The sequence below is a fragment of the Pseudorasbora parva genome, chromosome 15 (genome assembly GCF_024679245.1).
Source record: "Pseudorasbora parva isolate DD20220531a chromosome 15, ASM2467924v1, whole genome shotgun sequence".
NCBI lineage: Eukaryota > Metazoa > Chordata > Actinopteri > Cypriniformes > Gobionidae > Pseudorasbora > Pseudorasbora parva.
In genome coordinates, this window is record NC_090186.1 from 7,918,185 (window position 1) to 7,982,148 (window position 63,964).

A 63,964-nucleotide genomic window follows, 5' to 3' on the forward strand; every position below is an offset into this window, starting at 1 on the left:
TGTTGTGCAGGCAATCTACATGCCAGCCAGTTGTGACTGCAGGGTCAAATCAAAATCATTATCTTTGAGACACTTCGATAAATATGTTGTTGCGTCTGATTTCATTTTGATTTGCTCTGAAATTATTGATTTTAGTGCATTAGGATTTATTGTTACCGCAAATCTGTCTGGTTAGTAACGGACTGGAGTTCAGTTTTTGGGTGGAGCTTTGAGGCACGCCGACTGAGATTTCAGAGTTCCGCCTAACGCTTGGTATTAGTTCGTATGCATTTTCAAATTTGTAATTGTACTAAACATGTGCGCATTGAACACACGATAGTTGTTTGTGTTAATAAAAACACCTAGGCTATTTAAGTTTATTCTTTAAAACACAAGATTGCTTTACTGTAAGTGTATGAAACACTTAGGATAAAGGTTGTAGATGTTATGCATTCTAGACCATGTATCTTGTGAAAAACTGAATAAATGTGTTTCTATGTAAAATTTATTTGTCTCCCAGGTGGAGCATAGGATTGCCATGTGACTACAGTGTTATTCAGTTGCATTAACCATGAAAATACTATAACGTATGTTGTAACTCAGTGGATCATGTACATCCATGACACCACAAGACTACGCTCAGGTTAGTACACGGACTAGAACACAGTTTTTCGGTGGAGCATTAAAGCACACCAGGCTGATGTTTTAGAGCTCCGACTAACACATTGGCGTTCAGATACGTAGACTTGGACTGCGGGTTGAAAGACTAAAGACGTCTTCCGTTTAGAACAATAACAAATTGTTAGACCAATCTAAATAGGGCAACCCTAATTCCTGATTGTTGTAATATTGCTCTAAATTACGTAGACGTGGAAAACCACGGCATGATTATAGAAAGTCATCATTAGAGATAGTAAGTTGGTCACTTGAATCTGTGGTGATGGTCATGGGCCTCTGATTGAAAGCAGTTTGCACTAATTACGAGAATTCAAACCCAAGGGGACTGAACAAAAATATCTTGGAATGATCAACGTGTAGCACGGGCGTCCAAGATATCAGTCGTATAGCCTCTACTGACGACCAAGACTGACGAGTTTGTGAATACTCATGTTATCGGAATCTTGGTTTACTGACTATAACGCAATATAAAAGATTTAACCTCTGTCTACTTGACCAAGACTGATAAGTTTGTGATTATGGGCCCGCATACTGGAAAGTGCGAAGACCCTGTGACTAAGAACCTAATGAATGATTTCAATAAAGTAAAGAGTTAAGCAGAACAATCAGACGTTTATTCATATTTGTAATGTATTAGAAATAATTAAAACATTTGCATTAGTGAGTCAGATGAAATATTGAGGTAATGCATAAAGAAATGTATTGGATTTTAATCTTGTTGTGTTGCATTGGTTCAATTCCCAGTACCAAAAGGGAGGGGTTGTGCTGTTATCTTTTGCCTTTACAAGAACACAGCTATATGTGTGGCACTGATAATAGCAAACCAATTCACCCTTCACCACAGAAGTACCTCAATTTTTTTTTTACAGGTCACAGAGACCTCAAATAATCCAATTCACCCTTCATCACAGAAGTACCTCAATTTTTTTTTTTACAGGTCACAGAGACCTCAAATAATCAAACGAAATTCAAAGCAGACAACACCAAAACAGGTGAACTAATTTCTACCCACAGATCTGACTGTAATGAGAGCAACTGGAAATAAAACCATGGGAACCAACCCATCGGAATTCATGACAGTATGAGCGATAAAAGCTCTGATTAATCCAGAAAAATTCTCCAGCAGAACTGGGGTCTCTAATGCTCACAGCAGACTGTGAAGGCTCGACTGTAAGAACAGTTTTAAGGTGTCACACACTGTACTAAAACAACAGCAGCAATTCAGACCTGGCCGATGAAACTCTGTTTCATGTGACAGCCAAGGATGAAAATTGCAACAGGCAATTGAAATGAGGGAGATGGGTGCGAAAACACTTGATGGGGTCCTTCACACTTCACAAAATGTATACATGACCTCCCAGTGTAGCACTGGAACTAAATTTTGCAACACAGATTCCACCCATCTCCACACAGAACACACACCTCCTTCACTAGACCCTCACCTGAAACCCTCGGCCTTACAATACGTCTTAAGCTGGGTCTTGAAGGTAGAAGGTGATGGTAAATTACGCAATGATAGGGGAAGCGAACTCCATAATTTTGGTGCATTGATACTAAATGCCCTACGACCTACAGTGGACAACCTAAAACGAGGAGTGGACAAAAGACCAAGCTCAGATGATCTGAGGGTCTGGGCAGGAGAGTAGTGGTCTAGTAAGTCAGACAGATATGGAGGTGCGAGATCGTTTAATGCCTTAAATATTAGAAGAATGAAGTCTATGCCTGTGTTTGATGTTGCCAAGTGGATATATATAAATGATAAACAGTGGTGGACCAAGAACGGAACCCTGAGGAACACCCTGTGAAAGTGGAGCAGTGGCAGATTTATAGCCTTGTATGGTTATGTAATATTTTCTGTCGCTGATGAAGGAGATGAGCCAGGAAAGAGCAGAACCAGTGATGCCGATATCAGAAAGATGAGAAATTAGTATTTCATGGCAGACTGTGTTGAATGTAGAGCTTAGATCCAGAAGAATCAAGATGTTTATAAACCCTGAGTCCATAGATAGAAGAATATCATTAGCCACACGAAGAAGAGCCGTTTCAGTGCTATGTGACGAGCGAAAACCTGAATGAAAAGGTTCAAAAAGGCTGTTAGTATTTAAAAATTATCTTAATTGTGAAGCCACAACTTTTTAAGGGTTTTATTCAAGAACGGTAAATTTGCGATTGGCCTATAGTTATTCATATGTAGATGGTCCAGGCCTGTTTTTTTTTTTTTTAAGAATGGGGGTCACGGCAGGCAGTTTTAATTCTGCTGGAACAATAGCAGTTATTAAACTTGAGTTTATCATATGTGTGATTAAAGGTTCAACCTCACGAACACGCATCTTGAGTAAAACACTCAGAGTAGGGTCAAACTGACAGGATGTAGAGTTAGACTTCACAATAAGATCACCGATGGCAGCAGAAGTAGTGAGAGTAAAAGCAGAAAGAGAGCTTGTGGAGTTAGCCGAATCAGCTGACATCAAGTGAACATTTGAGTCAGTTGTATGAGGGGTGTTACTGGAAATGGATGCAGTGATTGACTTCAGTTTGTCAGAAAAGTTATTAGAAAAATTATTCACCACCACCTCAGAGCCAGAAATAACATGTTGTGGAGGATTAATGAGATTGTTGACCATAAGAAAAAGGGATTTTGGCCTACACATGGAATTATTAATAGTAGAAGAGAAATATGAGGATCTGGCAGCATTGAGGGCTGTATGGTAGTTGAGCAAGTGTTCCTTCATAGCTAAAGAGTGCACAATAAATCCAGTTTTCCTGTACAGTCTTTCCAGGCGACGACCCATAGCTTTCATCGCTCTGAACCAGGGTTTAACACATGCTGATAGAACAGAATCTGATGGAGAAGATTAGAAGAGAGCTATTCACAAACATTAATGACAGACAAATGCGTAAAACAATGCTATATCATCACATCCACTATTCTCTGGCAAAATAAAAGTAGGAAGAGAGGACTGCAGATGAGACTCATCTTGCTGGTTCCAAAACTAATAAATACCGCAATATATTAGTCCGATTTACAACCTCTCTAAATTAGTCACCTATCACCTCATGCTGTAAATAATATTGCTTGCCTGAGATAAGATAACGTGTCATTTTGTTTTGTAAAACAATTAAGCAATCCTCTCTCTTTTTCAGCTGGAAAAATGCAACTGCTGGATTTTTCCTACTTTAATAACGTTCCGTGCAGGTCTGTAAGAATCCAAATGTTTGCTTCTGGTAAATCAGTTAGATCAGGGGTTTTCAATCCTTTAGATGGCACGGACCCCCAAATATGATCATCCCTGTGTGAGGGACCTCCATTCTAAAATGTATAAGGCATCTGTCTTTTTAAAAAAAAAACACTCAATTTATACACAAAAAATAAATAGATTATAATGAATCTAAAATTAGTTTGTTTCATTATTACAAATTTTGTTCTCCAATGTAATGTGTTGTTATATATTATTTATGACTTGCTTATTTATTTATTTATTTATTTATTTATTTATTTAATTTTAATGCATTTTTGTATTAATATTTTTTTATTTTAATCTAATTTACTCAATTGATTAACTAATACATTTTAGATATAATTTATTTTGCTTTACTATTTTATTTTAATCAAATTATTATTATTATTATTATTATTATTATTATTATTATTATTAACAGTTATTGTTTTTTTCTAGACTTTTCCAGGACAGTCCCTCTCTTGCAGCCCCCTGGACCCCAGTTTCAAAACCCCTGGATTAGATAACCCCTTTCCATAGCTATCATAGTTTGTTATGGACAGTTCAGAGTTTCTTCTGACAAGCCACGTGTCACCCTGTGGCACTCGTAAACACTTTAGTGCGTCTCAGGTGTGAATGGCGTATTACAGTTGATGTTACTTACCTCCCTGTCCTGTCCCCGCCCATGTTCGCTCGTCGTTCCGCATGACCCGCGCGCAGAGTAGCCTACATGGTAGAAAACAACGCTGGCCCTTTAAGACGGGAGTGAGCGCTCAGCTGGCGACCGTTCTGCCGTATTATCGAGCTCCGAGACTATCAACACACATGAGATAGATGGACCTATAACAATGGAATATCACTGCGTTCTGTTTACTGTTTTGTTGCAGTTAATCGTCCAACCAGGTAGGGGAACTTTCATCATTTATTGCTTCTTTATGATCTCACAGTTTTCCAAGTTATAGGAAAGATTTCAGAAAGTTGTTCATTGGAGAGTAGGCTTTATTGCACTTGCTGTATACACCTTCAGATGCGAGTCAGTGAAGCAGCCTTGTTGAATTATTCTTTATGCGTTACACAAAACAAAACAGATCAGGCAACCTTCAGAGAATAATGCATGGACCTGTTGCTTTTTACTTTTAACTAATTTTATACAATCACAATTTTGGCTGTTATCACTCTTATTTTCCCTCATAATGAATATCACTCTCTCCATAGGGAGCTTCTGTCAGTGCAGAACTCCCCAAATTCTCCAGTTTAAAATTAAACAGAATTTCCATTGATAATCCCAGCGAATCATACCCTCTCCACTTACCGTGTGGAGGCTATACCAGCAATTTTAGCGGTTACAGGATCATTGAAACGAGATATGATCCGGAGAGCTGCAGGTGAGAATGTAAAGCCGATCCTCGCGCGCTGCTCAATTATTTATCACTCAGGCTCGCGCGTGCCTGTCGCAGCGTCAAGTGTAGGAACACGACGCTTGTTTCAGGTATAATTAGTGAGCGACGTGAAGAAAGGAGTGTTACGCTGGAAAAAAAAAACACTTTATAATTGGTAGCCTATATAACAACGTGGTGGTTGACTTCTCTGCGCAAGGCTCAAACCCCCCACGAAAGGTTTCGAAAAAAAGATTATTACAGAATAGTAAACATATTAAGCAACTTTTCAGTAACCAAAAATCGGCGAACAGAAATCGCGTTCATCTTGTGAGAGGTAGCCATAGCAACAGGCAACTCGAGCACTTTAGGATCAGTCGCATTAAATAATGTTTTTGAAAACACTTCATTAGAGATTCAAGACTTTAGTCTTTATAATGTTGCACATACCGAGCCTATATTGCCTATACATTTCTTAGATATATTGAAATTGTTCTGTGATTAAACTTTGATGTTAGATTTGAAATGCTGCCTTTATATGTATCATTTGTAGTTTAATTTTACTGTTATCTCATACGCGTGGACAGCTGTTAGTTAGCCATATTAAATGATGAGCAATTCCATGTAGCTAATTTTCCTAAAAACCAGAGAAGTTGGTTTGCATGCTGCAACTTGACTTTTTTTGTTTGTTGTTGCCTGCGCTTGGCTATCAGATGGTCTTTTGTAGTGCTCAGATAAGCCCTTGGATGTTCTGAAAGATGAAGGGCGAGTCATTAGCTGGACTGCATCTGTTAACTGACCACTGCGCATCATGTGTTCAGACTTTTATCCTCGTATAACTCGTGCTTCGAAACAAAGACACCGCTTGTTGTCCTGCATTTATAGCCTAATAAATATGTTTTATTTGACCAATAGGTCCACGTTTCTAAAAAAGGAACATAGGCAATTGTTTTCTTTTTTTTGGGGGGGGGGGGGAAACTGTACAGGAAAACTGGGCTTATATTTCAATGGATTCAAATGACCAGGTTCAAAGTGCGCGGTTTTGCTATGGTTTCGGGATGAATCTGAAGAGCAATTTTGTAACGCCAGAGGGCTTCAGCGCACAGGTGAGTATTTTGCATCGGGGTTCCTCAAACACTATCGCTACGGGCTTTCACATAACAACCATGAGAAAATCGTTTACATGAAAATATCCATAGGCTAGTTCACAGTAGAGTGTTTTGACATAGCTACATTGTTTGAAATATAGTTATAATTACCCTCAGAAGTCAGCTTTCTGTGGGTGTATGAAGAGAAGCGCTGCTGCTGCGTCAGGGACTCAGGGTGGGTGCCCCTTGTGGTCGATAGTGGTATTGCAAGTTACAATATATATATATATATATATATATATATATATATATATATATATATATATATATATATATATATATATATATATATATATATATATATATATATAATAAAAGTGTGAGCATGCACAAAGCTTTACAGTGATCATGATTTCACCAAGTACAGCATGTTCCTCTTTGTTGATCCTCCAACAGCATTCAAATCAACCAAGGAGATTTGAGTTTACAGTTTGTGAAGTTAGGCTTACAAACACAGTTGGTTGCTTCTACGTCAGTGTTGTTTATCTATCATTCCAATCTGATTTTAGCAATAATTAAGTGTGTCTGTGTATGTGCTTATTAAAATATATACACAAATACACAATAATATAAAAGTATACAAGAGTAAGCAGTGAGCAAAGGGCATAAGTGCAAGTAAACATCTGTTTGGCAGGTAAAGGATTGCATGGATATAGTCGAAGATTACGTACTAGTAATAATGTGTACTCTTGGTTCCTGGTACTGTAAATACTGTGTTTTAAGCTGTCATTGCTTTCTGTAGTTTTAATTAATCTACACACAGAGAAAAGGGGTGTCAAAAGTTTACCTTTAGAGGTACAACAGTTTGTCGCTTGGGCAGTACCTTTAAAAGGACACCACAAAAAGGTTAGTATACCTTAAGGTACGTAATGTGTATGTGTACTAATATGCACTTTTTAGGAGTAAAAAAAAAGTTACAAAGATGTCCTTTTTAAGTGTACTGCCTGAGAGACAAGCTGTTGTACCCCTAAAGGTATATTTTGATACCCCTTATGTGTGTAGGCAATCACAATGAGAGGTGATGGGGAAAGTTAAACGTGAAGAAATGTGTCCAATAAAGCAAATACGACATCTACTTATTTATTTCTTGTTTATAAGAACCTTTACTATGTAGCTTCTGAGAATGTGGGACAGGAAGTTGGGGGCATGCAGTGGCTTCTATATAGTTGCTTCAGGCTAAAATGATATAACATGATAAAAAAAAGCTGTGGTTTAGCCTGAAGAGTAGCTTTCCTCAATTCAAACCGTCACTCTATGCCAAGAAAACGGCATCTGCAAAGTCAGGTGTTCTTCCAGAGAAAACACTAACAGAACAACTGTTCATGTTGACTTGTTTGGTCCAGTGAGCTGAACGCTGTCAACATCAAAATGAGTCACTTCAAGAAAGAAAAGCCCTAAGAAATGAAAAACACCTCACCGTTTCTCTGGTAAATATTTAAACCATGCAGAGAGAGCTCTTATCTTAATTACACCATTACGATAACATTACGAGTTGATGTAAAGGAACCATGTATTCACGCGAGCAAATGATGCTTGATGAAGATGATAAGATGCAAGATCATTAATGTCTGGGCATGGATGCAAATTCAAAATAGATCCCCATTCTATTTTCCACTGCAGCCTTTACCCTCCAAATTTTTATTTTTCTCCACTTTCCAATTTTCAAATGCTTGCTATTTCTGACTCTCTGAAATAGTCAGATATCTGACATAGAATTTTTCAGTTTAATTAATTTCCTCTTTTTAATTCTCTTCTCCCAGTCATATGGGGAGGGGGAGGATTACAACTCTTTTGTTGGTTTAAAACACTAATCTGTGTCTTTTAAGCCTTGTAGTTGTATAAGGCAACGCAGCACTTTGAATGGAGAACGATGCTGGACTAATTAGAATTAATACTAACAAGAATTAGTACAGCAAAAAAAATTAAGAGCTTCTGTAGAATGGTCTAATGTCAAATTGCCATTTCTAGAAAATTTATTATAAGAGGAAATCCGAAGAAATACGTTTTTTTGAATTTGTTATATTGTGAAAATGTCTATTTCACACTCTTAACTGTCATTTATGTAACTTGAGAGGGATTTGATTTGTATGTGTGTATAAATATGTGCTTGGTTGGTGGTTTACTTAGCTAAATCAGTACTATGTACCATAGTACAAAGCTAAATCACCCTACCATATATACTGGCGAGTCAAATGCATTTGAACAAATACTGCAGAGGCACCACCTATGTACACTGACTCTTTACTTCATCTTTACTTTATAAACAGGGGTGCACATAAATCCAGCGTATAGTGTTAGTTCAGGCAGGGCACGTTAGTCAAGCTCGCATCGGCTGATTGTCAGCGGATTACATCTACCTATAGGAATACGATGCCCATCACAGCCTGTGTATGTGTATATATATATGCTCTTTCAGTATTATCAGCTACTATAACATTTCTCCGGAGCTAATTACCCTCCTCCATCCCCAGCTCCTCCTTTAATCAGTCAGGATTTGGCATTCTGATTCCCCCTGAATCAGACTAAATTCCTGAATTAGGTTGTACATTTAATATTGAGATTAATGCTATCTGCACCCGTTGTTGCTTCTGTTCTGTTTACCCTAAGGAGGGTTTATCACTGCTCTCCCTGCTCTTAGCAGAACCATACCACCAATATCAACTATATGCTAATTGTCTATCACTTTGACATAAGTGGTCCTGACAGAACTGGTGCGCATGTGTGCTTTGGTAGTAAAAATAAACAATGCTCACCAAAAAACGTAGAGGAAAACACTTTAGAGTACCAACATTTTTGGAGAAAGGGATGTGTTTAATTACCGATGTATGTTTTTTCTTCATCTCTGTTAAGATAGAAATCATGATGTGTTCATTAATTATTAGGGGTGCAACGGATCACAGATGATCCGTGATCCATACGGACCAGGCCCCATGTTTGAAATTTGAATTGATACAATGAAGGGAATTGGTTTAATGAAAAGAAACTCAAAATATTATTGTATCTGAACCACATAAAAAAATTGATAAATAATTAAAATAGCACAATTTGCATGTTTCACTGCGTCATCACAAATAAAACACACAATTACTCAATTTGCTTACAAAAATCTTTTAATAATATTTGAATAAAGATTGTCGATTATCAAAAATGTTATTTGTATTAACTAAAATTTTTCCTTTCAATGAAATCAAAATTAAGGCAACCAGGTAACTTATGTTTTAAATAATTTTTTACAGTATATATTTAATTTGTAAATGAAACAAATAGTGTTATTTTACATTTAGGCAGCTTGTAAGATAATTGTGCCGTGTCAAGTGTGATCACCAAGCAGCATCTCCAGGTGCTCTCGAGAACCAGACTAAAAAAAGTTATGTGCACCCGTTTATAAATAATCCATCCTCTTGTGAGTTTACTAAAATGTTAAACTTCTTTATCTTCCACTTGTGTACCATGTTCACTTTTCTGTTTCCTCTCAGGCAGGTCCAAGCCCACTATCACCCCAGACGGACCCCAACTCACAGTACCGCTGAACGGCGACTTCAGCTTGCGCTGCCAGAGCAACAGTTCAGTGCGCTGGCTGCGAGAAGACCGTCCCACACGAACCCTGAAGGAGGAACAAAGGCAGGGTCAACTAACAATCCTTAAAGTGAGCAAAGCAGGCCTACATCACATGGGCAAATATTCATGCCGTGAGGAGTCTGGTGGAAAGACCTCCATCTATGTGTATGTGAAAGGTAAGTCAGCCTTTTGCATTTGGTAGTATCTTAATTGGGGGTAATAAATTGTCTGGCTGAGTGACATGTCTGTAGGGCAGTATTTAAAGAATTCTTGAAACCTCCTTTATGTGTCTATGTCTTGTTATATCTAAATGTGAGTGCAGCTACTGTATATTTTATGTGTGGCAACAGCATGTGTGTGATTGTACAGTATAATAATAGATATACTCTATAGGCAATGTTACATGTGTTTGCATGATCTTGTAGTACTTTTCTAACTATATCCCTCTCCCTCTCTTTATGAACACACATTCCAGCATCTCATCTTCCTGCGTGGTTCCATATTGTGCCAAAAACACACTTTAGGTTGTCTGGCTACCACCAGACCAAGCTCAATCTTTTAAGATTGAACATTAGTCTGGGGAGCCTGCTCAGTATTTCCTACTGCACGAGGTGTGATCAATGAGCATAGTTCAAATGGGTCTCCATTAACCAATCAGACCAACGATCTCGGTGACATACTTTGCAGAGTACTTTTCGCTTCACTATCGTAATCATGTTAAAACCACCAATAGCACACCAGGTGGATAAGCCGGTTTGGGATTGGCCCCTGCAGATTTGTAACGGAAGTAGGATAGAAAAATGTACAGGTTTCCAGACTGAGCTGAAGGGCGAAATCAAATCGCCGGTAAACCGGCTGGGTTTACCCAGTCTACACTTTAGTTGCTCAAAATACACTATCAACTCTCTGTTTTCACCTGTTTACCCGCATGGCCTTTAATATATATATATATATATATATATATATATATATATATATATATATATATATCATGTGCTATTTCATGCATGTTCTCATAATTCCATATAGTAAAATCTTCAAATTGTTCCCTGGCAGTTTTGGCAGTGAACCGATTTACATGATTTTACAAATGTTAACACTGCAGATGTGGGTTATTTGTATTTGTTTATTAGGTATGTTGGAGGGTAGTTTTCACTTTCACTCTTTTGTGACACTCTTTCTCTTTCTCTGAGCTGTAATGTCATGATCTAAGCCCCCTTGGTTGTGTTTCATTGGTTTTTGATTTAGCATTCCTCTCAGCAGATCCTGAAAATCCCTTCAGGAGGAGCATCGTGTTTGACATTGTTGCGGGAGAAGGAGACACAGTCACGATCCCATGCTTGGCCACAGACCCAAATATGACAAAGTTGCACCTGCAGAAATGTGACGGAGAGCCCCTCCCCAGCAGCCTGCGATATTCGTCCAGTATTGAGACGGGCGTGATGTTGGATGAAATTAGGAAGGACTTTGAGGGATGTTACGTCTGTGCCGGGACTCTAGAAGGCGCCATGGTTAAATCCGGACAATATCAACTCAATGTCCGCCTCGGTGAGAAAAAAATTAAGAGATGCATTTATAAGTATTAGGGCTGTCAATTTAGCGTAATAAAAAATGCTAATTAATTTAAGCTTTTAAGTGCCATCTTCACAAACATGGGCAGCAGAGAACAAGTATGGAGCCATTCATGCAGGATATGTTCTTGCGTTTAAAGCAGATAGGATACACACATTACCCATATGTACTATTATTTTACACAGATTAATTATCAGAAATAACAGTAAAGACATTTATAATGTCTATTCTGTTCTTTGAAAAAAAATATTAAGCAGATAATAATGTGTCTTGCTAAACAAATCAGCTAATTAGAATGATTTCTGAAGGATCGTGTGACACTGAAATAATTATTAATATTAATGTTTTTTGATCAAATAAATGCAGACCCCTTTCAAAACATAAAAATAATCATACCCCAAACTTTTGTATAGTAATTTTATATTATACATGCCTCTAAAGTCACTTTTTGTATTGGTTTTATTTTGAGGCTTTTAAAATATCTATTGCTTAATTAATCAAAATACCATAATTAGTTTGATTAAAAATGTAATTGATTCCCAGCCCAAATAAATGTAACAAGTGAACACAGACAGACACCAGACATGTGCATGTCCATGTTTTCCCACTGTAGCTTGTTCTTCCTTTCCCACATGTTCCTCCTGCTTTGATATATTTCATCATACTTCTTTGGTTTTAGCTCCAGACGTGCCTCCTCTGATCACAATGGGTCAGCCTCAAAAAGTGCTGCTCACCCAGGGGGAAAAACTCTCCCTATCCTGCTCCACCTCAAATGTCAACAGTGACATCACAATCAACTGGAAGGCTCCACGTGGAGTGGTAAGACACAAACTAGCCAGCTCTCACCATGACCAAAACACACACATATATACTGTAGATACCACAGGCTTTATACTGTAAGCACAGCAACCATTTCAATCAAGGTAAACCAGTGTTTACAAAAGCATCCTTATAGAAAAGCATACAGTAGGTATGGGTGGGTGCACATCCCAGTTGACGTACTTAATGTGCTAATGTGTAGATATGATCAATTTAGCATTTGTAGACCTCAAATTAGAATTTAAATGTTGTTTGTACTTGATGATATGCCCAGAGGCAAACTGGATCATATGTGGCTCAAGGTGCACCTCTATATTCTAAATGATCTTGTTTACACAGCAGCAGAATATGGTCGTCAGCAGGGCTGTGTGTCATTCAGAATGGAATTCAAAATGAAAGTTAAATTCCTCTTGAATTTTTATTTGGATTTGAATTGAGGTAGAAAACAGGATGCATTTTTTTTCTTTGTACTGATGACGTTATTGAAAACTTATTACGAAAATTACAAAAAATGAATGAATTGCGCTTTTCTATACGTTAGTTCAAAGTGACCACGTCTGTCACGATGCCAGATAAAAAAAAAACACCTTGTTGTTGATTTAAAGATGTTTAAAATGGGTCTGAATCGTTTTGTCCTTCACATATGATCCGCTCTGTGCTATCATGACTCTGCCAAAGACAAATGTCCAATCGGGTCCTTCCCCGAAATCGGGTCCCCCCAAACTATCAGTTAATGATTATCCTAAGTATATATGAATGATATTAATTTAAAATCCACCTACCTTACTTTAATGCATGTGAAAACACATTAGTGCATAAAAAAAACATTATACAATTTCTTGCAATTGATTACCTGTTAATTAATTAATAATAATAATAATAATAATAATAATAATAATAATAATAATAATAATAATAATAATAATAATAACAATAGCCTATTAATTGTATAATTGAACATAATGATTTAATTTGTAAGTATGCGGTGTCTGCGGATCAAAACTGGGCGTTTCTAAATGTGTGGGTGTTAATAAACCATGCAATGAAAATGATCCCCTTCACCTCACCCCACCCCTACTCCTAAACCCTGCCCACACTGTGACGTGAGCAAATTAGGTAACGCAGTGAAAAACGCCCCTCTGTTTATGGCCTCGTCCACTGATCTAGTAACTCCTATTACTATCCTGCAGAGACCTTTACTTCCGCCTGCACACATATCCGTTCTTTCACAGAGCAGACTCGCGTCAATCCGCACAAACACGCCTAAACTCATAATATAGATGTTTTTGGTGTTTACACAGGGATGATGACGGTCTCATTTTTAAAATGTACACTTTGAAACCCTTTGTGTTTTCAGGCCCCTAAAACACCATTGTTGTGTACATGAATGGAAAAAAACTTTAGATTAAAGGGTTAGTTCACCCAAAAATGAAAATTCTGTCATTAATTCCTCACCCTCATGTCGTTTGACAACCGTAAAACCTCCGTTCATCTTCAGAACACAAATGAAGATATTTTTGTTGAAATCCGATGGCTCAGAAAGGCCTTCATTGACACCAATGTCATTTCCTCTCTCCAGACCCATAAAGGCACTAAAGATGTCGTTACAAAGCCCATCTCACTACAGCGGCTCTACAATCATTTTATGAAGCGACGAGAATAGTTTTTGTGCGCCAAATTTTTTTAAAATAACGACATATGATGAGGGGCCGATTTAAAAACAAAGCTTCGAACGGTTATGAATCAGTGTATCGATTGAAGTTTCAGATTACGTGTCAAACCGCCAAACTGCTGAAATCACGTGACTTTGGCGATCCGAAACATGAATCGCTACGCTGATTCATAACCTTTCCAAGCTTAGTTTTGAAATCAGCGTATCACTATATAAGTCGTTATTTAGTTGTTGGTTTTTTTGTGCAAAAAACCATTCTCGTCGTTACATACAATGATTGTAGAGCCACTGTAGTGAGATGGGCTTTGTAACGGTATCTTTAGTGCCTTTATGGGTCTTGAGAGAGGAAATGACATTGGTGTCAATGAAGGCCGATTTTCTAAGCCATCGGATTACAACAAAAATATCTTCATTTGTGTTCTGAACATGAACAGCAGGTCTTATGGGTGTCAAATAACATTAGGGTAAGTAATTAATGACAGATTTTTCATTTTTGGGTGAACTAACCCTTTAAATCATATCCTTTTGAAAATAGTGTAATGTAAACTGCCCCTAATTTAAATTCAACAGACATTTTTTTTTATATACGAAAAACTTTGAATGTCGTTTAAAGCCTTATTTGAAAACTGTATTGACAGACAGACAGACAGACAGACTAAGGGTCTATGCCACATCTTTCCAGAGTTGCCACATCTGTCTGTTTTCTTTCTGCATGTGCTAAGCAACCGTCAGTGCAGCTGACTTCACGTCTCCTGACTGAGCCTATCACTCACGTGAGGACCGCCATCCTCAGCCTAGGGTCTGTGACGATGCGAGATGCGGGGAGTTACAACTGTGAGGCCAGGAACGAAAGAGGGACCAGTGCAAAGCCGGTCTGGGTCAACATCTATGGTAGGTTTCTGTTGTTTCAAACACCATTTTCAGTTTAAAAAACTATAGGTTACACTTTTTTAAGGTGTTCTTGTTACAGCATTATTGTTACCGAGTACACAACTGAACAACATTAGGATTAGCATTTGGATTAGGTTAGTTTCATATAGTTATGCATAATTTACTGTTATTACTGTAGTAAGTATATGTAACATTTGTAACAAGGGCACTGTAACAAACTGTTCACAAAACCAAATAATCATGAGACTTTTTCAATAGTCTCAATAGCTATGCTGTTTCAAATGATCAAATTGTTTTATGTGTTTGTGTGCAGATAAAGGCTTTATTAACATAACAAGTGTGAATAACAGCACTAAGAGAGTGCGCGCAGGAGAAAGTCTGTCCCTGCTTGTGGTAATGGATGCGTACCCGAAACCTCATACGTTTTCCTGGAGCTACAAGGGGGTAAAACTCACAAATACTACCGATCATGTCATTACCAGCCGGCCACATGGGAATAGGTATGATTTTTTTTTTATGTTTTATTTTCAAATGTAGCAATTGTTAGAGATGTATCATATTGGTATCATATCAGTTATCTGGACATAGCCTGATCTCATGAAAGTGGGTATCTATAGCACAAATTGTATTTATTGTGCATATGATACAGTTTTCATGTGCATATGATACACACTTTATGGTGTGTAATACGCACGTAACCCACACCACTAATCCTACCCTAGGGGTTTACAGTGCATATCATATTCAAACTAATTTTTGCATATAAATTGCACGATAAATACAATTTGTGCTATAGGTATGCACTTTCATGAGATTGTGTTGCTGGACAAAATTTATTTTTAAAAACACTAATAATTTAAAAACGTGTATTATTTTTAGCACATTTTTTATAATGTACCTTATAATGCTGTGAAGCCTAAGTTCACTTGGAGTTTAAAGTGATTTTTTAAATATAGGTTTATAGGTTATCAGTCATAACATGAAACCATCGACCAGAATTTTAATATCAGTGCATCCCACATTTTTCAACATTTTCTTCCATTATTTCAATTAACTACAATATGAATGTAAATATGAATGTATGAAGTATGAAGTGTAAATTCATGTTTTTTTTCCTTCCCTTTAATCACCAGTTACACCAGTGAGCTGAAACTAGTGCGTCTCAAGGTGTCAGAAAGTGGCGTTTACACCTTTTCATGCTCAAACCGAGACACAACTGTTCACCAAACGTTCGAAGTCCATGTCATAAGTGAGTTAATGCAAATGGCAAATATTTGCATTTTCCAATTGCCAGGAAAGAGTATTGAACATATGTGATTATGGCTCCTAGTGTGTATTCGTGTTATGTGGTAATCAGTCATATTTATTGAGCATTGTGCTGGATAAAAGAACTTAATTGTCTATGTAAGACCCTGGCTTAAAGTCCACTAACAATAGTAGAGGCCGTGTAAAATCAGATATGAAAGAACTGGCCTTCAAGAAAGATATTTATCATGATCATCCATCATTATTGATCACACATTTTCCTCAAACAGGTCTTCCATTCTATATTTTAGAAGAATGTGCAAAGTAGTCGCAAATCGGAGAGCTGTACAAACATCCATCCCACTAAACTGACCCTGAATCAATCTTTGACTTTTAGGTAAACCACAGATCGTGTCCCACGAGGGGCCGATTGACGGACAGGTGCGTTGTGTGGCAGAGGGTTACCCTACTCCTCAGATTAAGTGGTATTACTGTGACCAACCCCATTCAAGGTATGTGTCTTTCTGCAGTCCTTTTAGTTTCGAATACACCCACAAACCTGGAAATATACATACAATGGGCTCCAAAAGTCGCTTTCAAAAACGAGCGGTACCTCCCTTGAGCAGTGTTAACATATTAGCCTCTCTGAGAGCACATTGTGACGCAGTGCGGATTAGCCACTTACCGTTAACTTGATGTTTGATGATTGGACACCAAAGCTTTAGCCTATTATTAATGGGGATAAGCAATTCGACTTTGTCATGATTGTGACATCACAAAAGCGATTGGTAGCTATCAATCATGTGACGACGCCCGACAACATGGGAACAAGCCACTCCCGTGGGGCTATTTATTCTTGGATAGTAACGGTGTTGACAGAACACCCTAGCACACTTAGTCACAAGCTTATCATATAAATTCCTCATGGCGATCAAATCCAATCAGGATAACATTACCTGCTTTAATTTGAGCACATAAACATGCAGAGCAATTTGTCTTTTGATCTTGTTTGTGCGATGCTCGCTTTGTCTGTCGACTGGTTTTCTCAGCAAACAGGTATGTTGAAAACCGTGCTAAACAAAGTAATCATCGTGTCACTCAACAATAGAGACATGCCTTTACATTAAAAGCTACCTTTGAACACAACTCAGTAGCACACTTAATTTTGAGAGGAAAGAGAGAAAAGATTAAACTAAAATTAAGCGAATAAATCAAAGCACTTGATGGCAGTGCATTCCACTCTGATGTTTTAAAAAAAAGAGCCCTCAAGGACTATCACTTCACAGCGTGATATTTTACTTAAGACCCAGAATGCAGTGAGAGATGCTTATCATTATCCTTAGAGCTTAAAAAGTTGCGTGTCTTTATGTGTGACGGTGCTTAACGTTTGATCTTAAGGTCTACATCAAATGAAAATTGTCTTTCTTAAAATTTTATTCTAAGGAAAAAATGTTAAGCTTTCTTAAAATGTAAAATGGTTTGCAATTCATTTGATTTTAAAGCAGGGTTGTTCTCATTCACATTAAACATTTTTGTTAATTTAAATTGTTTAATTCAATAAAAAAAACTAAAGAATTTCAAATTCTGCAACTATCTGAAATAAGTCATTAAAATAACTAACTGGACATAAACAAAAACTAAACTGAAAATGAATACTTAAATGTATAAATAAAAATTCATGTTAAAGGGATAGTTCACCCAAAAATGAAAATTATTCCACAGTTTGCTCACCCTCAAGCCATCCTATGTGTATATGACCTTCTTCTCTAGGATGGCTTGAGGGTGAGCAAATGAGCAAATCATGGGGTCATTTTCATTTTTTGTGAACTATCCCTTTAAACCTATAGTTGTATATAAATCATACTAAAATAACATTGCTTTAAAGACTATGAAAAAAAATCATCTTTATCTTGAATATTAGGCTTTCTTGTAATTCAAAAATTGTTTTACGTGTTTAGGATTTTAGGAGTTTTAGGAGTATTTTTCAATAGTTCCATTCATGCAGCGTCCTCCACAGTAATTACATGTTCTTGAGAAGTGTTGTCTGCCTCCTCAGGTGCTCTAATTTGCTGAATGCCACTCAGGAGGAGGAGGATGTTGTCACCGTAACCATGACAAATCCTCCCTTTGGGAAAGGCGCTGTGGATAGCCGTCTAAACATAACCAAGAACAATTACGCCACCCTTGAATGTGTGGCTTCTGCCAACGGGGAAATCGTGTACACTCTTTTCTCTATCAGCGGTGAGCAAATAACTTCCCAAAACACACACACCCACACACCCCTTCAGACAACGACTAAAGACTCTAGTTAGTAATTGCTAAGTCTCTGCCTCAGACGACTCCGCCTCTGTCTGTTTGCTGACCCTCTGATCCATACTTCTCACAAAACTGGAAAGCACTTTCATGATTTGCAGGATCTAATCTGGTTGGCTGACTTTATGCAAACTCTGAGAGTTATAGGGCACAAAGAAGGTGTTTTACTTTTAACTGAATATATCTGAGATTTGATTTTATGAATTCAGACACTGCTTCTTTGTTGAACCCTTGCATATCACATACACAGATACTGGCCCAGTGTGGCCTGGATAGGTTGTGCTCATTTGTCACAGTTCTGGGTGTGTGTCTTTGCTTTGGTGTGCTAGTAGTAAAATATTCTGTTAATTTTGTTGACTTGTTTGTTTTTGAGTTCTCTTCATAGTTGACTCTGGGTGTGTCTCAGTAGTTTGCACTGGCTAGGCAGTCAGTCATTTCTAGGGCTGTCCCGTGCCGTGGTCAAAGTTTAACTGGTATATTTCTAATGTGCGTGACAGGAAAACAATCCTGCAAACTTTAAAGGGTTAGTTTACCCAAAAATGAAAATGAAACCATGATTTACTCGCCTTCAAGCCATCCTAGATGTATATGACATCCTTCTTTCAGACAAATGCAATCGGAGTTATGTTTACAAAAATGCCCTGGCTCTTCCAAAGCTTTATAATGGCAGTTTGGATGAAGTATTTTGAAGTCCAAAAAATTGCATCCATCCTTTATAAAAGAATTCCACATGGCTCTGGGGGTTAATAAAGGCCTTCTGAAGCAAAGCGATGGGTTTGTGTTATAAAGTAAAATACATCTCTAGCTTCTAAAAGAGATGACTGTATACATCATTTAACAGCAAAAAAGTATGACACCTGACTCAAGACATATTGACGAACACGGAAGCGGAGAGGATAAAGCAAAATAAAACACTGGATGGATAATTTTTGCACAAAAACCCATCGATTCGCTTCAGAAGGCCTTTATTAACCCCATGGAGTCGTATGGGTTACTTTTATGATGGATGGATGCACTTTTTTTGTACTTCAGGACCACCCATACCATTATAAAGCTGGAAAGAGCTAGGATATTTTTTAAATATATCTGCTATTATGTTTGTCTGAAAGTCATTTACAGCTAGGATGACTTGAGGGTGAGTAAATCATGGGCTAATTTAAATTTTTCCAAGAACTGTCCCTATACGTTGTTTTTTTGTGTGTGTGATTTGTTAATGTTATGCAGCGAGGTGTGATGTATAAGCTTTTTGTGCCTTTATTTTATTTGTTTAAATGTCGCCAATTATTTTCAATATTTCATATTCAGCATCATTACTCCAGTCTTCATTGTCACATGATCCTTCAGAAATCACTCTAATACTGGTATGCAGATTTGGAGATTTTTTTAGGAATGTTATTAACTTAATGCTTAATATTTTTTATTTATTTCCAAACATTATTTTACACAACTTTTGAACATTATATGTGCATGATCTGTTCTGCTCATTAAATTCAGAATATAGTGCATATGTAATAATGGCACTGAACCTTGACCTTCAGTCACCAGTGTCCCAATGTTTAGTGCTCATCTCAGAATTATTAACATCTTAGAAAACCAGGAAATGAAATAAAACTCAGAGACCTCGACCCAGGTGCTTCTAGTTTCCCAGGTATGGTTAAACAACCGAGCGAGAGGAAACGCACATCTCCTCACATTCGCTCCAGCTGTGCTTCGTCTGCTGGCTGCATTTTTTTAAGGAAATTTAAACCATCTGCCAACTCGCGGGTCACCACTCCTGCCCCAGCTCAACCTGTGTAGGCAGACTTTTTGGATAAGAGATATGTAGACTATTATATAAACAGAGGTGCTGAGTTTGATCCCTAATCTTGTTTCTTTTGTAAACCTAGCATTACCAACTGTTGGGGATTATCTCAAGGGTTTTGGGGGGGTTACGATTTGTTTTGTTGCAAAACACCAAGTTGTTCCACCCCAGTTAGTGCTGGTATTATTGTTAAAGACAGACTGGTTAACAAAAGGTCACCCACATCCAGGTTAGTTTGTATCTGCATGATGCATTAATTTATTTTTATCCTTTTTTGGTTGAAAGTAATTGACTACATTGCCTGTTTCTGCATTCCCTCAACTAAATTAGCCGGAAGTAAAAAAGACTCTAGTTGAACGTTGACCTTTATGTAGAGTCCATCAGGAGTTGGACTAGAGGTTTTGAGGTTTGAGAGCATGAATTGAGTCTAGCTGCCGCAGGAAGGCCTGTTAGGTGACTGTTTTAGACTCTCAAGGTTTATGCTGCAGCAGATCTCGGAAAACCAGTGGGACAATGAGCCTTAGGCTAGACTGTTAAAGCTGCTCAACCTCAGCTGAGCGAGATGCAAAAGAAAAAAAAAAGCATGTTATGGTGTGTGTTGGTTTTTGTGGGAGGCCTTGATGGTATGCTTGGATGCCGTGGGATGAAAGATGGATGGACGGGGAAGGATGGAGGGTGAGACAGATACAGAGAGAGGGAGCAGAAGAGGAGGGTGAGAGCCAGTGGCAGGTTTACAAGGGATTACTTCCTGCAGAGTCTGCATTCTTTGACTTGAAATGGAGAGAAAGCTTCTTATAGCTTAAGAGCTTACTACACCGCTCAGAACAACACAGAAAAACAAACACACACACAGCACACATGAACACACATACACACATTACCACAAAAAAAAAAAACAGCCACCAAAGTGAGTCACAAATATCCCCAGTAAAGAGTTTTTCCTCAATTCATTTGGGTGTTTTATCGCACCTCATTAAACGCAAGCACTTGGGAGGTAATTCCTCTGTGAGGTACTTAGTTTGATGGTTCTTTAATGTTATTAATGTTAATGTATTATTTTATAGGTATTCCAACATGGTAAACACTGTGGTTTTGTTTCAACGCCTGTACTTGTTGCAGTGATACTTTTAGCTTTTGTGCTAACACACTGTAAAAAATTATTTAGAAAAAAAGTTACCTGGTTGCCTTAAAATTTTGAGTTCATTGAAATTAAAATTTTGAGTTAATACAATGAACATTTTTTGAGATTCGACAGCCTTTATTAAAATATTATTAAAAGATTTTGTAAGCATATTGGGTAATTATGTGTGTGTTATTTCTGATGACGCAGTGAAACATGCCAAATTGTGCTATTTTCATGATTAATCACATTTTTTATGTGGTTCAGATACAAAAATATTTGGAGTTTCTATTTATTAAACTAATTTCCTTCATTGTATCAACTCACATTTTTAATTTCAATAAACTCAAAATTTTAAGGCAACCAGGTTACTTACTTTTTTAAGTTAAACCAACAAAAACCACCACAAATTTTTTACAGTGCAGAATTGATCCTCAGGGATGATTAATGTGTATTGATTATCCGTCGATGCCTGTAACAGATTCCCTTTTTTACAATATATTGGTGACATAGTGGGTATCAGTATTGCACAATATTTAATTGTTTCTAGTATCTTTTTTTTTAACAAGGCATTATTGATTTATATTGTTTAGCATTTATTGTTTATTGGAATAACATGAAAAAATATTATGTGCATATTCACATCAGCCAGAATCTTAAATATTAGTGCATCCCACATTTCTGGTTTGCTGTCGATGGAGTGCATGTGTTTCTGATGGCCGCTGTTGTTTTAATCTTTACAGATAACACTGTTCCTCATGAACTCTTCACACCACTGCTCATCGGTTTTGTTGCCACGGCTGTTATCCTTGTTCTCATCCTGATCGTGCTGTCCTACAAATACATGCAGGTAAAGTGTCATTCATTACATAGCTTGTCTTCCAAAACATGAAGTAGACTCACTGAGGTGTTTAATTAATGAGACCAAATGTAGCTGTTCTCATCCTATTATAGTAATTCAACGATCAGGCATAACAATATGACGTGAAAGTGAATAACACTGATTATCTCTTCATCACAGCACCTGTTAGCAAGTGAACATTTTGTCCTCAAAGTTGATGTGTTAGAAGCAGGAAAAATGGGCAAGCGTAAGGATTTGAGTGAGCTTGACAATGGACAAATTGTGGTGGCTAGATGGCTGGGTCTGAGCATTTCCAAAACTGCAGCTCTTGTGGGGTGTTCACGGTCTGCAGTGGTCAGGATCTATCAAAAGTGGTCCAAGGAAGGAACAGTGATGAACCGGTGACAGGGTCAAGGGCGGCCAAGGCTCATTGATGCACGTGGGGAACGAAGGTCGGCCTGTGTGGTCTGTTCAAATAGACGAGTTACTGTAGCTCAAATTGCACAAAAAGTTAATGTCCTGATTGAAAGTTATCAGAATCGACAGTGCAGACTTTCATGGAATAGGTATTCCCTGGTGGCTGTGGTCTCTTTCAGCAGGGTAATGCGCCCTGGCACAAAGCTAAAATGGTTCAGGAATGGTTTGAGGAGCACAACAACGAGTGTGAGGTGTTGACTTGGCCTCCAAATTCCCCAGATCTCAATCCAATCGAGCATCTGTGGGATGTGCTGAACAGACAAGTCCTATCCATTGAGGCCACACCTCGCAACCTACAGGACTTAAAGGATCTGCTGCTAACATCTTTGTGTCAGATACAGCACACCTTCAGGGGGTCTAGTGGAGTCCATATCTCAACGGGTCAGGGCTGTTGGCAGCAAAAGGGGGACCAACACAATATTAGGAAGGTGGTCATAATGTTATGCCCGATCTGAGTATATAGTGTAACCTTTTGTTATTCTAGGGTAAATTGTTTTTGGTTATCTGATATTAAGCGTGATCCTCAAATTCAACGCAATTTAACTGTCACACCTGGCAGCCCTCCCACACTTCAGGGAAACTCTGAAAGAATACACACTCAGGAAAATTATTTACTTAGCATGTCATAAGACCTGATGTTTCACCGTGCAGTTTCGCACTGTTGCACAGGGGAGCAATCGGCTATGCACACACACACACACACACACACACACACACACACACACACACACAAAATTACTGTTCACATTTGTTTTTAAATAATTTATGTGCATTTACACTAAACTTTTATTAGTGGACTCTATTTACGTTTGTCTGTCAGAGCACCTCATTACACGTGCAGTAACTGGATCTATTGTAAGAGGATGTTTATGCTTGTCCGGTAACGTCGCTCATTGCTCATCCCCCCATCCCTCTCTCTCTCTCTCTCTCCCCTTCTCTAATTTCTGTCTCCTACAGAAACCTAAATACCAAATACAGTGGAAAGTCATAGAGGGTATTCATGGTAATAGCTACGTGTACATTGACCCCACCCAGCTTCCATACGACCACCAGTGGGAGTTTCCCAGAGATAAGCTGCGTTTTGGTGAGTGAAGTTCCTGAATTCAACTTGTTGGGCCTCGTAAATCACATTGGAATATTTATTTAGTTTGAACGAAATGTTTGGTTTAATGCATCACAAAGCTTTAATGCATCAAAATGCCTGCTTCTTATAAAGCTTGCTTTTTTTCCTGGCAGTTCCATGGTTTATTGACACTGATAGCTATCGCCTTGTAAACTAGTACTATATCTTCTCCGTGAAGGAATAGCCATATCCGTCAACAAACAGGATCCAACAGGATCTAGCATATCACGCTTCCCCACAAGCCACACCTCTTTGAAACAAAAACAAGTGGGATGTTCCAGCTGAAAACTGGTTTTGGACCAGTTTCCAGGCTGATCCATTGATTGTAAACAACTTTATTAGGGGAAAAGTGAAATTTATCCATTCACGCTGTATCATTTCCTGAACCGGTTTCGCTTCCCTGCATCCCCAGGAAAAACTCTAGGATCTGGAGCATTTGGAAAGGTGGTGGAGGCCACTGCTTATGGGATGTCTAAAGCAGACACCGTGATGACTGTAGCTGTGAAGATGCTCAAACGTGAGTGAAAAGCAATGTTTATAATCTTGAAATACGAGGAGCTCAGTAACACCAAAGGCATGTTTAATCAGCATGTTTATTTAAGCAAATATGGCAGTGTGTAATGACACAAGAAAGTGCACAAACATGCATGATTAGAAGAAAGGAGGTTAAACAATTCCAGTAACCCACAGTTTTTGCTTCCCGGAATAATGCTGGCTTATGGTTGTAAACAATAAAGCCTAAAAATGTTCCTAAAACATTAGAAATTGGTTCCCAAAACGCTAACCAAAGGGGAACCATACGCTAGCATTAGGGGGGCAGTATCTGTTTGTTTGTGTTTTGATGTATTACTATAAAGAAATTGTGATTAGATTTAGTTGTTGTTTTATTCATGCTTTTATTTATCTTGCTCTTTTGCACCTCAGCAAGTGCCCACGCCACAGAGAAAGAGGCGCTGATGTCTGAGCTGAAGGTGCTTAGTTATCTTGGCAACCATATTAACATCGTCAACCTGCTAGGGGCCTGCACTGTTGGAGGTGAGAGGCTAAGACTAGATATTATTTTTCCAGGTTTGTGTGTGTGTGTGTGTGTGGGGGGGGGGGTGTTTTTGTGACATATGGGGACACAAATGTGTATAATGACATGGGTATGACACAGGTATTACAAGGAGAGAGTGAAAAATGAGGACATTGGCCATGTCCCTACTTTTCAAAATGCTTATAAATCATACAAGATGAGTTTTTCTTAGAAAGTAAAAATGCAGAATGTTTCCTGTGATGGGTAGGATTAGGGGTAGGGGCAGTGTAAGGGGATAGAAAATACGGTTTGTACAGTATAAAAACCATTACGCCTATGGAATGTCCCCATATGTCACAAAAACAAACGAGTGTGTGTGTGTGTGTGTGTACTGGTTCATGGGGACTCGTGTCACCGTGGGGACCTAAATTGAGGAGGTTAATTGTGTTCTTCATTACTGAACTGATCTCTTGCACAGGTCCAACGCTAGTTATAACGGAGTACTGCTGTTTCGGTGACCTGTTGAACTTCCTGCGCAGAAGGAGAGAATCCTTCTACTTTACTACACTGGGAGAAGACTCTTACTATAGAAACATCATGCTGCAGCCAGAACAAAAGTAAGTATGATCAATGCTACTGGTAGTTAGTTATGATAGCCATGATCAACTGTGATGGGTTCACTAAAAAGAGTTTATGTATGATCGCAGTGAGAGCAGAAATGGGTACATGACCATGAAGCCCTCTGTGTTGGGAATTCTCTCCTCAGAAAATAGAAGATCACTTAATAAAGGTTGGATCTGTTTAGAGTCTTCTCGTCTCTTTTTGTTTCATTTTTAGCCTCTTTTTGTTTCATTTCTAGCCTGTTTTCTTGTCATCTCATCTCTTTTTGTCTCATCTCATCTCGTCTATTCTCCTTCCTTTCTCTTTTCTTGTTTATCTTCTCTCTTCTCATCTCTTATGTCTCTCATATTCTCATCTCAACCTTCTCTCTCTTCTTATGCCTTCTTTGTTTTCTTCGTCTCTTCTGTCTCATCTCATGTTATGTCCCTTCTTGTCTGTTGTCATCTCGTCTCTTCTTGTCTCATTTCATGTCTTGTTTCGTCTTGTCCTGTGCCTTTTCTTCTCGTCATGCCTTTTCATTTTCTATCCTTTTGTTGTTGTTTTTCTCTCTGGTCTCATCTCTTTTTGTCTCATGACTCTCATCTGGTATTTCTCATCCGTTCTCCTTCCTTTCTCTTTTCTTGTCTGTTACTTTTTTGTCTCTTTTCATCTGTTCTCTTATCTCATCTCTTCATTTCCTCGCGTGCCCTCTCTTCTAGTCTTGTCTGTTCTTGTCTCTCCTATTCTCATCTCTCTCTCTCCTTATGCATTTTCTGTCCCTTCTTATGTATTCTTAACATAATTTGTCACCCCTTTAGGTGATTCATACAGCGATTCGGATGCCGTCAGTGAGATTCTGCAGGAAGATGGCTTGACTCTAGACACTGAGGATCTTCTCAGCTTCTCCTACCAAGTAGCCAAAGGGATGGATTTTCTGGCATCCAAGAACGTAAGGTTTTTTTTTTGTTGTTGTTTGTTGCATTCTGTCTCTCTGACGTATACTGAGTGTTTGCAGTAATCCCATACTGCAGATCTTCTCTCTCTCTTCCTCTACGATGCACTGGCTCACATTCCATTACCTATGCCCAGTCTAAGATCGGGTTACACAAGGTCATGCACAAATGCACACATGTTGTCAAGCACATGCACACACTCATTCTCAAAGGCTAATGCAGACAAATATCACATTTCCCCACCTGGTCAGCAGGTCCACGATTCAGTTTAGTGGAAGGACACTAAATTAGTCCCGCTGTTAAGCAGGCATGTGAGTTTGCAGTCAGTGAATTCATTTCAGCACCTCTAAGCTAACTTAGAATATGGTATGTTCAACACTTTTTTGCTAATGAGGTTTTGAATATTGGCACTGCTATTGTAAATACTTGACAGTCTTCACATATGAAAGCAATATTAAACAAAATCCTTATAAGGAAAGCCAGACCCACTCGCTGGTCATTTTGGTAGAGACCTCCAGGCTACTCGTTTCTACGCAGGCAACAGGCATACAAGTGCAGTTTATATCTACTTGAATTGCGAATGGCAACTGTTTGTCAAGGTTACATTTTAATAACATACAGTATTTCAAATTAGCAATAAAATCAAACCACTTAATCGTAAATGATGATAAAAAAACGAGACATCCATTAATACGGCCAGCTTTTCCCTTTCCACCTTAATGGGGATTAAAAAAATAAGGACTGGGTGGATTTTTAATCATTGTAGGGTGGCTGTTTTCACACACTGTCAACACACATTCATATCCAAACACCTTGGAAAAGTGGATTTTGCATAATAGGTGACCTTTAAAGCAGAATTGTACTCCCCTTGTACCGTCTCTGCTTTAAAGGTAACCTATTATGCAAAATCCACTTTTTGTATGTTTGTATTATGACCATTATTTCTTCATGTGTGTTTATTGTATGTGTGTTTTGCAGTGTATTCACAGAGACCTGGCAGCCAGAAACATTCTCCTCACCCAAGGCCGAGTGGCAAAGATCTGTGACTTTGGACTAGCCCGAGACATCACTACGGACTCAAACTATGTTGTTAAGGGAAATGTAAGTACTAACTGTCAGAACATGTGACATATAAGCAACTTTAAAGGGGTGATGAATTGAGAAATCAACTTTCCCTTGAGCTTTTGATAAAAGGTCATGGTAATATAAGATTATCCTGTAAGTCTCAGAGCTGAAAACTTCCTTTTTAGTCAAAGAAAAGCTTTTATAGACACCAGGCCCAGAAAACGATCGTGAGCTTCATCCTTACATTATCGTGCAACGAAACACACCTCTTCAGAAAGTGTAATTCAGTAGCCCCGGCCACCGACTCATGGAGCTGTTCGGATCACTAGCCGGCAGCAATAACAATGTGGAAGAAGATAGCAAGATACTGTGGAAGAACAGTCGCTGCATAAGCTTCCTTCGGATCCTAATATTAGGAATGTTTGATACTTACATTTATTTTTAATGAAGTTCAAGCTCGCGTGGGGAAGAACGTTTGTGTGTTCGCTTCATTTCACTGCGGAATCGTTTGTAAACAAGTCTCAGGTGGATTTGCAGACACAATGTTGTGCCTACTATATTGGATCCGACAGGAATGGTGCGCAACACACTTATGTGAGCAAAACGTCTTTTTTATATGTAGGCCTAATAGTAGTCCTGGGGCTGTGTTTTTTCTAGATGGGCTACCAAAACTTACACCCATCGGCAGAAATTCTTGTAAAGCATCTTGAAAGTCTTGATCTGGGCGCGCACGTGTGTGTTTGTGTGTTCGCGCTTATATCGACCAATCATGCGGGCCATCTAATACAGAACTAATATTTCAATCAATCGAGGGTGGATGAGAAATAAATCATTGTGTTTGTTTAATAAAGACTTTTACGAGCCCTGTGGTCGAGAGAATCATTGCAGTTGCCGCTTTAATAATCTCTCCCCCATGTGAACTGACAGAGACATAGATATGACAGCGGAGCTGAAGCTCATTTAATATGCAAATCTTATCCAATCCTAGCTGTGGGCGTTTATTTCCATATCTCCAAAGCGGCACGCCCATCAAAACCCAGCGTTCAGGAGAGAGCCTCAAAACCAATGTAGAAAATAGCCTATTACTTTTAGTTATGATGTTTTTGAATAAAAAAACATATTTTTTCAGTATAAAAAAGAAAAAAAGCCAGTTCATAACACTTTTCATTTTTGCATGCCACACTGTATACCAATTATCGGATTAAGTGAATAGGTGTAATCCTTAAATAAGACACTTCCTTATAATTGGAAGCTTTAACTTTGTATGGATGCACTGCGAATTGCTGTGAGCCAAGATTGTGTCAAACCTACTTCTTACGTCTATATTGTGGGTGTTGGAAACGTTTTATCCCAAGAGCTTTCTGTGAAGAAATCCCACCTAAAGCAAAATGATGATGATCAGTTTAAAATACAAGTGCTTTTATCCATGTTGAGACATGTACTAGATGTGAATTACCCAAATGTCTTACATTGGCAAGAGGTTGAAGAAAAACAGGTCTGGAACAGGGTAATTTCTAAAAAAAAAAAATTTAGACCGTTGATTTCTTTTCCAGAATTTTGCATAAAGCAGAATGCTGTTATAATCTTCTACTCCATTTGCATCCTGGATTAATGATCTAAAAGAAGCCCAAAGCAATAAACAGTCAAACAAACTTGAACTATAGTGTTGATAGTCTTTGCGTCAGTATAATTATAATGCAACCAAGTCAGGTAATGACAATCTACAGCTTGCTAACTAGAACAAAACTGTATGATTAAGGTTACCAAACACAAATATTGACAGACAGAATAATTCAAGCAATGTCTGTGGTAAGTACATTCTTTCATGTGCTATTTATGTCGGTAAGAAAGGAATGTATGTAATGAGGATATTCTCTGCACAGGCCCGTCTTCCAGTCAAGTGGATGTCCCCCGAGAGCATCTTTGAGTGTGTGTACACCTTTGAGAGTGATGTATGGTCTTATGGCATCCTGTTGTGGGAGATCTTCTCCCTTGGTAAATTAAATATATCCCATAATTATTTTAACCTGGTATGGTATGCTGTGTTTAATCCAAATATTGATAATGTGCTTCTTTAGGGAGTAGTCCTTACCCGGGCATGCCTGTGGACTCTAAATTCTATAAGATGATCAAGGAAGGATACCGAATGGAGTCACCAGAGTTTGCCCCGAGTGAAATGTAAGCTAATTACAGAGCTGTAATAAGTTAAAATACCTCTCTGCAGAATAAAACAAAAGATATTGTCAGTATTTATTGTACACAGTACAAAAATGTCCCCAATAAAACCAGCGCCGCTTGTGTTGTTTCAGGTACGAGATCATGCACTCGTGCTGGGATGCCGACCCCTTCAAGAGACCCTCATTTAGCAAGATAGTGGAGAAAATCGAACAGCAAATCTCAGACAGCACCAAACATGTATGTCTTGATTTTTTTCCCTTTTTAGCACTCAAAACCTTGTAAACATGCAAGTAAACATGTAGCTTTCAGTTTAACGCATTACAAATATTTTACGCATCAGTTTTCTTCCTTTGGCTGTGCTACAGTATGTGATAATAAGAATATAAGTGCTATTAAAGAAAGAATAGCACTATAAGAATAAGTGCTAATAAAACAATTAAAGCGCAACAAGACACAAAAATAAGAAATTAAAGGTATAGTTCACCCAAAAATGAAAATTCTGTCATCATTTACTCACCCTCATGTTGTTCCAAACCTGAATTTCTTTCTTCTGCTGAACACAAAAGAAGATGTTTTGAAGAATGTTTGTAAACAAGCAGAGAGAACAACCATTGAGTACCATAGTATTTTTTTCCTTACGATGGTAGTCACTGGTTGTTCTATCTGCTTGGTTACAAACATTTTTCCAAATATCTTCTTTTGTGTTCAGCAGAAGAAAGAAATTCAGGTTTGGAACAACATGAGGGTGAGTAAATGATGACAGAATTTTCATTTTTGGGTGAACTATCCCTTTAAATATGTACTGCCACTATGTTTGTGAATCTCCTCAGAATGCCACTTCAGACAGCACACGGACACGTTGAGTTCTTTTGCGTTTCGATGGAAATAAACACAAAAGTATGCCAAAATGTCTGCTTTGTCGAGTATCCTCGTAAGTGTAACGGAGGCCAGCTAGTAGTTGCTGTGTGAGTAAACCTCACTCCTCTGATCTCAGTGGACCCGGGTTCGAGTCCCGCTTGGAGCGGGTGGTTCAAAAAGGAGAGGTTACATAAGCACAGCCTTAAATTACTTAAAAAGTGAAAGGGTTTCTTCAGTGATTTAGCATTCGGCCTTGTATTTAACCTGGGTAATTAATGTGGTAGAATTTTTTTTGAATTTGGTGCCTTCGAAGACTGAGAAGAGACAGAAAATGTATTTTTGTCTCATGGGGATGAAAGACAAGAACTCCCAGAATGCACTTGCTCCGCTGCCCTGCGAGGCCACTCCCAAAGCCACCGCTACTGGATTACTTGCCCACCGCATTCATTTTCATAAAATTCGTTCAGTTAGGAAACAGGAACTACAATTAAAAACTGAACGTGTGTGTTCAATATAATGTGAGTGAGCCGATTGAGTGTCATGGCACAAACGCAGCAGGAGTCATATTACAGATTAGAGCATTCAAATATATTTCCGGGTTTCTACTGATACAAAGCCATATGCTAAATCGATGAAGTAACCCTTTAAATGAATGCAAAGCGTTGTGAGGACATCCAATCCGGATCTGATTAGGGCTTCAGGTCTTACAGTGACAGCTGCCTAATAAACCTGCTACTGTAATGTCTGTCATTACTGTAAATCAAAGAACAACAGACAAAGGGAAAAATCACTTACTGCTCTTGACTGAATGTTTGTAGCTTTAATAAGGATTCATCTATATTTAATCTATAATTGATGTACTGAAGATTGTGAAGTGTTTGATAACTAGTACATTTCTGTATTTTTCCTACCTGTTAGATCAAATATTTAAAATAGTTTGTTTCCATTTTAATTTGGAGACTACATTTTTAAAGCAATCCAATGTGAACACAAGGTGTACATTTCTAAGAACTTGACATGTTTTAAAGTAGATTTTTTAAAAGATTTTTCCTTTTCTTTGTGACGGATGCATCTCCTTTCTTTTCTGCAGATTTACTTAAACTTCAGCTCCAGGTTGCCTGTTGCACCGGGACCTCGTGAGGAATCCAGTTCACATGTCCAGCGGCTAAACTCAGTGGGCAGTCACAGTACCGCCACTCAGCCCCTGCTGTCCAACAATGATGTCTTCTTGGAAGAGACAGGTCCACGTCACCCTCCGGTGTGAGGATCTGATTCCCAGCAAAAACCAGGCATTCTATCAGATGCCATTCATCTACTGAGACCCTTCGCCTTAGCTAAGCGTCATTGTAGCTGTCTGACATGCATGAGGACTTTGGTGGAAAACACTGATCAAAAATCTCTTTTAGGATCCAAGAGCAGTCGTATTTTTTTCCATTCACCTTTCTCGCAAATTGTGTATAAGCCCCCCCTGGCAGAAAGGACAGTGATGGTGTGCTTTCCTATTACCATTTCATGTATTCTTTGGAATTGTGGGACTTTGGACATTTGAGAAAGCTAATAATCAATGCTGGTATCATCCCATGGTACTATATCTTCAATGTGAGTCTGCAGGAGGACCGAACTTTTTTTGTGTGTTTTTTTGTTGGTATAATCCCTTTGCTTTACCATGTGGGATATATAAACACAATAATACTTATTTTGCTAGTACCGTAGTCAAGTCTTTACATGTGACAGAAGTAAAACAGGCTGTTTCAAGTCCGAGACGAGCTGAAATCATTATGATCACAACGAAACAATTGGAAATTAGACATTCCCCAAAAATCCCCGAAGTCTTGACACCCAACCGCACCTTTGACATATTGTAACTTATGTGTTGAATATGACTCAGTAGCCGTATATCAGACTATCAGAAGTAAAGGAGCCTGGTGTGAGAGTAAATCACACTTATTTTACCATCAACTATTTTGCAGGACACTCCTCTCATAAATTCAATACACATACAAGGCTACACTATTTGGAAATTATGTGTATAAGCAGCAATAACTCAGTAAAAAGGCAGCAAAGGCATTTTAACTTTGACAGCTTGATCAGGTTACTGCACAAGCCAAAAAACAAGCTTCTTAAATGCATTCGGGATAGTGTTTCATCAGTTGGCAGCTGAATCTGAAAGACGTTTTATGTTTAAATACACCAAATTAAGCCACATCTCGGCTCACTGTCAGAAAAGGTGTTGAGACACGAAGAGGCAATTAATAACGGTTCATTGTTTACTTTAAACACTCAGCGATATTTCGGTTCCATAGCAGTATTATATCTTTGGCTTGTGTTGCCTTTTCCTTTTCTAGGAAATGTAATTCGGGACAGCAAAATGATCCAGTCAAGCAGTAATCCAAGCTTGACGTATCAAACTTTTAGACAGTGTTTCTTGACAACAGTTTCTTCCTCTTCTCCTGTGTGTACCAAGGAAAATATATGGTAAAGAACACTTATGTCATATGTATGGCTTGTTTCAACACTGAAAATGCTTTTTTGAGTAGTTTTATTTATGATGTGGTTCCATAATGGTGGACTGTAGAAGATCAGTAGCTTCTGTAGCATCGGTTCTGTTCTTTGTTTCGGTTCTGTGATTATATATAGTGTACATAGCGACATTTGTAAATGTTTTTCTAGCTTCTGTGGTAGTTTCAAGGAGAAACTGCTCTGAGATTGCATCTTCGCTCTGCTTTCTTGTGTTCGTGGAAATCGCGGTTTATCGTTTCGTACAGACTTGACTGTTACTCTGACTTCTACTTACAGCACCAACTGTTGTGCCTGAAATGTTTTCTCTGCTCTTTAGCCAATGAGAATCGTGCTGTTGAAGGTAGAGCCAATAGAAAGCTGCCGCTGCTGTGTAGAAATGGGTGCCAATGGCTTCTTGCTCTATGTAGGAGTAGCCAATGAAGGATCTGCCAATAGATGGGCGGCTTTCAGATATAGTACAAAAAAAAAAAGAGTGGCTTTCTATTACTTAGATGAAGCCAATAGGATTCTCGTTTTGCCGCCAAATGGAACAGGGCAGAGTATTCGTCCGAATGTGAGCTACGTACTGAATGATTCAGTCGACACCAATCGCAGAACTCGTAGCTGTGCAAACATCAGTAGTCTGGGCACTCAGTCACTAGCTCATTTCCCAGGTCTCCCTCTGTTCTTTGTGTCCAGCTGCTTCCTCCGGCGGATGTCTCGCTTCCACTAAGACTCAACCGGGGAGATCCAACTCAGCCCGTATCCCATCTCGACCGCTCCCCCCCCCTCCTTTTCGCCACACTGGGACATTGTTCCTGATGTCCACTTGCTTTTGCTTCCATTAGCGCATCTGTGTGAGCGTGTATGAATGTGTAAATGCAGGTCATTTGCTGTTAAAATATCAGAGCACCTCCAGTAGAATGACTGTAGTTAATGAACTTCAGATTGTCTGAATTATTCAGCCGCTACATACATAACTATCATCACTGTTTGCTCTCGTCTTGTATGTAAATAATATATATAAAGATATATATATATATATATATATATATATACACATGTGTGTAAATCAAATTGTTGCTTCTTGTTTTGTTATCATGGTACGTTCTCATGTGCTGCATATATTTTTGTATGTTACAGTTTGTCATTTCACAATATCCTCTTCTGTCATTATTTTGCCTATTGATTCATTTCTTCATAAGTGCAGTTTTCAGACACACACCAGGTACAGTTGGTTATATATTTAGTCTATATATATAATATTCAGCGTTGCTTGTCGTTTCAGTATTTTCAGTGTTTGCATTATCGATGAAAGGAGGAACACCTGAAAATAAAGGGTCCAGGAATCCCATCTGTGACCGCGTAGTCCCATCAGTTCTCAGAAAGATATTTTGCCACGGAAAAGATTGTTTAATGTATTTTATTGTATATTTATTTTACAGTTTTTATTTTCAAAAGACAAATGTGCAAATCCTGTGTGTAGCTCTTGTTACTTCAGTATGTAAATAAATAACTGAAACAATCCATCTTGCGTTACGATTATTAAAAAAAAAAAAAAAAAAAAAATGTATCATTTTAAACATTAAAAGTTTGGGAAGAAAAAAATGAAACCATTACAGTTCAAACTGGCTTCAAGAGAATCCATAGATAAGTCAAATTAAAAGAATACAAAAATGTGTGCAAAAAGTAATAAATAATAATAATGTCCCTTTTCAAAAAATATTATTATAGTTTTATTGTGAAATCATGTTCCATAAATGTGACCCTGGACCACAAAACCAGTCATAAGGGTAATTTTTTGAAAATGAATGAATAAGCTTTCCATTGATATTTGTCCGAGATACAACTATTTAAAAATCTGGAATCTGACGGTGCAAAAAAAAATCGAAATACTGAGAAAATCGCCTTTAAAGTTGTCCAAATGAAGTTCTTAGCCATGCATATTACTACTAATTAACACGTTGTATATATTTACAATAGAAAATGTACTAAATATCTTCATGGAACATGATCTTCACTTAATTAACCTAATGATGTTTGCCACAAATATAGCTATGCGATTTATGACTGGTTTTGTGGTCCAATGTTTATAATGATGGCTCTATACTGTATATTTTATAACATTGTAAAAGGGCTTTTATTCATGAAAATATGCAGTATTGTCTGCCTTTTAAATGCTGCCTTCATATTTCTGGAAAAGGGATCATCATATTTTACAAAGTAATTTTCAGTTAAAATGAAGTCAAATCATACTATTAACAGTGTATCCTATGAACCATTTGAGTACATTCTTGAAATAAACACTTTCTCTAATACTTGAACCAAATGATTTTGGGCCATACTGTCAGCCATCTGGCGGAGCATGCAGTACAGTTCCTGCAGATTGCAGAAAATGCAACCGTCTGAATAAATGCTGTGTCTCGTTTATGATTATGCCCAATGGGGCTGTAAAATATGTTAAAACCATGTTGTCTGAGACAGGGACTGTGATTTTGGCTTAGATGGAGATCAGGACATCTGTTTCTAAAGGGCTGTGACATGAACCCTCATTGCAGGGCGTTCTTTTTTTCTTTCTTTGAGTACTTCAGTTAAACTGTTTATTTGAAGTCCTTAACAGTTTGTTGAAGTGCTTTGTGGAGGCCTATATTTTGAAAGATGCTGGTACTTATGCTCCGTATAGTCCCGAAGACAACTTGCGGCTCTCTGAGCCTGTGAATCTCCCACACAGCTAGAGTTTATTGTTCACATATCTGATAAGCAGCAAAGGATTTCCCACTATTGAAGATGACCAAATATACATACAGTGAGTCAGCAGCACCTGAGGCCTTCACTCACAGCCCAGCCAAAAGAGAAAGAGGGAATAAATAAATACATTTTTACAGTATTTGATCCAAGACAAGAAACACCTGCAGTGAACAGATGTTCAAGAAGGGGTTCTAATATTTACTTGAACCTGAAGTGTGTAATTTCCATTGGTGCCACTAAAAGGAATTGCTAAATAATGACTATTTTTAAAAAGGTCTGCAAGACCCTCAAATCATCCTTGTTTACACCCCTTTAACGCTAGAAAATCTAGAACGGCTAGAAAAATCTACGGAACTGAAAAAAACATCATGTGTCTTTGTATGTGCTGTAAAGCTGTGTGTGCTTTATTCTGAGTTGTTTCTCTAATAAACGTCACCTTCCTGTGGTTTTTGTGGCATTACTGACAGTTTGACCTGTTCAATGTGTTCAGAGCAGGACAGGGAAGGTGGCAGGGTTGAAGGGGTTTATGAAAGATGTGATGAAAAAAAGATGAAATAAGATGAAGAAATGTAGTGTGGAGAAGGAAAGAGGAGGAGTCTAATCCTGCTGATTGTGACTTGAGGATTAAAAGTTTATACTCATAAAAGAGTATCCAAAACAAAGATTTGCCTAAGATCTTTCTTTTACTTTTGAGTTCACAAAACTGACACGTTAAAGTAATCAAAATTATTTAATAATTTTGAGTTTTAGGAAATTGTTTATTTTAATTTAGACAAACTTAAAGGAGTACTTCAGTGCTGGGAAGATAAATGTCTATGGGTCATTTTTGGAGTTGAAATGTGAAATAATTTTTGAACTTGGTGCCTTAGACTGAAAAAGCCAGAAAATGTATTTTTGGCTCATGTGGATGTAAGATGACAACTCCCAGAATGCACTTGCTTCGCAGCCCTACAAGGCCACTCCCAAAGCCGTGGCACTGCCCCAACCGATGTTTTAATTTTCATAGTAATAATATAATTCAGTTTGCATGCTTTGCCATGACACTCATAAGGGACAGTAAATGCTAAAATCAAGTGTCATATAAGACACTGTTTACTTAAAAAAGTTTGGAAACCAATTGCCTTAATTTTACAAAGCAAACTTAAAGGGCAAACTGAAGTTAATTGTATTCATTAATCAGCTAAAAGTAAAGAAAGCTAATACCTCCTGAGTAAATTAAGTAATAAATAAGTAAAGTAATAAAGTTAAAGCCAATTAGTTGAATTGTCTGTCATTGAGTCTGTCATTTTTGAAAAAAAATCTAATTTGAACGGAAATCAAATACCAAGCAATGCATTCGAATATATTCGAATATCTACGACCCCATAACCCGACTACATGGCACTTAAAAAAACGGATAGTTCATTTATAGTTTGATTACGGATATTTCACGTCATCTTCGAATACATATTCGAATATCGAATAAAAAGTGACAGCCCTAGTTAACATACCCTAGAATATTTACTAATCTTACTTAAGATTTATTACTAAGATTACTTGAGTAGTTACATTTAACTAACAGTGTTATATTATGTTCTGCAAACATCTTAAATACTATTATTCTCAACAGTTTTAATCGGTCATTTTTAGAAAGCACCAAATTAAAAAATCATTTCACATTTCTACTACATTAATGACCCAGTTTAAATACAGATTCATCTTCCCAGCGCTGAAGCACCCCTTTAAAAGTGTAAGTAGTAAGTGTTTAAAGTGCACAAGTGTTAAAAAATGCATATTTAGTTGAAACCTTGCCCTCTTTGGCTTGCTGTCAGTGCTGTTAATCTAAATGTACGAGACAAACTTTCTGTGTAAATAACAGCAATGAAATAAGAATGCGCCGTTTATCTTTTATTCAGTTTATGGCTATTCACACAGGACACGTTTTCTGGTTAAAAACACGAGACCCAGGTCAGTGCAAGTCTAGAGATCTGTTTTTTTTTGTGTGTGTTTTTTTACTTCACTTCATTTTAGAAAGCCAGCATTTTTATCATGCACAATACTCTGCAAAAAGCATGGTAACAAGATGCCAGGGCAACAGTCAAACTCAGTGATGTTTATATAATATATAATATAATATATAATCATACAATTAGTAGTCTCGCTTTACTTTTTACTTTATCTTTTTTTCTGTCAAATTCCTTGGGACTGTGCAGATGAAATGTTTAGAGGAAATGAACACTGTAACAGACAGGACAGCAACAGACATCTATGATTCCAGATATGACTCTGACTTCATGAAGATAACGAGCCTCCTTCTCCTGGCTGTTGTTTGGGTCTGAAGGCACAGTCTGACATACAGGCATGAGATATGGTGAAATATGAGCAACAATAGCATCATTGTTGGGTCTACCCTCAAACAAACGGTATGAAAACACCTTAATCTCAGGTACATCAAGAACATTAATCAAAGAAATCAATTTTGTTATTTTCTGGTATTCAAACAATCTGCTTGGGTCCTTTCCAATATACTCAGGTAATCAAAAAAATAATAATTTTGCTATAAGCTGCTGCTTTAATAAGATGTACTTTGAGATTCTTCGGAATGAAAAGTGTGTTATAAATAAAATCTATTATTATTATTACTGACTCATAGCATTTCTTTTGCCTTGGGTGGTGGATTGCCAGCCGTTTAACTGCACTGGAGAAGTTCACACAAAGGTCTAAGAGGTGTATGAACAGGGTGGAGTTGCTTCAAGCAGTGTTTGAGCAGTTAAATGAAGGACAGCCTCAGGCAAATTAAAAGTTGTGTGAACATACAAGCAGCTTAAGACTGAGTTTGATGCTAGTGACCCTTTATATGCAAGTAAGAGCTTAGGGTGTGTGTAATTATATGCGATGTGCATTTAGTTGAGTACACTAACCTGGCAATTCGTCTGTCTACACTGATGTAAAAATTCAGCTTGACAACACAATTAATCACAAAAAGCAGCCAATCAGAACAGCTCTCTCGGTTTGGATGGTCGCTCTCACTTTAAAATTAGGGGCTGCAACTAACGATTATTTTGATAATCGATTAGTTGCCTGAATATTTTTTCGATTAATCAATTAAAGAGATCAAATCTATCAATTTTTAGCCGTCTCAGAACCATCTGGAAGTCTATGGAATTACCTTTGTCTCAATAAAACTGAACGAAACTTTTTCAGAAACTATCAAAAATATGCCATTACAAAAGAAGAAAAAAATGAACTCAGTCGCATAAATGTACCAGGATATTCAGTATGCTTCATTCTTTGAAGAACAAGCGGCTGAAGAAGATGAAGCTGCTGCCGCTCCATGTCTCTCCTGAGAGCTCATCTTTACGAACTAATACAAAGCACCGCAAAATTTGTTTTAGGCGCAGGTCAGAGAGCACCTGTCCATCAAAAGCTCTTTATCCAATCAGAGTAGATCACTGTTAAGCCCGCCCCCACGAGAGGTTTGTGTCAAAACAGCAAACAAAAAACTGAGAAACGTAAGCGAAATCTTTGGCAATGCATTCACAATCCACAATTTGCGAAAACTAATCGTTGAAAAACATTAACAAAGAATGAAGCATACTGAATATCCTGGTACATTTGTGTGACTGAATTCTTTTTTTTTGTTCATTTTTAATGTGTTTTTCTTCTTTTGCATATTTTTGATAGTTTCTGAAAAAGTTTCGTTCTGTTTTATTGAGACAAATGTAATTCCATAGAAGTCTAAACAGCTAACCCTCAGAAAAAAGATCAAGCTTAGCAATGTTAAAATCAGTGCTTCTGTATGGCTTTGAATGTTGGAGAATAGTGAAAGCAAATATAGGCAAATGTAGAGACCTTCCATAACATCTAAAGGCCCTAACCATCTCTAATGTCAACCTGTAGAAAAAGACAAGATCCGAGAACATCAGGAGATCAAGATACGCCGATTAAAATGGCTCGGACATGTCCTCAGGATGTCTCAGGAGAGGATGCCCAAAGTGGCTTTGCTTTGGACACCACCTGGCAAGCAGAAACGAGGCACGCCACAACATGGCGACCGAGCGGGAAAAAATGGGGAGAAGCACAGTTAACAGCTCAATACAGACCTAGATGAAAAGAACAAGCAGCAGCTGTATGTCTTCACACTAGACAAAAAGGATTAAGTAAGCAAGCAAATCAATTGTGTTTTTTTAGTCGACGACTAGACAGAACGAGTACTGGAACGATTACTCATGTGCTGCCCTAACGCATACATTTCTCTAATTTACGTTATGTGTGTGTGTGTGTGTCACAAGCAGGGGAGGCCAAAGTAGGGCAAACACCACTTCCTGTTTTCTCCCAGCTACTGAGGAAGTATGTGTGTTGGATGTGTGTGTGTATATATACGGAATAGCATATCTACCACAAGAGCCACCATGAAACCAGTCGAGGACAACACTACAACCCACACACCACAGTGACAATCACATACACAAACAACCTTAAGCAATGACACACACACACACATATATATATATATACTTGGCTGAGAAACCACAGCAGTGAGGTGAAGAGGATGGAGAGATAGATGAGGTGGAGTGAGGAAATGTGTGCCGGGTTTATCTCTGATACAGTTAACTTCCTTTAACTCCACCACAGTGGTGTAGTAATAACAGAGGTAAGGATACGTGTCCACACACACTCTCTTATTCCTCTTCTAAGAATCTTCTTGCTCAGAACTCCAATTTAATCCAGTTAACCCTAACAAAACGGACTAAACTAAACTAAGAACATGTGGCTATTAGTCTGCTCCTTTATGACACTCACCTCAGCAAAAGATAAACAGACCGATGGGCAGGAAGTCAATGTGTGACATCAATGTCTTCAGCCTTTTCTGACCTCACACACCATCACATTAGCCCTGACTGAACTTTGACTATATTAAGTTATATTTATGTATTTCTTATTGAAGCAGGATGTTTGGATGGTATATATCAAAAGGTAGCAATAAACGTAACTTACAACACAGCTGTGAACATGTAAAATTATCAGTATTGGGCAAGAATAGACATTTAATGTAGATGTAAAAAATAGGAAAATGAGCATGCACTCATTAAATTAAGAGTGGCTGAATGATACAAATATTCTTAACACTTTACAATACAGGTGCACTAATATGCATGAAATTATTCTTAACTAATGCACAGATAATCAGAAGTAGGAATCATGAAGAACTAAACCATTTATTATTGCATCTACAAATAACGAACATTCTATATGATTAATAGATTATGTAATATATAAATTGCTATTAATTAAATGTGTCATGTATTAATTCCCTAACATATTATATAAAACATTTCCTGGCTCTTCCAAACTTTATAATGAGAGTAAATGACTGTTTCTGTTTTGAAGTGGGCTTGCGTAAAAAAAAAAAAAAATCCATAGGCTATTTAAAACTTTACAAAGTGTAATCTCTAACTTCCGCTAACTGTCGTATGCGCGTTCAAGCGTATGACATAGGCCTCTCCGGTGAGAATATGCTAGTTCTCGCAGGAACCCAGTTGTTTTGCTCTATCCTCTGCACTTCCACGTTCGTCACCGGAACTTGCGCAAAGCCAGTCTCTCGTGAACGCGTGTACGAGATTACAGTTTGTAAAGTTTTAAATATGGATATTTTTCTAACACAAATGCATCGCTTCAGAAAGCTTTTATTAACCCCATGGAGACATGTGGATTACTTTTATGCTGGATGGATGCATCGATTAACAGATTTTATAGACTTTAAAACAAAGTCATTCACTGCCATATTGCTTGGAAGAGCTATTATATTGAACTCTATTCATCTGAAAGAAAAATGTCATATAGGATGCCTTGAGGGTGAGTAAATCATTTGGTAATTGTATATGGTATGGTATTGCAAATGGTAATTTTCACTTTAGGGTGAACTATCCCTTTAAATGTTAATTACTCCAATGGTCAAAGCTATGTACTTCAACTTCCTGTTGTCTGCTTTAATCATTATCTAATGATTTGCAAATGTATCGTGTTATGACTTTACTTGTTGAGGCACGTTACTAATTTACAAGTAATATGAAATTGTGGCTTTGGGTTTTGAAATAATTTTGAATTACTTGAGACACATGACTCTTAACCAACTAAAGTCATAACATAAATCATTAGCTAATGATTAATTAAAGCAGACAACTGGAAGTTGAAAAGCATGTCTTCAACCCATTGTGGAACACATTCATTTACACTATTAGTTTATTAGGGAATAGTAATACATTAGGTAATCAAAAAAATTATCAATAAAACATCTATTAATAATATATGGTAGGATGTTGCTCAAAATAAATGGGTTATTAATGCATTAACTCATGATTATCTGCGCATTAGTTAAGCATGAATGAATGCAATGCACTAAGCATTTGTATTGTAAAAAGATACCAAATTAAGATATATTTGTGTGCCATGTTTAGTTGTAGAAGGGCTAAAGAAAGCTTTACACAAGAGCTCAGGCAGATTTTGAACGTTAGTGTTGTAATGATGCACTGGACCCACTGGTTGCAAAAGGATACAGTTTCAGAGAACTGAGTACAACACTACACCATTTCAGAAATCAAATGATATACTGTAGGAATGAGCCAGGCACACAAAAAAGGCTTAGCACCAAGACCCCACTTTATGTGCTCTTACAGCGTCTAATCTCTCCTTTACTCTCCTGCATGAATATTTCACCGTTCAAAACAAAGGGCTGGAAGCTGTATGAGACAAGCGCTCGGTCCCGGAACATTTTGGGTGTGGGACTATCAGCTATCTGTGCATTAAATATGCAACAGAGGTGTGAGGGGTCACAAAGGACACCAGATTAGGTTTCATTTTTGTTGTCCTCGTCCATTTCCTTGGTTCTGCTGTCTTGTGTTTGACCAGCCTCTGACACGTGCGTCACTTGTACAAAACTATTCTGTGCCTCAGTCAACAACACTGGGAAACTATTTCTATCATGACAGCTCTCAGAAGATTGGTATGGTAATAGAGATTGGCATGGTAATGGATATGCCAATGTTTATGTATTTGGTCTTGGCAGATCTGCTGCAGAGCAAGGACAGAGACTTGTTTCTAATTGCTTAATAAACCAAACTCAAGTGTGCATGTACTCCATAAAATCAGTCACGACGAGCACTTTCAGCCAATCAGCGATCAGCAGGCAGACGTGCAAACCAGACAGGTTTAGCGTGATAACTCGTTGCTGTATATTCAAGTGATCGCTATGCCAAAGTGGCATAAATATACAGTATTTACAGTAAAAGAGTGGAGAGTGAACCAACTCTCAAACGTGGATTACACCTGTGACTCTAAGACTTTTTTTAAATATAACCATGATTCCTGTCCATCATCATACACACACTCAGGACATCTGCAACTAGCAATCCTCCAAGATGAGGAAAGCGGTTGGAATCAACAATCAGTTAAGTTTTGACTGTGCTAAGTGTGTGTTCTGTGTACTTCACAAAAGACGCACTGTAGTTATGTCAAAGCAAAGCGCAACACAAAGGTAAGTGCATAGTAGTTATTTTTGATTGGCGGATTATTGTACAGTATCAATAAATGACACTTTGCCAGTGGTGTGTGCATTAACATGAGGGAAATGCCTGTTAATTAAGTTCACACTTGTAGTTCGGTTAGTTTGGTTCGTTTAGTCCGGACCAAAAAACAAAAACAAAACATATAGTCCTGCTCCGCTTAGCGTTCACACTGGCATTTTTGACAGCGACCCTAAAGTTACCGAACCAAAGGCACAGGGAGCTGCTCACAACCTGATTGGTCGTCTTATATAACGTAGGAGCTCGCTTACCGAACATTCAAAATGCTGTGTGCTGGAATCAACACGATAATTTTATGCGTTTAGATATGGCATTATTTTTAATGACTGAACACAAAAGAACTTTATGACAAACACCACATCGAATCCTATTTGATCTCAAACTGCTGGCGATAACCACATGATAATGGTCCCGGCACACAAAGGTACCCCACAATACTGATTTTGGACAGACTTCTGTGGTAGCGTAAGTTTAATGATAAACAGAAAAATAAAGCAAACTTTGGTGAGAACTAAACAAATATTGAATTACTACACTAGAAATTCCCTGTTAGAAATTACATCAGAAGTCGAAAACGTTGGTCAAAAATGTACATTTACACACAAACTTACCAGCCACCACAACTCTCAGACACCATGTTTCTTTTTCTAGCTCAACTGTCACCGAATGGAACGCACAGAATTGTGGGATATCAAAAGCCGAAGGATACATCTATGCTGCCTTCAAAAAAAAAAAAAAAACGTTACCAGTTTTTCAGTTTTTAGAAGCAGCCCACATATAGCGCCGTAATCATGCTCACCTCCACTGCTTGCTACTAGATGTTTGAAGGAATATATTACAGCATCCTCTAAGTTCATTCCAGGCCTTTGCCACATAATTATCAGCTGCCAAAAATTCCCCTTAGGGGTAAATAGAAAAGCTGGCGATTCATGCAGAATGTGTAAATAAACATAGTATGACAAATTACTCTTGCACAACATTTTATCTTGCTCAAATGTACAACTCTATGTAAGTGATGCATGAATGTGGGGTGGGGGGGGGGGTGTCTAAAGATGATCTAGATGTGTCACATCAGCATGTGCTTTTACAGTGTGATGGACACATTTTCTCCCATCTGGGCTCCCATACAATGCACAGATGGTGTCTGGGTGAAGGCATAGTAAGGGTCTCTCCATCATGTCCTCATGCTGGACAAAATAGCACCAAGCATAAGCTGGGGTTTATGGTTCCTATACTGTTCCACACACTGATAGAACGCAGGTCTTCAGCACTAGCTAAACACTACAAATCAGAACAAAGCAAGACAGACAGGTCAGGCTGTATACATGTATGAGGACGTACAGCTTTTTGTGGCATGTCAGTTGAAAATGATCACCATGCTGACAGGAACTGGCTGTAAGAATGCCCTCAGAATCAATGGAGTCTTAAACACCTCGTTAAAACCACACAGGTGCCACATTCCTGGAGTTTAAAACTAAAAAAATGATCAATCGCGTGCAGGTTTACACAAGAGATAACATAGTTTAAAGACAGGCTACTATTATAAGATCTGTGCAAATGCTAAGGGAGGAACTGGAGGGGTAGATTATGGCAAGTGTCAGAGTATGGTTTTCAGCAACTGCACTGCATTGTTTTCCAATGGGGCATGCAGAGTTTTCAAAAGACTAATTTTCTGTGCTTGCGAGTGTCATGTCAAAATTACAGACCTATTTATCATTTGTTAACCGAAAGCCCCATTATTATTTTTTTCAAATTCATTGATCCCTTTCTTAATCCACATGTAAAATAAATGTATTCAAGTGGGTTATTAGTATACCGCTTTTAAACTAAGAGTACATTTTGTCTACATTTTATGGACTTCCCAGAAATGTACTTAAAATTGCACTTAAGCAGTACCGCCACTGGCCACCTTGATGCCCTACGCATTATTACTTTATGATGCCCGCGGGTGTTGCGTGCACGTATTGATGATGCGCGTGGTGGGAGCGGCGGCACTGCACTTAAGTATACTTGACTTATGCTGATCATTGGAGAGGAGACCGATTGATGAAGCCAATTATTATGTCAAAAAATAAATAATAAAAATGCTCAATTCAGTGACCTATTTGTGCCCTATTTTAGATGAGTGCACACTGCTTTTTGTAAGGCTTTAAACACGAGCAAATGATAAACTTTCGTGAAGCACTGTCCGAATGTATTTCACTAGGTCTGAAAGGTCATTTAAATCAGAATGAGTGACAATACATAGACTGACATTGTGTGGAAATGTGAAGAGTTTTGAAACAAATGTGCCTTTTAGATTTGACAGACCCTTAGAATTAAACTGCTATGCCTTTAATAAATGTATTACTTGTATTATATGTGAAATGGGAACAGCATACTCACCAGCTTTCATACAGAAGCTAAAAAGCACAGGCTACTTTTAACTGCCCCATACATCAATGACAAATGTGTCACACTGTAACAGATGCAAAAAACAACAATTCAGGTTGAAATATATATTGCCAAAAAAGTACAGTCCCTGACAAAAGTCTTTTCGCTTATCTATTTTCTAGAAATACCTGATATTAACCTGTTATTAATGACTTTTCACGAGTTCGTTTACCCATATACTCTTTAGCTGATAAGGTTTAAACATATTTGGCTTGCTGTCCACGGTGGAGGGGCTCGAGGGCGCTGCTTCAACTCGAGCTTAGATTTACCCCCCCGGGGACTACTAGTGCTAGGAAGAAGAGAAAGGTAAACATGAATGTAAGTAGGTGGAGTTGGGGAGGTGGAGGGAGCAAAACGACTGATGCCTGAAAGAGGTAGGAGGCTGCTTTTATGCTTTGCGGTTGATTGAAAGATTAGATGGGTTCACGCCTCTCGAACTTGCGTTTGTGTACGTTGCTAATTGAAAGATTAGATGGGTTCACTCCTCCCGAAATTATGTTGTGAACTTCACTTAATTAATTAATTGGTGTTAGAAATAGCTCATATGAAAAGTTCAAACCCTCCCAAATGATGTTTAATGCACTGAAATAAATAATGTTCATAGAAAAAATATTTATCATTTAATCAAGACAGAAAGGTCAAATTTTGGCAAGACAAAAGTTTTGTCGCCTATACAGAAATTGAACAAATTTACAGCAAATACAAAAATATGTCAGCAAATTAAGTTGTGGTGCTGTGAGATCCAAATGTAATATCTTGTATGACTTCCATGAGCTTGAAGGACTGCATCCATGCAGTTTGGCAAGGATTCATACAATTTATTGATGAAGTCATCAGGAATAGCTAAGAAAGCAGTCTTGCATGCCTCCCAGAGTTCATCAATATTCTTTGGTTTCGTCTTCCATGCATCCTCTTTCATCCTACCCCACATATGCTCAATGATGTTCATGTCTGGTGACTGGGCTGGCCAATCCTGGAGCATCTTGATCTTCTTCGCCTTGAGGAACTTTGATGTGGAGATGGAAGTATGCGATGGAGCACCGTCCTGCTGCAGAATTTGGCCTCTTTTATGGATGGGAATATAAGAGGTAGCTAAGATTTCTTGGTATTTTAGACTATTGATGTTGCCTTCCACCCTGCAGATCTCTCGCACACCCCCATACTGGATGTAACCCCAGACCATGATTTTTCCGCCACCAAACTTCACTGTTTTCTGGGTGAATCTCGGATCCATTCTGGATCCAGTAGGTCTCCTGCAATATTTGGTGTGTGGTGTAATTCAACAGAAGATTCATCTGAAAAATCCACCTTCTGCCACTTTTCCAGCGTCCATCCTTTTAGCAGGCTGTGGGCCTTGGCAAATGCCACACGGTTTTTCAATTGTCTTTTGTTTAGTGCTGGATTCTGGGCACTGATTCGACCATGGAGGCCATTTCGAGACAGAATCCGACAAACTGTTCTGGTTAACACAGGGACTTCAGGTGACCAGGTCTCGTGGAGCTCTGCTGCAGTGGAAAATGGGCTGGCCTTGGATTTTCGAGCCAACAAACGGTCCTCTCGAGCAGTTGTCTTGCGGGGTCTGCCTGACCTAGGCTTGTCAAAAACGTCTCCAGTCTCTTCAAATCTTTTTTTTATCCTCTGTACTTGAAGCTGAGACACATTGAAGGTGTCTGCCACATCAGCAGTGGATCTGGTCTTTAGCCTCTTGATAATCAAAACTTTAGTCTCTGGGTGAATCTTAGGCATGTTTGCAGAGGTCTAGTTGCAGTTGATGTGAAGGTCTAGCGTACTGGGGTTCTTTTTATACACATTTGAGACCTAATTGATCCATTATTAGTCACAGGTGAAGTTCATATGACAAGGTGACAACACTTATGTCTTTGCAAAAATTGACTCAATGGGCTTTACCAAGCTGTGAATATTAGAATACTGTTTGAAAGTTTAGTTTTTCACTGAAACATTATCACAAAAGCTGGTGGGATTAAAATGAGCCATTTCTTGTAAAAAAATCTTGATTAGAAATATATTTCAGCGGCACTTTAGGTCAATTTGTACACAAGCGACAAGACTTTTGTCAGAGACTGTATTGCCCTCCAAATCATTGAATTCAGGTGTTCCATTCACTCCCATGGACATAGGTGTATAAAAATCAAGCATACATATGCTTTTACAAACATTTGTGAAAGAATGGGTCAATCTCAGGAGCTCAGTGAATTCAAGTGTGGTACAGTTTTAGATTTTCACGTGCGATAAGTCCGTTCATGAAATGTCCTTATTACTTAATATTCCACGGTCAACTGTTAGTGTATTATAACAAGTAGAAGCAAGTCGGAACAACAGCAACTCAGTCACAAAGTGGTAGGTCACATGTAAAAAATAAAATAATAATTTAAAAAAAAGTGTTTTTAAATCACAGCAGTCAATAGTTAATCAGAGTCAGAGTCAATAGCTACAGAGCTCCAAACTTCGTGTGGTCTTCAGATTAGCTCAAGAACAGTGCGTAGAGAGCTTCATGAAATTGGTTTCTATGGTCGAGCAGCTCATCCAAAACTTGCATCAGTACAATGCAGTGTCAGATGTTAGTTTCAGTGTAAAAGGAACTCTTAATGCTTCAGCATACCAAGACATTTTGAACAATATAATGCTCCCAATTTTTGCTATGGGAACAGTTTGGGGATGGCCCCTTCCTGTTCCAACATGACTACCCACCAGTGCACAAAGCAAGGTCCATACAGGCATGGATGAGCAAATGTGGTGTGGAGGAACTTGACTGGCCTGCACAACCCGAGTGAACACCTTTGGGATGAATTAGAGCGGAGACTGAGAGCCAGGCCTTCTGTTCCAACATCAGTGTCTGAACTCACAAATGTGCTTCTAGAAGAATGGTCATAAATTCCCATAAACACACTTCTAAACCTTGTGGAAAGCCTTCCCAGAATAGTTGAAGCTGTTAAAGCTGCAAAGGGTGGGCCAACTCCATATTAAACCCTACGGATTAAGAATGGGATGTCATTAAAGTTCATGTGCATGTAAAGGCAGGCGTCCCAAAAATTTTGTAAGATCAGACAATCTGGGATAAAATAAAATAAAATCACTAATTTCATCTACCTGGCATCAGATAATTGCATAAGTTCTGAATGGGTAATTGGTGCAGCTTGATTTTAATTAAAATTACTAAGAAATGATTCACTAAATAATTTTTAGACTGGAGAGCAAATTGTGGAAGTTACAGTATGTTTTCAAAGTACATTAAGAACAACAGAATGGACATTACAGGGAGTGCAGAATTATTAGGCAAGTTGTATTTTTGAGGATTAATTTTATTATTGAACAACAACCATGTTCTCAATGAACACAAAAACTCATTAATATCAAAGCTGAATATTTTTGGAAGTTTTAGTTTTTAGTTTTAGCTATTTTAAGGGGATATCTGTGTGTGCAGGTGACTATTACTGTGCATAATTATTAGGCAACTTAACAAAAAACTAATTTATACCCATTTCAATTATTTATTTTTACCAGTGAAACCAATATAACATCTCAACATTCACAAATATACATTTCTGACATTCAAAAACCAAACAAAAACAAATCAGTGACGAATATAGACACCTTTCTTTGCAAGGACACTCAAAAGCCTGCCATCCATGGATTCTGTCAGTGTTTTGATCTGTTCACCATCAACATTGCGTGCAGCAGCAACCACAGCCTCCCAGACACTGTTCAGAGAGGTGTACCGTTTTCCCTCCTTGTAAATCGCACATTTGATGATGGACCACAGGTTCTCAATGGGGTTCAGATCAGGTGAAACAGGAGGCCATATCATTAGATTTTCTTCTTTTATACCCTTTCTTGCCAGCCACGCTGTGGTGTGATGGAGCATTGTCCGGCATGAAAATCATGTTTTTCTTGAAGGATGCAGACTTCTTCCTGTACCACTGCTTGAAGAAGGTGTCTTCCAGAAACTGGCAGTAGGACTGGGAGTTGAGCTTGACTCCATCCTCAACCCGAAAAGGCCCCACAAGCTCATCTTTGATGATACCAGCCCAAACCAGTACTCCACCTCCACCTTGCTGGCGTCTGAGTCGGACTGGAGCTCTCTGCCCTTTACCAATCCAGCCACGGGCCCATCCATCTGGCCCATCAAGACTCACTCTCATTTCATCAGTCCATAAAACCTTAGAAAAATCAGTCTTGAGATATTTCTTGGCCCAGTCTTGACGTTTCAGCTTGTTAGTCTTGTTCAGTGGTGGTCGACTTTCTGCCTTTCTTACCTTGGCCATGTCTCTGAGTATTGCACACCTTGTGCTTTTGGGCACTCCAGTGATGTTGCAGCTCTGAAATATGGCCAAACTGGTGGCAAGTGGCATCTTGGCAGCTGCACGCTTGACTTTTCTCAGTTCACGGGCAGTTATTTTGCGCCTTGGTTTTTCCACACGCTTCTTGCGACCCTGTTGACTATTTTGAATGAAACGCTTGATTGTTCGATGATCACGCTTCAGAAGCTTGGCTATTTTAAGACTGCTGCATCCCTCTGCAATATATCTCACTATTTTTGACTTTTCTGAGCCTGTCAAGTCCTTCTTTTTACCCATTTTGCCAAAGGAAAGGAAGTTGCCTAATAATTATGCACGCCTGATATAGGGTGTTGATGTCATTAGACCACACCCCTTCTCATTACAGAGATGCACATCACCTAATATGCTTAATTGGTAGTAGGCTTTCCAGCTTATACAGCTTGGAGTAAGACAACATGCATAACGAGGATGATGTGGTCAAAAAACTCATTTGCCTAATAATTCTGCACTCCCTGTAAGTCCTTGTGACATGGCCGTGTTAAAATAAATAATTACTCCAGAGAAATAGTTTCAGCAAATATGTCTAGGCAAACAAAAGGGGGGAAAAATATGCTGAATTACAAAATCATTTTATACCCTGCTGTACTTTTTCAAATGGGAAAAGTTATCAAATTCTAACTGTTTATATGTTCTGTCTTTGTGTCTTTTTCTAGGCCCCAGAATGACAATTGTTCTGTTGTAAACGGATTCAGCTGAACAATACATTTGCCACAGTGTGTTCAGTCTTGTTCACTCAGTTTTTTTCCCACTCTCATTATAAAGAAACCCTGTGAACTTACAACTTTTCACTCAAATACTATTTTCCCCTTGACTCCTCCATGACTCCTTGAATTTGTGTTATATTTAATTATACAGATCAGTAGTTGTTTTGTGTCTTTTAAGAATTGCCCCTCAGATGAACTTTAAAAATATTTTCTTTTCTATAAGTTGAGTCCAGGGGATCTCTTTCTTTATTAGTTTTTTACTGAGGGCACCCACCTTCACGGCATTTCCAATAAGACATGGGCAAAAAGGAAGTTGTTTTCTTAGCACTGAGAGGCCATCTTATTAAAACAGGATTCAGTTAGGAATGCTATCTAGAACTCCAGAGACTACTTGGGAAGCTTTCAGGCACAAACACTGTGTACAAGTGCTGCCATGCTTCATCATATTCGGCCCTCTCATTTAAGGTAATTTATTCACAAGATTCCTTGTTAAAATCCTATCTAAGACAGGTTAGATGAGCCATGAATGTGACTCATCTTTTGACCCTACATGTTGAGAAATAAACATCTAACCAACTAAATGTATAGACAAACTTTAATTTACTTTGATTAGTATTTTGTGAATTAATTTAATAAGAAGTGACAACATATAGAACGCAACAGGACGTTTCTGAAGGTTTAGTTGATGAATTTATGTAGCTGATGTGCAGTTAACCATCTTCAAGTCATTGATTAGCATATTCTGTCATGATAATCTTTAAATCGCTAATTTAGGAATTGTAATAAAATGCACAGAGCCCAAGAAAATACATGCTGCATGAAGATAGAACATGTATAGTTTCGTTTAATTACGGTTATAACTTATGTAGTGTCATCTTGCTTTTATGGCAATCTATTGCATTTGTGTTACGTTTGCAAGAAATGTGAAAAGACAGATGCGACCGCTTGAGCAAACTCCTAAATGTGCTCTACAACTCTTCTCAACATGGCCTCGCCCCCTTTTGTTGCGTGTTCCCGGGGGCGGGGTTTATGTAAATTTTAGGGTTAGTGATGTCACTAACCTATGAGTAAGCTTGTTGTTGTAGTCCCTACCAGCTGTTTGTTGTAGTCCTTAAAAAGCAATTTCTGAAAAAGAAAATATCTCCCTTTGTTTTGAACTTTGAGCATTGTACATTTGCAGATGTAGTTTATGCTCAAACAGCAACATTACACACTAAATAAAGTGGAATCATAATCAAACACCATTTAAAGGGATGAGTGTGTAATTTGTGTGTCACTATTGTAGGCAAGCACATTACAAAAATATTGACTTATAGGAATACAGGTTTCCAGAACATGCCCTTGTAAGTCATTGGTTAGCCAAACACATAGCCCTACCTCAAACTTTACCAACTGGCTGAGCCAAGGTTGCTGGTGGGTTAAAGCAATGTTAAAACATGTTGTCATAACTTATTGATCATATACTTTTTATAGTGTACATCTGAATAATAGCATAAAAGTACTTTTCTACGACATGTAATCTAACTCTCCTTAGTAGATTGTTTGGTTGGGGTTAGTAAAAAGTTGACATGTAGTTGCAAAGTTACTTATAGTCAGCAGAATGTCTGTTGGGGAGCATCAGAATAAGGTTTTAGATATTAAGCAGACAGTGTAATAATACTTTACTGGTGTATTGGCAAAATTACTAGTAGAATGTCTAAAGTGGACTATCGAATTAAAGTGTTACCACAGTTTTTTCCTTTTCTTCTGGTTAAACATTACATTATTTGTATTTGTCATTTGTACTATTTTAAAACACATTACATTCTCCATTGTCGCGTTTCCACTGCAGGAACTTTCCCCAGGAACTAGAGACTTTGGGGTGGTACTCTCTGTGTTTCGACCATAGGGACAGGGTCTAAATGAAGTTCCGGGTAAATATATCCCCCCCCCCCCCCCCCCCCCCACCCACCCTACCCTCAAAACGGCCCTGTGACACAAGGTAGTACTTTTTCATAGTTCAGGAACTTTCTAGGGTGGGACTTGGGCGCTGAGCATGCTGATTGGTTGAGTTCAAGCAGCATTTTTGAATAGCATGTTGCAGTTTGTGATTATTTGAATCAACAATGACGTTTAACAAATACGACAGATAGACCAATGACGACATTCGAACTTTAATAAGCTTCTGCAGAGGACAAAATCCAGCGGGAAGTGGAAAGTCGCGTGCAGTCCTACATCACCGAACCAATCTTCACAGTAGCCTAGACTGTGATAAAAGCGCAGACAGCAACAGGTCTGAGGGGAAAAAGTTCCTCATGCATGCAAATCAAAGTCAATAAGCCTCCATGACGTACTTGTATAGTATAAATGATGTTCTTCAAACGAGATAAAGAAAATACACATGCACAAAAAAACATCCTCCAGGGCATCCTGGCTGCATGCGGTAGATTGTAGATTCATCAGGCACACTCAGAAGAAGAGGGTCACCTTTTATCATATCACTGAGCATTTTTGTGGCCATCCTACAAACATCCTGTTTCTCTGGATCCGCACAGGACAAGGAAATCAACTTTCCTTCCTCCACAATCTATTCACAAGCTCATAACCCAAAACGGTCCACCATCACAGACGCTAACTCACGGGCACACAAATAAACATAGGAAGAAAAGCGTGCTCGTTCTTGTGCACGCACACATCACTAATCTTTCAGCCAGTAAAAAGACATTTTTTTCACATAAATTGCAGGGTTACAGTCTATGGATGTCTAATTTTCCTTGAAATCTCTGCAGCCCTTGTTCTTGTCATAAACAATTGACTTGTTCATCCATAACAAAGCTAATCCAAAGAAATCAGCATAACAGTCTCTCACTCAGTTCATATTAAAATTCCGAGCTGTCACATCCTGCTTTGCAAATGCAGAACAAACAAAAAAATCGTATTGTTATCCAGTCTATTCATGCTCAAATAGAGTCCGTTTCTGTACTCACAACTTGCACACATCATAAAACTGTCTCACTCAAACAATAAGCTCTTTTTTTTGTCTGCTAACAGTTAACCCACATATGTGATTAGTCTTAATGACAAATAAATTGTGTTTGGCAGCGATTACCTCACCAGCACCTTTCACACACTGACAATGGCCTCACAATGCCAGGCCATGACTAACACAGAGAACAGTCTGAAAATCAGAAATGGGTTTTCACTGCCTATATGGTGATTTTGGTGGACCTGAATAAAACAAGGGGATTTACTCATTGTCCACGCAGAAGGTTAAAAGTGTGTGCATGCTTATGAGCAGAGCTGTGGGGAGGGCTATTGTCTCTTCATTAGTTTGCTTGTCTTTTCCGTTCGGGATTGTTTTTCACAAACACAGCTGTGTGGATGAGTGGAATGTGACGTGGGAGACTCACACTCGTGGAATAGACAATCTGAGAGCTACCACTTCCTGTACAGCTGGAGAGGCACTGTACAGGCATCCACTACTGCACACACACACACAGGTATAAGCTCCATTCACTATGTCCGTTTGTCCTCGGGCCAGAGAGAGACTGGCTGTTCATTTATGAATTAAAAACAAACATCCTGAAATCCAGCAACTCTCTCCGGCTCTCCAAACCCTTATTCAGATGTATGACATCATACTCAAGATTTAAATCTTATCACTAACCAGTCTTATCACTCCCTACAGACCTCCTCAAAACAGCTGTGACAACACACTCCTGAAGCAGAGAGAGGACACATCCTGTCCAACTCACTGCACTTACCATAACTTGTGGATTTGTATTGTTTGTGGACAATAATTACATCCGTCTGATTGGGGTAATCCCTAGATCACAGCTGCTGATACTTGGAATAACACTAATTGATTATATGGAACCTATAGTTCAGTGTTGTGACATGTGAAGTCACTGTTTGTTACATAAGCTATCGGCCTACAGAAGATCTGAAAATCAAAATGTAGTAGGTACACAATGTATTAAACGGTAGCTGATGAGTTAGTAACCAATAATTGACTTCTAATTTATCAGCCAATTTTTCGAAAAAAATAATAAAAAGCAAATGTTTCGAGTACAGATTACTGATGGAAAACGTATGCGTTTTTGCACATTCGTTTACACAACAACAGCATTTTGGAGGCCTTAAATTACAAACTTGGGTTTCAAAGTACAAGTATTTGAAAACGATACACTTAAGGCCCAATCTTAATTGAATCTAGCTTGGCTGAATCTGGAAATTTTCCCCTCAAATAGGGCATTATTTGAGGAAACAGCCATTTTTAGTGGTAGGCCTACGTCCATGGACGTTATTGAGTGCTCTAATTTAATCCCACATTGCACCACAATAAAGAGTGTAGCACCGACTATACGTTTTCATTCACTCCTTCAAATGAACTTCGGATTCAGCCCTTGCACACTGCCCGCGTCTCACGTTTTTCACAGCAACAACAACAACAAAAACACACGTTCTATATAAACTAGCCCTAACACCTGTGTGTAGCCGACCTTTACAGCATATTCACTTCACTGTTTCAGCAGAACAAACAGCCTGCACTATATAGCTCGGGCCTGCTCGGCGGCTAGAATTCAATTTCAAACCATGGGATTACCTTTTAGATGGCAAGGCAGCCTTCAGGGGCGATTATTAAAAAAGTATTAATGAAAATGGGAAGCCTCAAGTGCTGCTTCAGTTCACTCGCTGTCTCGTCATACGCTGATCAGGCTGATGTAGATGGAACATTTTCGCTTTTTCCGTATTTTTAAAATGTATTGAAAAAGGGTAACTGAACTTTGTGCACCTGCAGGCTACCGCATGTTAATACATGCAATCATTTTGATTGGTCAGTCTACAATTTTTCAAAGGCTAACAAATCAACAATTGCTTAATTTTTATTTTAAGCAATCAGACATCTGAGGCTAGCGTACTGCTATATAAGCTATATATACTGCTAGGCCTGTATTGTGCGCGTGTTACATGTTCAGTCTATTTTTATTTTATTTTATATATTATTATTTTATTATTTATTTTTACAAACTGACATCGCCAACTACTGGCCTGGCATAAACAGAACTAAATGCGTCTTGCAGAAGAACATTGCAGCCGGATCTACTTCTCTCTGTTGTCTTTGGCGAGTCACGCAGGGACTGCGCTCCTCTGCAGCGGCTCCTACTAGACTGGCCAGAAATAGTCCAAATATAAACACTTATTACAAGAGTACCACAATGACCCAGACCAATGTTACATTTTAATTTGAGCTTGGTCTGGTGATAGCCAGACAACCATAATGATTCGGGGTAAGACAAAAAAACGGTTTGGAAATTGAATTTATGTTGTAGCCCTACATTCTTAGCCTATTTGCATTACATAATTAAATGGCACCTATTTTTTATTTTTTTTACAAGTTAGTGTTTTAATAAATTAGCTAGCTAATTGTTGTAGTTGTTTAAAGTAATAATACAATTTGAAAATAAAAATTATTAGTTATCAAAATTGATCAAAAGAAGTGATAGTTTTACATTTATTTGATATCAGTATCCTTTTTAAAACACAGCACTTGTGAAACTAAAATGTGGACAAAGGGTCCCAATCAGACTTAATTAAAAACATCACCAAAACATCACAATGAGTAATAGCCCATTAAAAGATAAAACCCTGTATTTATGTGAAACCATTTGTCCACTGCTCTATGTTGCATTTCCAATTTAATATATTTTCCAGTTTAGCTTTTGAGATTTATTCAATTGTATCCTGATTCATGCAATCCTAACAAACATTAATGTCAGGATCTCATTTAAAATGTATCCTCTTTGCATCATGTCTTCAGTTGAAAATATTGTTACTACTGAGATACTGTTTCTGCTTTTTTTCACACATCACATAAATTAATATTTCCATCAGTGACTGATTATTGTAATTAAAGTTCAAGTTGTTTGTCAAGGTCCTTTGTCTGTTTTCTCTCTGTTTAAAGTGCCCTATGCAATTTTAAAGGCTCCTGTTTTTGTTTTGGTACAGGTTGACATTTCAGAGGTCAAACACACTTTTATTTACATTGCTACGGTGGCCCAGTAGTGCAACCGTACTAAATTAAACCACAACACAACGAAATCGCCACAACACAACGGAAATGCTCCTGACCAGACATGTAAAAATTCCACAGCTTTGTTGTATTCTAAAAAAACTGACTCAATAATGCACAACATTGGAATTTGAACATTTAAACAAAACAAAAAAAAGTCATTTTAATTCATAAAATTATAAGTTTCAACCACTTGGTTGAATTGCAGACGTTCCTTGGGGCATCAAGCGGCGTGATCGCGAGTAAAAACATTCGTATGATGTTTAATTGATATTTTTATGTCGATATTTAATATATTTAATCACACTTAAACTGATCGTAGTGTTTATATGTTTATAAAGTCGCATGCAGTCCTGCGTCACTGGACTAATTTGCCTAATCTTCACGGTACTTTAGACCACGATGGAAAGGCAGACATCAACAGGTCTGGGAGAAATTGTTCTAGTTTTCTGTCAAAGCATGGCCATCTCTAGCCTAGGCCATCTCTGTTTGAATAACTGCAGTTATTTGCGGAGTTATCTTCTTTACGTGGATTGTGTATTGGCCCGGCTCCTCAGCACAGAAGAATCCAATGTTTTGAGGTGTTTGTGTGGGTTGTCTAGCAACACACCAGTTGTCAACGAGGATTGTCTTTTTGAACTTTCTGGATTACAAGCCACCATCCAATTGACAAGTTTAATTACATGGTACAGGGTACTAACAATCCGCCACCTTCAGCATCCTCCACACACGCGATATAGCCTAGCAGGGACTCCTTTATACAGTCGTGAGATAATGAAACAAAGACAAATACGGACAAACCTACCAGTATCTCTCAGATTAAAACAGTACTACTAATTTACCACTGTAAATTGGGCTAAGGAGGCTGGTTATTAACTTAAATTGATTTTGGATCCTTTTTAAACAAAAAAAGTTATGCACTGTAGCTTTAAGCTACACCAATCAGGCATAAAATAATGACGGGTGATGTGAAAAACACTGATTATCTCTTCGTCACACCACCTGTTAGTGGGTGGGATATATTAGGCAGCAAGTGAAAATTTTGTCGTCAAATTAGATGCGTTAGAAGCAGGAAAATGAAGTTCAACATAGGTAAGGATTTGAGTGAGCTTGACAAGGGCCAAATTGTGATGGCTAGACGGCTGGGTCAGAGCATCTCCAAAACTGCCGCTCTTGTGGGGTGTTCCCGGTCTGCAGTGGTCAGTATCTATCAAAAGTGCTCCAAGGAAGGAACAGTGGTGAACCGGTGACAGGGTCATGGGCGGCCAAGGCTCATTGATGCACGTGGGGAACGAAGGTCGGCCTGTGTGGTCTGATCAAACAGATGAGCTACTGTAGCTCAAATTGCTCAAGAAGTTAATGCTGGTTCTGATAGAAAGGTGTCAGAACACACAGTGCATCACAGTGTGTTGCGTATGGAGCCGCATAGCCGCAGACCAGTCAGGGTGCTCATGCTGACCCCTGTCCACCGGCGGTGAAAGCACCAAAAGTTGGCAGCAAAAGGGGGACCAACACAATATTAGGACATAATGTTATGTCTGATTAGTGTATATATTATAACTGGAGTTATATGATGCTTGGTACTATTCATTTCATTGTGTGTAATACGAAATGCAGCTCGAAATTCCATTAGTGGGTGGAAAAAGTAAAAGAAGGAATGTTTTTCAGTTTTCTCCATGATGTGGTTTTGACACTAAAGAAGCCGACAAAGCGATACCATCTGAAACTTTTCAAAACATCTCCTTTTTACACTAGGCTGCACTCTAAACACAGGCCAACACCATAACAAAACTGAATCAAGGTGCAGTTGTGAATGCCGCCTCAAGTCTCACATACGAAGTGAAGAATTCAGGCATATTTTAAAGAGGGTTTATCCCTGCTAAAGGGATAGTTCACCCAAAAATGAAAATTTGATGTTTATCTGTTTACCCCCAGGGCATCCAAGATGTACTGTACTGTCGTGTTTATATCCCAGATAGTTTTACAGAAGGTCCTCAGGGCAGCTGTCAGTCTCTTAAAGTGGATAAACTGAATATTGCTTGGGGGAAATTATGATTTATCAAAATGCATTTAAAAGATTATTTTCTTGACATGCATAGCAATCCAATAGGAAGTCTGATTGTGCTAAATAATAAAGCTCAACATAATTCACATTCTCTCTTCTGTTCTATGGCTTCTTCCAAAATTTGCCCACGGGTATTAGTGTATCTTGTGTGCTAATGTAGTCTCTTATAGGCTATGAAGAATTTAGGAGCAAGACAAGTTCTCCATGCACAGCATTTCATTGGAAAGAAGCCTGCTGTGGAAAGTGAGATGCATACTCCCCCTAGAGGATGCAGAATGCTCACTTTCTGCCCAGCCTGAGCCACACATCCATCCTGGCACCTGTCACTACCTTTCATTTTTTTATCTTTGGAAAATAGAAAGTTAGTCTTTTTATGACTCATTTAATCTTGATGCATGTGCCAATTACACTTACATTTGCACAAACACATCCAGCATATCATTTTCAAATTACAAAGGGCTGATAACAGGATGAGCATGTGTACATGCTTGCACTGATGAAGTATAGCATACATGAACTACATTTTTATTTTGTTAAGATACAGCTATCATGAAATACACGTCCCTATATGCTTTCTTTCATTTACTCATTGTTTCATATAAGATGAAGAGGAGAGTGAAAGAAAGAAAACAGGGGTTGGCCTGTTAACTTTCATGTTTAGCCCTGAGGCGCATGTCAAATCAGTCTTTTAAAGTCATTGCTGTCATGAATGGAAGAAATGAAAAATGTTGACACGAATTGCATAGGAACAAGACCAGTGGCTTCTGTTTTTCCACAAACTGTGTTTTACATTCAACAACAGCAGTGATTTATCGTGCCAAAAATATCTTTTATGACGAAGAGATACAGGTTTGGTATGACATGAGGGCGTGTAAATGATGATAGAATTTGCATTTTATTTTCATTTTAAAATGTAGCTTAATAAATCATTCATGACTTCAACACAACATGTTGAACTTGCCCTTTTAATAGCAGATGACAGTGTTCATGTCTTTCTTTCTTCAGTCGAAAAGAAATGGATGTTTTTTAGGAAAACAATCTAGGATTATCCCCATACACTGTCAGAAAAAAAAGTACAAAACTACCTTTTTAGGGTACAAGTGTCCGTCACTGGGGTGGTACCCTCAAAGGTACAGTTTTGTATCTTTAAAGCAAGGTACAAAATAACTTTGTACCATTAAAGGAACAATTTTGTACCCCATACTGTCAGAAAAAAAGGTACAAAACTGTACCTTTTAGGGTACTTTTCAAGGTATATAGTGGACTTAGCAGGTCTAGTGGGTTGAATGTCCAAATAGCCGTTTCAATGCAGCTTCAAGATGCTCTTCATGATCCCAGCAGAGGAATAAGGGTCTAAGCTAGCAAAACGATCAGTCATTTTCACAAAAAAATAAATGAAATAAAAAATATTAAAAAATAAAATAACATTTCCAGAAACAAGTAATAATTTGGACTGGGTATTGATACACATTTCAAGATTCGATTTCGATTCACGCGCTTGCAATTCGATTAGATTCCAATTAGATTCAATATTAATTATTTTGGATATCAGATACAATACATTGCAAATGTTCTCATGGAAAACAAATCTCTGAACTAATGCTGTAAACTATGGGAGTCATATAGCCTACCAAAATATTGAAGTTAAAATTAACTTAAGTGTATACGAACCCAAATTACACTCAATGATTTTTTTTAAATAATAATAGTTATAATTTTAACTTATATATTATACGTTTATTATAAGTTTATTATATAGTATATTATAATTACATAATCATATTTGTACTCCAATTCGTTTTTGTTTTTTTATATATAAATATTGATTGGTTGCGCACAGCCATCACCTTCAGACACAGACACTCGTCCTCAATCACCAGTATCCTGAACACCTGTGCACCATCATCAGAGCCCCACAGAACACTCCTCATCCCCGCATTCCGGGTCTGGTCTTGCACCGATCAACACCACTTCTACCTACGACTTACCAAGGCCATGTCCACAGATGCTATTGTCGTCACCCAACTTCAATACACCACTAGGTGGAGGCAGAACTTCGTTTGTTTTCCTCCCTTTTCTGGATGCATGGATTTATTGCACCAAACAAAAGTGCCGGTGGTGGATATACATATTAAAAAAAAGATGATCTGATCATGTTAGTTGATCATATGGATCATACAAATATTAAGGAGGTGCATCAGTTCGTTTTGGTTAATGTTTATGGTGTAGAGGCTATTATACAATAGCCTACTAAAGGAAACATGAAACTTTCACTGCTTTTTCTGTAGGGGCCCATTCCTCTGAATTCATCTCCGGACTTTAATTTTTTTAAAGTGTGACTACTTTTAAGGCCATTGTCAGAGCTCTCAATTTTCACCCCCAGTGTTTGGTACAGGCCCCATCACATATTAGGAACATTGTGTGTGTGTGTGTGTGTGTGTGTTTGTGTGTGTGTGTGTGTGTGTGTGTGTGTGTGTGTGTGTGTGTGTGTGTGTGTGTGTGTGTGTGTGTGTGTGTGTGTGTGTGTGTGTGTGTGTGTGTGTGTGTGTGAGCCTGTTTATGTGGTTTATGAGGACACAAATTTGTATAACTACATGGGTATTACACTGGTATTACACTATAAATGTGGTTTATGAGGACATATCAAATGTCCTCATAATTCAAATGTCCTTAAAAACATACTAAATGATGTTTTTTTGAGAAAGTAAAAATGCAGAATGTTTCCTGTGATGGGTAGGTTTAGGGGCAGGGGCAGTGTAAGGGGATAGAAAATACGGTTTGTACGGTATAAAAACCATTACGCCTATCGAGAGTCTCTGTAAACCACATATACCAACATGTGTGTGTGTGTGAGTGTGTGTGTGTGTGTGTGTGTAGCCTATATATCCATTGCTTTCCACATTATCCACATGTGCCAGTGTGCCAGAGTTTGTGTTTAAAGATATTTCCTGGCATTGCAGATTGTTGCAGGACATTTCCCCCATTCCAAAGGAAATGAGATTGAGTTCCTGCAGCTAAGAAAGATACATTTTTTATCATGAAAGATAAATAGCCAATTTTTGATCATCCCGAACTATTTCAGTAATCTCAAATACAGACTGGGTTTAAAAATGCCATGAGCAAACGTCTATGTTGAAATGATAAGCACACATATTTTCTTTGTAGCAGGCGCAGCATGTGAAGCCATTTCATCTCTAGGTGGTGCTAGTGAGAATAACTAAAACACAGTGATCGCATTTTACAGGCTAAATACAGCAATGGGAAAGAAATTATCGATTTTTTTTATCTGACTTGTTTTGTGTTGCTAAAGATATAGCAAACAAGTTTAAGGTTTCATGTTTCCGTTTTCTTGATTGAGATAATTTTACTCTGGAACAAAACATACCGGTAGGCTACTTATGTGTGCAATGCATGTGTGTGTGGTTCAAGTAAGTTACATATACCTACGACGTTATTGGAAAACATGTCCTCACAAAGAAATCCCATAGACAGTAAAAGAAATCCTAAATCCCTGTAACAGCTTATCATAGTAAGGTGTGTTTTTGAACATTTTCTCTGATGGGTAGTTTGGGTAGTATTAGAACACCAGGATATACAGGTTGTACAGTATAAAAATCATTGTCTTTTGAAAGTGAAGCATGAAAACATAATGTGTGTGCAGGGTTTAGGGCAACAACAAGTGTGCCAGTGTTTGGCAGCGGGATTGTGGTAAGTTCTTTGATGTTGAGGTTCTCAGGAGTTGCAGGCACCATGAAGAGTAAGTTAATGTAAGCACAGTTTCCTCACACAGTGGGAATCAAAGCAGGGTGACAACCTCCAATTCAGTTACGCAAACATATCAAATGCACACAGAGGTTATGAGGGACAGGGGGTTTTAGGGACAATGAAAATCTAAACAGTTCTCAATATACGTGTGTGTGTGTGTGTGTGTGTGTGTGTGTGTGTGTGTGTGTGTGTGTGTGTGTGTGTGTGTGTGTGTGTGTGTGTGTGTTTAAAGGGGGATTCTGAAATCCACTGCCGCCAATTAATATGCCTGTATATATCATAATTAAATTCATAATCAAAACCTTAATTAATATTTATCCTCCTATATTGTTATAATGATTCTTTCCAGTTATGATGTTACTTAATCAATAGAACCGCTGATTGTGTGTTGTTCCTTTATGTTTTCTAAAGTTTGTGTTTAGTTTCTGAGTGGTGACTGAGGGTCTAACCTCGTGGCCTGGGGGTGTGTGATGTGTCACTAAACACCTAAAGCAACGAGGTGTCTTGTGTTTGGATTTTGGAGGTCTAACACACCCGTAACAGGCCAGGATAAGGACGAGACTGGGAGAAAGGGAGCGCGGCCTACGAACTTGAAGCTGCTGTCTGCTGATGAAACTGCAAACTATTCTTCAGGTATTTTTTTGTATAATTAATTGCACTCCTGACTCTTGGTCTTAATTTTTCAATACTGGTTTAACTATTTTAACTCTAACCCCTAACAATGTGTTTTTCTATCCCTGTGAGTGCAGACAGACTCATGGGACTCATGTCACCGTGGGAACCTAAATTAAGGTCCACATGAGTAAAAAAGCTTATAATAATAAAGCGTTTATAATTGAAAATGCAGAAAGTTTTGTGTGATGGTAGGGTAAGGGGAGAGAATATACAGTTTGTACTGTATAAAAACCATTACATCTATGGAGAATCCCCACAAAGACCAGACGAACCAGATGTGTGTGTGGGTATATAACAAATATTTCAATATTTTATACTGTCTTGGTTACTATTCATATTTGTGACAATTGATCATGTGATACTTTGTAGAACCAGCGATGTTTTTGGTTTCACTGAACCTCACAATCTCAAAATATGGTGAAGAACATCATCTTTACAAAGTTAGTGAATTTTTGCAAACATAATGTAATTGTTTTATCAAAATTGTGCATTTTTAAAAAAGCATTTTCACTTGTATTCACATGAATCCATCTGACCTAGTTTTTCATTATCATTAATACAATAATAAAGGTAAACAATAGCTGGAGGAAAAGTCAGGCCCAG

At 38.2% G+C, this 63,964-nt stretch overlaps 1 protein-coding gene and 1 long non-coding RNA gene across 4 annotated transcripts; one reads left to right on the plus strand and one right to left on the minus strand.

The window, feature by feature from the left end:
• Nucleotides 1-2,163: 2,163 nt before the first annotated feature.
• Nucleotides 2,164-5,298, minus strand: LOC137041030 (uncharacterized). The gene is made up of 3 exons (XR_010898019.1): nt 5,188-5,298; nt 4,540-4,688; nt 2,164-2,725 (listed from the first exon to the last, which is right to left on the minus strand). It is a non-coding gene; the product is annotated as an uncharacterized lncRNA (long non-coding RNA).
• kita (KIT proto-oncogene, receptor tyrosine kinase a) lies at nt 4,607-34,526 on the plus strand. Of its 3 annotated transcripts, none has more exons than XM_067416950.1 (21): nt 4,612-4,778; nt 9,876-10,133; nt 11,206-11,505; nt 12,209-12,348; nt 14,743-14,911; nt 15,225-15,411; nt 16,045-16,160; nt 16,554-16,668; nt 18,213-18,397; nt 22,134-22,240; nt 23,666-23,792; nt 24,244-24,348; nt 24,756-24,866; nt 25,325-25,463; nt 25,554-25,636; nt 26,265-26,395; nt 27,378-27,500; nt 29,348-29,459; nt 29,543-29,642; nt 29,774-29,879; nt 31,591-34,526. In XM_067416950.1, exons 1-21 carry the CDS (start codon nt 4,724-4,726, stop codon nt 31,762-31,764), a joined length of 2,943 nt encoding a protein of 980 aa, XP_067273051.1. In that variant the 5' UTR covers nt 4,612-4,723; the 3' UTR covers nt 31,765-34,526. The 3 variants fall into 3 exon arrangements, with proteins under 3 accessions (XP_067273053.1, XP_067273051.1, XP_067273052.1); XM_067416951.1 differs by having other exon boundaries at nt 4,613-4,778; nt 11,221-11,505; XM_067416952.1 differs by lacking the exons at nt 29,774-29,879; nt 31,591-34,526 and having other exon boundaries at nt 4,607-4,778; nt 29,543-29,646.
• The last annotated feature ends 29,438 nt before the right edge of the window (nt 34,527-63,964 follow it).

What these genes read in the sequence shown, in the direction of transcription:
- kita (XM_067416950.1), top strand. Translation starts at nt 4,724, where the DNA reads ATGGAATATCACTGCGTTCTGTTTACTGTTTTGTTGCAGTTAATCGTC. An exon ending in CACTCTTTTCTCTATCAGCG is followed by an intron (nt 18,398 to 22,133) that starts GTGAGCAAATAA and finishes TAATCTTTACAG; the next exon opens with ATAACACTGTTCCTCATGAA. An exon ending in TCTCAGACAGCACCAAACAT is followed by an intron (nt 29,880 to 31,590) that starts GTATGTCTTGAT and finishes TCTTTTCTGCAG; the next exon opens with ATTTACTTAAACTTCAGCTC.